The 70,757-nt window shown below is 47.4% G+C and overlaps 2 protein-coding genes across 6 annotated transcripts; one reads left to right on the top strand and one right to left on the bottom strand.

The window, feature by feature from the left end:
- Positions 1-9,600: 9,600 nt before the first annotated feature.
- Clu (clusterin) lies at positions 9,601-22,137 on the top strand. 5 transcript variants are annotated; one of them, XM_036199240.1, is made up of 9 exons: positions 9,601-9,683; positions 12,406-12,518; positions 14,411-14,559; positions 15,695-15,865; positions 16,454-16,865; positions 17,694-17,798; positions 20,435-20,664; positions 21,439-21,614; positions 21,896-22,137. In XM_036199240.1, the coding sequence occupies exons 2-9, from the start codon at positions 12,425-12,427 to the stop codon at positions 21,903-21,905; spliced, it is 1,347 nt and encodes a 448-aa protein (XP_036055133.1). In that variant the 5' UTR covers positions 9,601-9,683; positions 12,406-12,424; the 3' UTR covers positions 21,906-22,137. The 5 variants fall into 5 exon arrangements, with proteins under 5 accessions (XP_036055133.1, XP_036055137.1, XP_036055136.1 ...); XM_036199244.1 differs by lacking the exon at positions 9,601-9,683 and adding an exon at positions 9,953-10,032; XM_036199243.1 differs by lacking the exon at positions 9,601-9,683 and adding an exon at positions 10,767-10,857.
- A 6,640-nt stretch (positions 22,138-28,777) lies between these two features.
- On the bottom strand, positions 28,778-47,240 carry LOC118591607 (L-gulonolactone oxidase). Its single transcript, XM_036200060.1, has 12 exons — positions 47,189-47,240; positions 46,051-46,152; positions 43,783-43,908; positions 42,125-42,219; positions 40,657-40,747; positions 38,344-38,529; positions 35,463-35,570; positions 32,943-33,019; positions 31,468-31,617; positions 31,136-31,300; positions 29,459-29,549; positions 28,778-28,965 (listed from the first exon to the last, which is right to left on the bottom strand). The coding sequence occupies exons 1-12, from the start codon at positions 47,189-47,191 to the stop codon at positions 28,837-28,839; spliced, it is 1,323 nt and encodes a 440-aa protein (XP_036055953.1). The 5' UTR covers positions 47,192-47,240; the 3' UTR covers positions 28,778-28,836.
- Positions 47,241-70,757: the final 23,517 nt, after the last annotated feature.

The raw sequence follows: 70,757 nt of genomic DNA on the forward strand, positions 1-70,757 counted from the left end.
TGTTACTCAGACGAAGAGACTGAGTATGGGCAGGCTTAGCGGTGTATTTAGCTTGCTGGTCAGTGGGAATGGTGGGATTTGAACCCAGACAGGTTAAATTCGATACTTGTTAAAATACCATGAAAAGTGCTTAGATATTTGTGTACAGAATTGTTAGGGACCAAGATTTCAGGAACCAAACATGAACCATGGAAAGTACTAGCTAAGCCAGAGAACAAGTCATAAGACCACTGCCCTTCCCCAGAGCAGTAACACCTGTTTGCTAACTGGAGACTCCCAAAGATAAGAACATTCCATGGTCAGGTGCCGTGGCAACCGAATGTAAAGAGCATTCCATGGTCAGGTAGCCTAGCAACAGAACAAATGGCCCCTGACCAGTGACCTTAGCAGACTTCTTGCAGTTGCACGACCTGCGCATCTCCCACGTTCTGCACACCTTCCATGTCCCTTCCCCTTCCCTCCTTCCTGCCCCTTCCCCTCTTATGCTATATAAGCCATGCGGAGGAAAATAAAGATTGGCGGCTTGATCAGAATCCTGTCTTGCTGTCGTCTCTCGTGCCCTCTGTTCTTTCATTCGCTCCCACAGGTGGGTCGCCCCCCGCTGAAACCCCGCTGGCCGGGGCACAGAATGAGTTTTAAAAGGAACCCTTCATTTCATCCATGTTTTCGGTAGCTGGTGGGGGAAGGGCGTCACCCTTGTATGAAGGAATAGGGTACCACTCCCAGGGCCTTTTTGGGCCTGAGGTTATTTGCATCCTGGCCATTAATCTGACCATGGAGGAACATCCATCATCAGTCCTGAAAACTGACTCTTCTGCTTGCAGATGGACCCTAGGTGAGCCCAGAAGGACAAGGGTCAGCCCCTAGGATGCATAAGATATTCCATCGTCCAAAAGGACTCTGAGGAGAACTCTGCGTTCTGGAGTGAGTTACCACCAGGAGCCGCAGATCTGTGTGGTGTAGAGTGACAAGAAGAGGGAACCAGAAGAGCAGAGCCTCACCACAAAGCCAGAGGGGACCACAGGGGTTCTAATAGGAGCCACTCCAGCCTTCGGATGACCACTTTCATCTGCAAGTTCAGGTACTTTTCTACCCACAACCAGAGGGCTGGGCCTGGGTCAACTGGAGCACCTCTCACTGAAGGATGAGGCTGCAGGGCCACTGGGAGAGGTGAGAGCTTGGAGGTCAGAGCAGAGGCCTGGGTCGCGGTAGTTAGAGGGGGGTGGGGAGACTGTCTGGCACCACTGTCACCTCCCGCTGTGGCAGGCAGTGGATGGCTACACACACATAGGCCACCTGGGTTGAAAGCCAAAGGAAATGGCTAAAGGCAAAAGTCTTTTCCAGGGAGAAGTATGACCACTGATGGTTGATGCACCAGGGATTTATGCAGATGGGGAGCCCAGCATTCCTGAGAGGTGTTACCAACCTCCTGCTTTCAAGGCTTCCAGAGAGTTCCATGGACATCATCAGTTCTCTTCTGCTTGAGGCGGAAATCCTTCCTTTCTCTTCCTGGAAGCTTCACTCCCTCCTCCTCCTCCTCCTCCTCCTCCTCCTCCTCCTCCTCCTCCTCCTCTGGCTCACCACCTCCCCAGGCCTGCTGCTCTCTTGCACCGCCCCCCCCATCTCCCACCAAGGGAGCCTCTGGCAGCATCTCCACTTTTCCTGCTACCTGCCACAGAAGCCTCAGTGCTCAGGAGTCTCCACCCTCCTCCTGGTTACCAGACAGAGCCGTCTTTCCATACCCACAACCTCTTCAGCCTTGTGTAGGGAACACCATCAATGGATGGTACTCAGAGCTCTGCAGAGAACCAGAACCAGTAAGACACACACTTAGCGATCCCCCTTTTATACTCAGGGAATAGGTCTCCAGGCCCTCGGTGGAAGCCTGAAGCTGTAGACAGCACAAACCACAGATACATAGACCTGTGGTAAAACTTAACTCCTAAGTTAGACATGGTAAAAGATGAGTTGAGTAACAAGTGCAATAAAATGGAACAATTATTAAAATATTGTGTTTAAAGTTATGTGAGTGTTGTCGGTTTCTCTTAGCTACCTGATTGCACTTTGTACAGGCCCACTGGTGTGTAAGATTCACACCATGGATGTGTTAGACAAAGGCCTAAGAGTGAAAAAATGTCATAATTATCACTAGTCTGTTAACTAAAAGTAAATAGTAACAATGATAGTTTAAGTTACTTGTAGCCATACTGTGCACCTAAACAGGAAAAAGGAACATAAAAATGTGAATATTTCCAAAATAAAGTATAAATTGAATGCATCTATAGTATCTCTTTAAACTAGGAAACATCATTTTTATACAAATGACTTCATATGCAAGAACTGAAAAAAAAAATTAAAGGAAAATCTACGTAATTAAAACAATGTATTCCACACACGTAAAGAAACAGATCAGATGAACAGACTAGGAAGTTTGATGTAGTTCTAAGTTTGTTTGAGAAACTTCGCGTATGCAGAAATGACATATTAACTTGGCATAGAAGGGTAGTGTGATGGTTCATCCTAGTTGTCAACATGATGAAGTCTAGAATCTCTTGGAGCCAGGCATCTGGGTATGCTTGCAGGGAATTTTCTTGACTAGGTCAGTGGAAGTGGGAAGACCTGCCCACTGTGGGTGGCGTCACTCCCTAGGCTGGATCCTGGACTGTATAGGAAGAAGAAAGCGAGCTGAGCACTGGTCTTTCTAGCTCTCTGCTTCATGACTGTGGATGCGATGTAGCCAGTTACTTTAAGCTCCTGTTGCGGTGACTTCCCAGCCATAGTAGACTGTACCCTCAAACTGTGAACCTAAACAAGCCCTTTCTCCCTTCAGTCGCTTTTGTCAGAATATTTTACCATAGCAAATGGAAAAGTAACAAAGACAGTTTCACTAATAATAATGTTACTTATTAGGTTACTAATCTAGAATAAAATAAGCTAGAACACTACTTTACCCCCCTCCTACACACACACTTGTACACACAGAGTCTACATGCATGTATTTCATTTTGGTTAGATAAAAAACAGAACACAATAGAAGCTAACTGAAGACGAGGAGGATAGTGGTCTGTCTTTGAATTGAAGGAAGGAATTCTCCAACAAGATAGGAAACCCAAAGACTACAGAAAAATATAAACACATTTTATTGTGTAAAAACAGGAGACAGCCCCACAATCAAAGGAAAAAGACAAATACATGATAGTTTGTTAGAAAAGGGGGCTGGAGATATGGCTCTGGGGTTGAGAGTCCTTGCTGTTCTTCCAGAGGCTTCGAGTTTGGATCCCAGCACTCATGCCAAGCAGTTCCCAACCACCTAGAACTTCAACTCCAGGGCATCTGATGCCCCTCTTCTACCTCCCTGGGTACATGACACACACCCAAATACATACAGACACATAAATAAAAATAAAAATAAAAATAAAAATAAAAGAAAGAGAACCTGGTATACACAAAGGATTACTTTCCTTTGTTTACTTAAAAACTCTTATAATTGATAGAAAAACACAAATAACTTGTTAAAATAAACACACAATATGGATAGCCAAGACACAGAAAAGGAAATTTTATTTCAAAACAAAGAGTTGAAATCAGTAAATATACAAAGAGATTATGACAGATGTCTGCCTCTCTGTCTCTTTCTGTCTCTGTCTGTCTCTCTGACTCTCTCCCTGTCTCTGTATCTCTCTCTTTTATCTTGAGGCAGGGTCTCATTAAAAAGCCCAGGCTGGTCTGAACTTGCTATGTAGCTCAGACTAGCCTCCCTCAAACTCATGATCCTGGCAGGCAACAATAATCTTGGTGGAAGATGTTACTTTTCAACTCACCCAACTGGCACATCCAAAGGACAACATCTATCATGGTGGTCATGTCGGGGGAAGAGGCATTCTTAGAGAAGCTAAAGTCCCAGAAACCCTTGGAGGAAAGTCAACAGACAATGTATCTGAATGTTAAGAATGAGCCCTCTCCAGTGCATAGGGACTAGAGTTTGCATGCCCAGAACCCACATCCAGACATATCCATGCCCATCTGAGATCTCAGCGCTCCTACAGAGAGATTGGAGTGTGGCTAGGCTGGTACAAAGCAGAGAACAAGAGATCCTGTCCCAAATAAGGTAGATGGTGAGAACTGACACCCAAGGCTGTTCTCTGACCTCCACTCATGGTCCATGGAACACATACAACAACCCATACACACATACGTGAACATGTACACACACTTCACACATAGAGATTAAAAAAAAAGAAAGAAAGAAAGAAAGAGAGAAAGAGAGAAAGAAAGAAAGAATGAGCTATCTGCTTCTGCTTCATCTGTCAGTATCTTCACCTTGTTGGGAGCAACAAGGGCATCAACAAATTCAGAGTCATGTGGAAGGTGGTGATTTATGGCAGTGCTTAGACAGGCAAAATTGGATTAAGAGAATGATTAAATAAAACATATTTAGTCTTACCATGGGATGCTGTGAAGCTGCCCAGAAATATTTGGGTTAGGTCTTCCTATGTATTGATTCAAAGTGATGTCTATGATATTTCATTAGGTGAAAGAGAGCAAGTTGCATATGACTTAATATTGTTTTCAAAACTATGTGTGTCTGTGCAGTGTTCAGTGCCCGAGGAGGCCAGAAGAGGGAGTCAGGTTGCCTGGAACTGGAGCTAGAGGCTGTTGTATACCACCATGTGAGTGCTGGAAACTGAACTTAGGTCCTCTGCAAGAGCAGCAAGTGCTTGCTGTTAACTACTGAGCCATCTCTTCAATGTCTTCAATATTGATCTTTAAAAGAAGAGAAAAAAAGACACCAATCTATTTTTTACTTATATAGTTGTTTGTAAAAACACACGCTACATGTAAATGTATACTTGTAAATAAACATCTACTACTTTAGAAGCAGGAAGTTCAAAGAGAAGCTGGTAATAAGACAGGTAAAGAAAGGGAGACGGCTACTGACTGTGTTTTCATCTTTTCCTTTAAATCTTTGAGGGAATACGGAGCCAGCAGTGTCTTGTGTCTTTGTGTCCTCCAAGCTTGCCCCACAGGTCAGCTTACATCAGTGTGAGAAGCACATTATGTAGTCGGAAGGTTTCTCTGGTCCCACCCAGCCCCAAGGTCCTGCAGCCGCTTATAAAATAATCACTCAGTGGCTTAATATTATTTACAAACTGTATGGTCTATGGCAGGCCTCTTGCTAGCTAGCTCTTATATCTTAAATTAACCCATATTTTTTACTCTATGTTTTGCCACATGTTCTGTGGTTTACCTGGCATGTTGTTTCTTGGGCATCTGGCTGGTATCTTCCCAGACTCTGCCTTTCTCTTTCCTGTCTCTCTCCTTGGATTTCCCATCTGCCTCTAAGCTGCCTGGCCATAGGCCAAAGCAGCTTATTTATTAACCAGTGGGAACAATATATATTCACAGCATACAGAAAGATAATCCCCCAGCAACAGTAATGTGTACTTTGTATATTTTACAAAGAGGAGCAGAGCTAGGACCCAGGAAGTCACAAATAGAAAGTGTGTGCTACTGCCACACCTGGGCACTCAGGCAGGTGTCCTGTGTTTAGTCTAAAGCCACACATAAAGGCAAAATGGAGCGTGTTTGGGGTAGGGATGAAGAGAGTTGGGTATTTGGCACCCCATATGAAGAGGTTGAAGGAAACATAGGGAAGGCCAGACACATTTTGGGCTTTCAGATGTTTGGTGAGTTGGCTTGTGGAAGGAAGGACACCATATCACATATTGTCTGAGAAATAAGACGTAGAAGGCATCTGTATAGAGGAAACCACAGGGGCTTCAGCCAGAGTGAGCCAATGCCTGCTAGGGGTCCTCTGAGTCCTCTTCCCCCATGCTCTCTGTAAAGGGAATAACACTACACACTATGACATAGAGAAGATCAAACACAGCAAAGCCTAAGCCAACAATTTGCAAATGGTGTTCCTAAACTGTGGCTGCTTTTACCTGGATACATACACATATAATATATGTACTAATATATATTAATATAAAATTATATATCCATCTGAGGCAGAACTGTGGGTCAATTGTTTTTCAAGGCTCATTAACTTAACATTAGGAGATAAAGACTGGGATTGAGAAATTTTGAAGTAAAACACAATGTAGCCTGTTTGCAGCACGAGGAATGGTAAAGTTGATTAAGGAACACTTACCTATTTCAAGCACGTAATAAGTAATTCATGATTGCCTAGCCACAGCTCTCTCTCCTGGGCAATCCCAAATGGGAAGATGAGAAGGATCAATTGATGTGATGTTTCTGGACCTCAGTGATGCCCAGAAAAGATAGATGCTGAGGCTCCTTCTTCATAAACCCTTAGCAGATTCAGTTATTTATAATTTTATGGCCCATGATGACATCATGGGCCTATGATTGACTTAACGTACCCTTAAATAATTACTGCCTAAAGAATGATTCTTAGTGTGGGTAACTGAAGTTGCCTGGTTGCATGCTGAGTTCACTGAGCTGGCGAAGGGCAGGACTGTGGGGTGTGTAGGAAGGGCACCAAGTGAAAACTCAGATGCAAAGACATTTGGGCAGCCCGAGATGCTGAGCAAAGCTTAAAGAGGAAAGGAGATCACCACAAAGCTCTTACGTACTCCAGCACTCTTCCCCACAACCTCACAGAAAAGAAAACCAGCTGAACGCCTCAGCCATGGCTTCAAAAGTCCACAGTGGGAGAACAGTGGGAAACAGCAACCCCAGCTGACAAGCTGATGAACTCTGAGTCAGCCCATGACTCAGCATCTAGCCCAATGCTAATGAGGAGTATTTAGGACAGGGAAGTGGGTGGTCCTATTCTGCTCTGCATGGTTATGTCACTCGGGCATTGGCAGGCTCAGGGCTGGGTTTTGGGGTTTCAAGAGCGGCAAAGTCAGAAGGTCGAAGCTTGGAAGAGTCTGCAAATGATGACATGCATGGAAGATCCAAAGCTCCAGGCCTCCAAGGGAAGCAGACTGAGGTGCCTTCAACCATCAGATGGCCTTTGGGAGATATAAGTAGCATTTCTTTGTGTGGTTCTGAGGACAGAATTGAGCTTAGGGACAGCCCTGACAGGAGCCAGCTGGCTTCAGCCAAGATGCCCTAAGTATCAATGGCTTTCCTAAAGAACTTATTGCTTGCAAGGGAAGTAGTCCCTTCTCAGGTTGGAGGCCTCCAAAGAGAAACAAGGGAGCACCTGGCAGGGATGCTGAGTTGAAGGAAGATCTTATGTGAGGGTCAAACCAGCTATCTCCGGCAATCTTCCTAGAATTGTGAAAAGCCAGGGCTGGGGAGATGAAGTAGTTCATCCAATGCAAGCATGAGGTACCTGGGTTAGATCCCTGGTACCTGTGTAAAAAGTGGCCCATACTCATGATCTCAGAGCTGGGGAGGTAGAGACAGGAGGCTCCCAGGGCTCATTGGTCAGCTGCTGGCCTACCCTGCCTAGTGAGTTTCATGCCAGTGAGAGATCCTGTCTAAAGCACACACAGTTGGACAATTCCTGAGAAGGGACACCCGAGGTTGTCCTGTGGTCTCACAAATACACACATATGCCTCTGCACACACGAGTACATCCATAAACACACAGAAGCCCACACAAATCAAGTGGTGCATTCAAGATTTGTGCCAGTTTTCTCAAAGCTGAATTTCCAAATCGTGTATACTTGGGAACTGGAGAAAAGTGGCCACTTGTAATCGTGGCCGGGGAATCCTTATCATCCTCTTCCCGGATCCCTACCTCAGCTGACTAAGCAGACCTTCTTGCCTGACCTCCAAAGAACAGTTCTTACAGACATAGCTATTGTAGTCTGTGCCCACAACATGCAACAGAGAGGAGCTGTGGAACAAAAAAAGTTACAAGGACACCAGTGTCCACGGAAAATGTAGCTGTTACTGAGAATTCTTTTTTTTTCTTCTTAAGGAAAAACAAAGAAGTTTCTAGGGGAGAAAAATTCCCCCAAGGTCCTGTTGACGCTGTTCTTTGGTTAGTTATCTTCTCAAACTTGGCATTGGATCAGACTAGCTAAAGGAAGCCTTAGAGAGGACACATTTCAAATCCACCCTTCCCAGACTGAAGAAAATAAGGCCTGAGGGCAATGTGGTTCATCCAAAGGTACCAGGTACCTGTAGGCACCACTGGGACTGTAGCCAGCCTTAGCCCACTTCTGCCTAGGCCTAGACACTTCCTGTAGGCTGCCTTTTGGGAAAGGTCCAGATCACCATAGCCTCTGGCCTTGGGCAAGTGGAAATCTGGCCTCCCAGCTGTTCCCTTATAGACATGACAGGGGCACCCAGGCCCTGACAACACATCTCTCCTTCAAGTCCTTTCTCTTTTACACCGTTTTCAAGGCCTGCCGCCCAGATGGCCTTACCTGCACTGGGTCCGCACTAGCTTGAGAGGAATGCCAGGCTCTTGCCCTGTCTCTTGACACACAAATGTTCCAGAGTCCAGAGTTGGAAGCTTGGCTTCTTCTCCAAGAAGTAGCAACATGGTAGAGGCTTCTAGACTATTTTTCCTTTCCAGAGATCCCAGTAACAGGTGTTCCTGCTCTCCGAAGAAAACAGCTGGGGAACGTCTCAGCACCTCTGGACACAGACCAGCTACTTAACCAGCAGGGCCTAGTGGAGAACTTCCCTGACAGGCTCCTTGTTCAGAAACCGATATGAATGACAAGTCTGAGACAAAGTAGTTTTTGTTTTAAAATTTTTATGAGCGTGTATATTAATTATACTTAATAATGAGTTCAATAATGACATTTCCATATATGTATACGATGCATTTTGATCTTATTAAGACACCCCTATTTACTCTTTCTTATCCTCTTCCCCTCCCATAACCTCTTCTTTCTCTTCTTTTCCTCTCTCATGAGTTTCATTAGGGTTGCTTACAGGAGCATGGAGAGGCAAGTTATTTACAGAAACATGGGCACCTAACCGGTGCCCATACCACTGAAGAAAGTGGAACAGTGTGCTTGAATTTAGGTGTGAGGCCAGAACCCGTGAAGCCCACCCTGCTTGACTGGGTTCCACTGGTATGGGAACAATGCTTAGGTTCTATGGATCCCAGAGACAGGGAAGGCCCTCTGGGCTCCTGGTGTATAATTTGTTCATTCTTAAGCCGTTTCTGTTTCCTCCACCTGTCTGCCAAGGGACCAGCAGCCCAGCGCAGCGTTTAGAGAGCCAACTATTCCAAGTGTGCGCTCTTCCCTAACACAATGCCTGTGTCATCCTCAGTGTTTCTGATACTCTCCCACTTAAATGGGGGGAAAGAAAGGGACAGCGGTTAATGGGTTAATGTGGAAGATGGATGTGCAATAGGGTGGACCGTGACTAGGCCAGAATAGTGTGTGTACCCCTCTTCCTCTAAGGCTCTTCTGTTAGGGCCTGGCTGTGAGGCCTCCGGTAGCACGCAGGGAAAAGAGCAGCCACCTATCTAGGGTCCATCTGGCACCAGCAGTGTCATTTGTGATGCCCAGGCGCCCCCCGGCGCCCCCCGCCGAGTGCTGCACCCCCACCCCCACTTCCAGGCTTTCCAGAAAGCTCCTGGTGCATTCCCCGGCATTCTCTGGGCGTGAGTCATGCAGGTTTGCAGCCAGCCCCGTAGGGGGTGTACTTGAGCCGAGCACTATAAATAGGGCGCTTCCCTGGTGCTCACTACCAGCGTCACCAGGAGGAGCGCACTGGAGCGACGCTGCAGACCGGTGAGACATCCACACCTTTCCTACCCCAGCGCTGTGCTGAAGCCACAAGGGGAGGGACGGGAGGACGAGGACAGCAGCCAGGTGGAGAGATGGCGCAACCGTGGGGAAGTGGGAGGAGGCCAGAGTCCCATCACCAGGCAGCCGAGCCTCGGGTCGAATTGCACTAGGGGCTGCGCGCTGGCTCAGACTCGGGAGTCCCGGTGTTCATTAGCCGGGATCACAATTTCAAGGTTGTTCAATAGGCCGCATGCAAAGATCTTTCTTTTGCAAAAATGGGGAAACTGAGGGTTGAAGCCTGCGCTGCGTCTCGGGAGGCGTAGGGGCGCGAGTGGCTGCGTGCTGCGTGCAGGTGCGTATCTTGGTGGGCGGCTGATGTCTTCCATGCATGAGTCACCGTGTTTGCACCTCCCTTCCAACTCCTGGGACAGCACATAATAAATAAGATGTGTATTTAAGGATACGCTAAAGCCATTCAGTCCTGCTTAACACAGACAGGGCTGAATGCATTCAGTCTTTCAGAGAATTGCTCCACCAGGCCTGAGACGTCTGACCCCACCAGATCGTTTTATACGTTAAACGAATGAGAACTGAAGCCCGATGGCTTTCAGAATTTCTGGATCCAATTTTAAAAACTGCTGCTGCTGCTGTTTTAAAGGAAGAAGTTAGGAACCCAAATGTCTATGCAGGTTCTGTAACAGGGAGCTCAAGAGAGTACATACAACCTTGTGAGAATAATAAAATAAACCGCAAGTGTTAGTCAATGGAATATTAGACAGCCACAAATGTGTGACTTTAAAGAATATTTGAAAACAGGACCTATAAAGGGATGGTTCATAAAAATACATCGAAAATAAATGGGGAAAATACGCCAGAAGGGAAAAGATAGGGTTGTCCTATTAGATAAGGAGGTCCTTAGCCCTGGTGAGGCTCATCCACTCAGGGCAGTTGGCAGCCAGGCAGCAGGCCAGCCTCCGAATGATGGGAGGAAGTGAGTCAGTGTAGAGGGAGGGGGCACTGGGCTGTGTGCATTGTCCTTGGACCAACAGCACCGCAGCACCTGGAAGCTTCTGAGACAAGCAAATTCTGACCCAGAGTCAGCATTACCACCAGACGTCAGAGGAGTCTGTACTTAGGAGATTTACAGAGTAGAGGATCCATCAATCACTCCTTTGAGGTCTGTATCGGGTCCATTTTACAGATAAAGAAACTGAGGCGGAGAGATGTAAGACTTTTGATGTCACGGAAAGAATATTAAAATGGGGTTTTGGAGTGCTGGACACTCATCCTGGGGTGGCTCTTGGCTTACAGTGTGTCTTGGGAGACTCAGCCGTACCTAGGCTTTGGCACTGTTGTAGAAGTGCAGAGGCTGGGTGGAAGAGCCACCCTCCCTTTCTTATCTGGGAGCTTGGTGGCTCTCCAGGCCCCAGGTCTCCTTTGGCAGGACCCAGAGCCACTGCAGCTCATCTTGAAACTATTTCACCTCCCTCCCATTCAATGGTCTTCCTTGGCTACCCTGCCCTGCTTCTGGGCGTCATACTATCCTCTGGTCAGAACCCATTTCCAAGGCTGTTAAAAGGATTCTTTCCCAAAGTCACACTCAAGGCTTCTCCCACCCACAGGTATTTTCTGTGGCTTCATCTCTGATGTGGCAAAGGGTCTGTCCCTTCCTGAGGCGTTTCAGGCCTCGGTGAGCATCTGGGAGACCTGTGAGATCAGGACCTTCCTAGTGGATATGAAACCAGGCTGGTGCAGCTGCCCACCCACCGCAGGGGAAAGTACCTGTCTCTTCTCCCACACGGCTCCTCTGCCTCTGTGTCCATAATTACGCCTCAGTAGAGGCCTTCCCTATTAATGATCTACCCAGTATGCTGATGGGCCTGTCCAGCTGAGAGCATGTTTCAGAGTGAGCCTTTTCAGGAAGAAAGACCGCTCCACCCTTCTCCGTTCCTGTGGCAATTGGGAAGTCGGTGAGCCCAGATAAGCCGTTCTGTGTAGGGTTGGAGATACAAAGCGTGTGTGTGTGTGTGTGTGTGTGTGTGTGTGTGTGTGTGTGTGTGGTGTTTATGCAAACAATCCAGCTTCTGGGAAAGGATCCATTGTGTAATCCTGGGGCTTCAGCCTGTGTCCCCTGGCTCAGGGCAGCCAGCCCAGTGGTGGCAGGGGCACCTTGGCAGAGCATGCTGGTTCAGGCTTAGAGGGAGCAGGCATGTGAAAGGGGTTTGCTGGAGCCGATGGGTCTGTCCTCTTGAAGAAGGGGCTTTCATGGGGGCCCATTGCTGGTCTCCGGCTTTGTCTTCCCTTCTCTAGCTCTCTTCCTCTGCTTCCTGCACAGTCCTTCCTTCCTCCGTATTTTACGTCTTTCCCCCACCCTGACCCCTTGAATCCATATTCAGCCCAGCAAACCCCTCACGCAGAGATCGCCAAATGGATTGAATTTCCGTTGGTGCTGACTGAAGGGGGTGAATGTTACCTCTTAGATAGCCCTGGGGGCTCTGAGGGGCTCCTTGAAGGGGATAGGAGAGGGATTTCCCCAACACCACCCCCCCCTTGTTCCTCAGGGATAAACTGCAGTCATGCTAGCTGAGGGGGACAGACAGATGAGGGCCGCGGGTTACAATCCCACCCCACCTCCTTTCTCAGGGAGCTATGGCGGGCTGCAGGAAATTCATAAGGTGCCCGGCCAGCTGTGTTACCATGATGCTCTCCTGTTCTTTCTGCACAGCCCTCTAGGACTCCTGACCATGAAGATTCTGCTGCTGTGCGTGGGACTGCTGCTGGCTGGGGACAATGGCATGGTCCTGGGGGAGCAGGTGGTCTCCGACAATGAGCTCCGCGGCAAGTAGACTAAGGGGACTCAGGTGGAGGTGGAGGTGGTGGTGGGGTCTGGGGTAGGGCCACCTCCCCCAGCTCTGTCCCCAAGTGCTGAAGGCTGTTTTTATACTGCACCCTGGGTCTGTCCCTGTTCTTCATTCCCTCAGAGTCTCTAAGCTCCTGCTTTTTTTTTTTTTTAATTAATTAATTTATTTTTGTGGTTAGGTACCTTCTAGACATTGACCTCTATGTCCCAAGCCGCTCATTTATTTCTTCCTGGTCCCCTCACCTGGCTCCCTTACTGTTCTCTCAAAGCTGTGCCCAGACCATTTAAAACTTCATCATTTTACCCTTGTGTCCCCAACCCCCCCCCCCCCCCCCCGAAACCTGGTTCCACCAGTGTCCTTCTCTGGGCAAGAACAATACAGTTCAACATGAAGTAGTCATCTGAGATCACCCCCTCCTCCCCATCTTCCAAGGCTCTACCGGAAACCTGACTTTGCTCCTTCCTTCTCTCCCAACCTCTTGTTCGTAGCTGACCAGTTCTGTGGGGATTTTCATTTAAAAACCCAGACATGTGGGTCAGACCTGGGCGTGAGTCTGCCCTCTACTCTAATTCAGTGGTTCTCAGCCTTCCTGGGCTGCGACCCTTTACTACAGTGCCTCATGTTGTGGTGACCCCCAACCATAAAACTATTTTTACTGCTACTTCATAACTGTAATTTTGCTACTGTTATTAATCATAATGTAAATATCTGATATACAATGTATTTGATATGTGACCCCTGTGAAATGGTCATTCGACACCCCCCCCCCCCCCACACACAAAGGAGTTGTGTGACCCAAGGTTGAGACCCACCGTTCTACTTGTAAACCTCTGGGCCACTTTCTTGATCTCATCACTCGGCTCCTAAACTCCAGCTTTACTGAGATATGATTGATGCATCAAAATGATGTATTACAGAATACAACCTGATGCTCTGGTATTGATATGCATAGTGAAATGATTGCCATTGTCAAGCTATTAGCTATCCATCACCTCACCTTATTGTTGCGGTTTAGACACTTAAACTATATCCTTTTAGCACATGGCAAAGGGTAGACCACAATATTATTAACCATGAGCACCGCTGGGACCATTGACCTCCAGGCTTACTCATGCTGCGTAATTGAACCTCCGTGCCCTTGGCTCCACCCCCACACCCCCCCATCCACTTCCCCTTCTCATTGGATGTGTGTGACCCTGGCATTTGAGGTGTGGGAAATGGTGCTTGACACAGGATAAGTATCCAGTGAGTGGTGCGGCTGTGACATGATGTGTCATCGCCTCTGTCACCTGCTGCTGTGCCCTGGTTACAGTCTCCATGGTGACCACAGCTCTCCATTTATCTTCCTGTCTCCATGGTGTCCTGTGCTGCTTCATTGATCTTCCTGTCCTCATCACCTGACACTGTGCGCCGGAACAAACAAGTTCAAAGGCTGGGCTAAGCTGAACTCCAGAAAGATCTATATCCACAACCACAGACTTTTATTATATTTTGATGCTTAAGAGGTTAACTATCACTTTTTCCCCCCCTTCTTTTCCTTGAAATATCCTCTGGGGCAGTTGGCTCCTCAGGGTGGCATGGCAGGGCCAGTATGGCTGCCTTTCTCTGTATTGCTTCTGTGGTGCGTGTTCCTGAGCTGTGGGGTGGCATCTACCATGAGCCCTGTGATGAGACACAGAGGCAGGGCAGAGACCATAGCAGCTGTTTCCTGGCTTGGGGTGGTGGTGACAATATCTCAGCTTGACGGCTCCCACAGCCCCTATCAGAGCAGGGCTTTCTCACAGCCCCACTGGCTCCCAGGCTCTTTCTCCAGCCCTTTCTTCCAGTCAACTCATTCTACCTCTCTCTCTCTCTCTCACACACATACAGAAATGTCCACTCAAGGGAGTAAGTACATTAACAAGGAAATTCAAAATGCCGTCCAGGGAGCGAAGCATATAAAGACTCTCATAGAAAAAACCAACGCGGAGCGCAAGTTACTGCTCAACAGTTTAGAGGAAGCCAAGAAGAAGAAGGAGGTAGGGCCAAGCCTTGCCTGGGCCTGGCCTCCCTGCTAGAGGGGAGGAAGGGGACATGGTGGGCAGATGTCTTGTGGGGTTGCCATGGTGTCCTAGTACAGTCTTTACAGGGCTTTGCTGAAGCTGGGCTAGACCAAGGAAACAGAGAAAACACATTTGTTTGTGAAAGCCTCGGAGCTGAGGTCTTGGATCTGGTTTCCTTGCAAGTCTGGCCCAGGGCCTGAAGCCCAGATTCATTTCAATAGATGTTTCTAATCCTTGTTGGAGATAGGGCATGGTGTGGGACTCGGGAGGGGGAATCGCAGCAGCGTCTGGTTACTCTTCACTACCCTTTTCTTCTGTATTCAGAATCACTTTGAACATGAACGTGCTTATTATAATATGTAAAAATTAATGTGAAACCTTTGTAATCTGTCCTTAGCCACAGGGGGCAGGCTTCCAGACCCTTAGTGGACACTACCAGGCCCTCTAGATGTGTGTTTATGCACCTATCCATGACAATGCTTAATTTAGAAATTAGAGACAGTAGGATGTGAACAACAACAACAACGACAACAAAACAGAACAATTATAATGTTATACCGCACGATACTGTTCTTAGAATATAATGGTCCTTCAGTAGCTGAGACCACTGATGATAACTGGAGGCTGCTGCGTCACCATTTGCTTAACTTGTCTTCTACATTTGAGCATCTCAGTTGGCTCTGGTGCACACACACACACACACACATACAGCAGAATTTATACACATAGCCACCCATTCATACACATTTCTGTTCCATATCCGTATGTAAATGTACACACCCGCAGTAAACTAATATCTCTTCAGGTGCAGGATTTAAAATGTTTATTTTGGCATCCCCTGGAGCCAGTGACTGGGCCATGGGCATGGTGATGAGTTTGGTGGTTGGTGTGACTTCTGGTTTGATAGCTTCGATTTGCATGTCAGGGGCCATAGTCAGAGAAAGCTTAGGGAACATCTGGGCCTTGAAGGAGAGGTTGCCTAGAGCCCAGTGGGGGCAGCAGGACAGGAGGGTTAGGGCGAAGGTGAGGGCGGCAGCAGTACATTGTATATAGACCAGGGAGGTCTGCCGGGACGCTGTGTGGCTCACCTGACCCTGTTATCTTCCTGAAGGATGCTCTAGATGACACCAGGGATTCTGAAATGAAACTGAAGGCCTTCCCGGAAGTGTGCAATGAGACCATGATGGCCCTCTGGGAGGAGTGTAAGCCCTGCCTGAAGCAGACCTGTATGAAGTTCTACGCCCGAGTCTGCAGAAGCGGCTCCGGTCTCGTTGGCCGCCAGGTGAGGAGACATGTCCACGGCCTGGGCTCTGAATGAGGAACATGGAGAATCAATCCATGAACTAGGCCTCCTTCCAGATACCAGATACGGTTGATTAGCATTGCCTGATGCCTTGCCTTTCTAGTGTCATGGTTGATTGGTGATGTCTGACATGAGTGCAGATGTAAACAATCATCCTAGGTCTGCTTGCCAGGTACCATCTCATAGAAGACCTTGAACTAGCTGGGTGAAATGGCCTCATGGTATGGCAGAAACCTGTGCTCAACTAGGAGGAAGGAATTAAGAATATTTAACATACTAGCGTTGATTCTGTCCCTACCCGTGTGCTCCACAAGGTTGGGACTTAGTAAGAGTCACTGTTTCCTGAAGGCTGACTGGCCCAGTGGGAGTGGCTGTCCTCTATGGTCAAAGGTGACAGGGGATTCTTTTGAAGAGACTTGTGAGTCTCTGAGAGGTAGATGGAGTGACAGGAGCTGACAGAGTATCCTCCTGGAGGCAGAACAGTGGGAACGGGGGTCACCTGCTGTGTGATCAGAGGAGGATGCGGGGGCTGGAGTCAACACCTCACTGTGCTTCTCTGGGTCCCAGCTGGAGGAGTTTCTGAACCAGAGTTCGCCTTTCTACTTCTGGATGAATGGCGACCGCATTGACTCCCTGATGGAAAGTGACCGACAGCAGAGCCAAGCCCTAGACGCCATGCAGGACAGCTTTACCCGGGCATCTGGCATCATGGACACGCTTTTCCAGGACCGGTTCTTCACCCACGAGCCCAAGGACACCCACTACATCTCACCCTTCGGCTTTCCACACAGGAGACCTCACTTCTTATATCCCAAGTCCCGCTTGGTCCGCAGCCTCATGCCTCTCTCCCACTATGGGCCCCTGAGCTTCCATAACATGTTCCAGCCTTTCTTCGAGATGATACACCAGGCTCAACAGGCCATGGATGTCCAGTTCCACAGCCCACTCTTCCAGTTCCCGGACATGGATTTCATAAGAGGTCAGAAAACCCTGCCTTTCTTTCCCAGAAGGAATAGGAACCTCCCAGATGTTAGGGCCCTTCCAGGGCTTGGCATGTGCCATTTTTTTATGTTCCTAGCAGCCCCTTAGGCTGGTATTCTCTCCATTTACAGGGTCAAGGAGCTAGGATGGGGGTAAAGGAATGCAGACAACAGTGTGGGGTCCAGTTCAATTTAGCACTGTAAAGATTGGAGCCTGTGTTCTTTGTAGCCATCTCAGGGTGTGACCTGGGTTGTGCCTCCTACAGGACCACAGCTTCTTTCTTAGGAACTCTTGAGGGCGAGGCATGTGAAGCCTGTCCTTCCAGGCAGTGAACTATATTACAGCCTTCCTCGCCCTTAAAGAAGATGTTCATGGCCGTGACCTTAGGCAGTGTCTGTAAGGATGAAATGTAGCATGGACACAAGAAGCCAGTATCTGAGGAGCAAAATTCTTCATTGGTGCTTTGTGTCCTAACACTGTGTTCTACACGGTGTGGTTTGCACCATGGTGCTCCACGGCCAGTTAGGAGGGACACCAGCCAAGGAGAATGAAGAGCAGAGAATGCTGTCATGTCACATGGCTGAGGGGATATGGCAGGAGAGAGCTCCTCAGATGGAGACGGTGGCTGCACGGGCTGTACCAGCCACGAAGCCATGGGGATATCCTCAGGGAGCCACAGGGAAATCCCACGTGCGCAGGCAAACAACCACGCCGCATCTTCCCCCGACCACAGGGCTAAAGAGAGGTGTGGAGTCATGTTGGGTGGGCTTCCTTCCAAAGGGCTGTGTGCCTCAGCCTGCCTCTTCCTCCCTTCACATGTGTCCAGAAGGTGAAGATGACCGAACAGTGTGCAAGGAGATCCACCACAACTCCACAGGGTGCCTGAGGATGAAGGGCCAGTGTGAGAAATGCCAGGAGATCTTGTCTGTGGGTGAGTAGGGGAACCAGTCTATAATCTCTCTAGAGTTAGGTTCATGATTTGGGAGCTGGAGTAGAACCCAGTGCCTCATGCCAGCTAGGCGAGTGCTCTACCACTGAGCGACTCCCGTTGTATTTAGGATCAAGTTCAGATGCAGATTGTTCTAACACAGATGAGGGGTATCTAAAGCACCCACCACCTTGATGGCAGTCCATGGTGGGTGTCGCTATAGAATTTGACGATCGCCACCAGCAATTCCCCTGGTTACTTTGTCCACAGTGCCAAGTACAGTAGACCTTTTTTTTTATTAAAAAAACAAAAAACTTTGTATTATGAAATCTTAGACAATGTGCATTTTGTTTAACGAGCACTCACCACGTGCCAGGCACTGTTGTAAACATTTCAGATGTTTGCTCACCCTTCAGAATGACCTTGTGAGCTGGGGACATCTCTTTTCATCTTGTAGAAGAGCTAAGTGACTTTCCTAAGATTATGGGACATGAGACATCTCACTTAGGCTGTGCTTGTGAATAGCACCCTGGGGTTTCTCCCACGGGACCCTGGGCTGTGTCTTGGTGACCAGTGGTACTTGGTACTCTGCCACATTCTTTTTGGTGGATGAGTCCCTCAGAAGATGAAATATTTTCCTTCAGCAGTTCCCCAGGCAATCTGGGTGTGGTGGTACACCGCCCCCCCATAATGGTGCCCAACTTGGGAGGCTGAGATAGGATGATGGTGATGGTGAGTTCAAGGCCAGTCTTGGCTACTTTGTGAGATTCTGTCTTAAGGAAAACAAAACAAAATGCAAACAATGAACAAAACCGTTCCTCAGAGTTTTGTTGGGTCTGGCTATGGATCAAATGCCCCTGCTTCAAGCCCAGTCTTTACCGTGGTTCCCAGGCTTTGCAGCGCTCCCTGCTCAGATCACAAAGGGTTAATCTTCCTTTTCAACCCTGTGGTCTTGCTGTTGCTTCATACCTGTGGTTGGCCAGGACAGGCCTTCAGAGTCTGGTTAAATATTCCTAGCCTCACTCCTGCGATGTTAGGAGCCCATGCAAACAAAACAAACATTAGTGTTTCCAAAGGTTGAGGTGTGAAATTGTAGACAAGTATATGGCCACACCTGCAGGCTTTCCCCAGGAAACTGTCAGGATAGTTGATTGACAGAGAGTCTGACCACAAGGAAGCCAGTCACCTGGATCTCTTACATCAGACTGAATGATCTTAGACCACACTCAAGCAGTCATCATGTCTAGCACCCATTAGCTCTTATTTATGGTGCTTGCAATTTTATGGATAGGTTCTACCAGGGACGTGTAGCCTGGGATGTCTTGATTCAGCCCTGTGGGGCAGGCCTTTGCAATGTTGAGCATTTGACAGCATCTTTGGGTTCCACCTGCCGGTTGCCACCTTTCCTCCATGGTGACCATCAGAAATATCTTCAGAACTTCCAGAATATCCCCTGGTGGGTAGCAAGGTCCCAGGTTGAGAACTACCAACTGTGTAGCCCCTCAGGAACTTTTCCTTGTTTGGAATATTCAATAGTAAGAATGTTCAGGTTATTTCTCGCCGATTTCTTCTCAACCTAGCTTCTTGTCTCTAATCCTGTGTCTTGCCCCACACAACATTTTGTCTTGTTTTAGTATGAATGATTGCAGCTGCACATAGGGCCCAGAAGGCCCTCTTCTCTCTTGTCTTGCTTCATTTTCATATAGCCATTCCTGGATGTTTTAAAAATAATGGGGGGAAGGGGGAAAAACTGGTTTTCAGATGACATGGGCACTCTGTAGGTCCTAGAAACCTGAGATCTGCAGCGCACTCAAGGACCAGAAGGGAACATTGCAATTTCCCTCTTCTCTGCAGGAGCCCCCTGGCCAGCTGTGAGTGGATGAGGGCAGTCAAGGATCGACCCCTCCCCCCCACCAGCACCAAACCAGAATGTCCAAATCTCTCAGACATGCTCAAAAATAAGCTTCGCGATTGTTCTAGAACCACTGTCTCAGGATGAAGAGCTCAGGTTGGGGAGTTGAAGATGTGGGTTCAATCTTGCTTCCACAGATTGTTTCTCTTATAGATCTGGGCAAGTTTCTTACTTCTAGAAACCCGTTTTGTTTCTGGTAAAACGGGAGTTTTGATGCATAGGTCAAACCAAGCCTACTTTGAGAGAAAAGGACACCTGGAGCACCTGATGTGTGTCTGGCACACAGTAGGTGCACCTAAGTAAATAATGTTCCTCTTCTCTGGGGAGTGTCCAGTGCACAGTAGGTTCCTTCTATTTGGAAATGACTCCCAGGAGGAACTAAGGTAGCGAGTAACTCCGGGTCTGAACACATGGAGTAGTTGACCTCGGTGCTCCCTAGAGAATGATCAGCCACACTGGGACAAGTCACCAAGACTGGTCCCGTCTACCACTCAGAGAGAACTCACTCATGCTGCTCCAGTACAGCTTAGCACCGCCACCACAGTTTCCCAAAGCATGAAGGGAGCAGTGCCTTGATGCCCCTTTGGGGGGACTGCTTTATGGTTTGTGGACCTCCACTCAACAGTAGCTCTGCTGCAGATTCCAGCTGCAGGCGCTGGTCCCCAAGGGCATTTGCATCGCCCTCTAACTCTCCCTTCGGGCTTCTGTTCCTTTCTTCTCCGGACAGACTGTTCAGCCAACAACCCTGCGCAGGCTCACCTGCGCCAGGAGCTGAATGACTCCCTCGGGGTGGCCGAGATGTTGACCAAGCGGTACAACGAGCTGCTTCACTCCCTCCAGACCAAGATGCTCAACACGTCATCCCTGCTGGAGCAGCTGAACGAGCAGTTCAACTGGTTGTCCCAGCTGGCTAACCTCACACAGGGCGAAGACCAGTACTACCTTCGGGTCTCCACAGTGAGTTGTGTGCCAGTCACATGCTTAGGCCGGGGCCCCAGGTGTGGTCTAGAGATGATGTGTGCCTCTTAGAGGTGGAATGGGACGAAGGTACCACACAAGACCACCTATGAATTCCACTGGCAGGGACTAGGGAAGTCCTATGCATGCTTTAGCATTGAAATGCCTTTACCCTTTGAGGTCAGATATCCAAGGATGTTTCCAAGAGAAGGGAAGTGAGAGGGTCCGTGGCTTGCTAAGGGTGGGGAACTTTGAGCAACTTTCCTGCACCATCGGTTCATCAGCCCGGCTGCAAAGCTGCTTTCTTACCCGGGATTGAGTTAAGTGGCACATGAATGGCTCATTGTCAGCCAGTGCAAACAGCTTCCTCTAATGCTCCGACCTCCCCCTCCCCGTTTCAACCCCAGAACAGCGAACGTTTGTACAAGGTGTGTTCAGGCCAGGCATGCTGTAAGCTAGCACTGAGGAGACTGAGGCAGAAGGGTGGGGAGCTCGAGACCAGGCTCAAACAAAGCGAAAACAAGAAAATAAGATAATAAGAAAACATTTGAAAATCCAGTTTCTAGAGTGCCTGCTCAGCTGCTCATTTTCAAGTGACATTTGTTCTTTCAGACTGGGGTATTTTTGCTCTGAATTGCCTAGGCGTCTTGACTAGTGACAGATAACAGAAGATCCATATTTGGTTGAAGGGACAAAGAGAAATCCCATATCCTTTGACAAAGAAAGGCACACTCTAAACATCGTGTATAGATGCCTCACTTGCCTTCTGCCTAGGTGACAACCCACTCTTCAGACTCCGAAGTCCCCTCCCGTGTCACTGAGGTCGTGGTGAAGCTGTTTGACTCTGACCCCATCACAGTGGTGTTACCAGAAGAATTCTCTAGGGATAACCCTAAATTTATGGACACAGTGGCAGAGAAAGCGCTGCAGGAATACCGTAAGAAAAGCCGGTAAGTAGGCAGCCTTTCTGTGACCCCGAGGCACTGATAAACAAGCCTTTCTGAGACCCTGGGAGGCTGGAAAGTCCTCAGAAGTCCAGATAAGGAGCAGAATGTGCATTCTGGGCACAGTGCCTCTCCCTGTGGCTGGAGCCCACGGGCAAGCTAGGAAAACCCTGGGAATTTTCTTTTCTTCACTCTGGGAAATGTTTTTCCTCGGTGGTAAGAATGTGGGTGTAGGTGGCTGCTTCTCAGGGGGATACTGATTCCCTTCTCCACTCCTTTGTTTTCAGAGCGGAATGAGACAGAAACATTGCTTTTCCACATGTGGGGCCTCTAGAAGTGAAGCCCCCCCCCCAGCTCCCCGAGGTTGCCACAGATCCCTAGAGAGCTCCGCATGTCTCCAAGCGAGTAGGCCTCCACCCCACCAGCCTCTCCTTCCTCTGGATTCTGTACTCTAATGCCTGCACTTGCTGCTCCTGGGAAGAACTTCCCCACGCAACTAATCCAATAAAGCCGCCTTGTGATCCGTGTTGCCCGGCCTGTTTCTATACTTGATTTTCCTGCTGGCTGCATGTTTTCTTTTGGAAGAAACAGAAATAGATGGGTCAGTTGGCAAAGTGCTTGCCACAAACATGAGCTTGGTAAAGTCAGGCATGGTGCACATGCTTGTAACCTCAGCCTGGTCAAGATGGGGGAGAGAGGACCTGATTAGTGAGCTCAGGCCCCCGTGAAAGATCTCATCTCAAAACACAGGTAGAAAGAGATGGGTGGGATGATACCCAAAGCTCCACACGTGAATGCAAAAGAAACCTTAAAAGTAAGGACTGAGATTGTAAAGGACTCACCATACAGTGGGGAATAAAGGATATTGATGGCAGCTGGGGGGTCCTCTGGCTTGGAGAGAGGCATGTTCCACTAAGCCACTGAATGAGGCAAATTCCTGAAGCTCAAATCCCCTTACTTACACTGTCCCTGTGTCCTGACCGGTGGGGCAGTCTCCCAGAGAACGCTCTGAAAATCAAGGTGTAACTGTGGAAATTGGCCAGCAGGAGGCCAGACTGAGAGGCAGTTTTCTTTTTATTTGTAAGAACTTGGAACTCTGGGACACCTTCTGGACCATGGTGGTCTCTGGTCACTTCCTCTCCACAGAATCTTTACCTCCTTATTCGGTGTTTATTTCTCTGCTCATGTGGTTTTTAATTTTTATTTTATTTTTTCATAGCTGAGGACTGAACTCAGGGCCTTGTGCTTGCTAGGCAAGCGCTCTACCACTGAGCTAAATCTCCCAACCCCTCATGTGGTTTTTAAAGTTCTTTCCTCCACAGCTCAGGCTCAGCTGTCGGTCAGCTGCAGTACCAGGTGCTGCCAGCAGGTGCCGCCGACCAGCCACAGTCTACATCTCCATTGAGTACATCATGTTTGTCACTTGCTGGGATCTCAGGCCATTGAGAGCGACACTGTAAAAAATGACAGGGGCCATTTATTTGCAGTCCTGAAGCTAGTAAAGAGTAGATTCAGGGACCAAGGGGCTTCACTGTGGCTTTACGCCAAGGCTTCTTCTAGCTCAGTGTCCTATGCAGACCGAGCATTGTTGGGTGTTTTTCTAGAACCGTTGGGTCAATCTAGGATGCACAAAGATGAAGAGAAGGTACAGAAAGGGCTTGGATCATCAGAGTCCAGCACTGACCCTGCCGGTGGAGTAGCAAACAGCACGCCATGCGGGGAAACCTCACAAGGTTCACAATGAACGGTTTGCCTCTGCACTCTCCGCACACCAATCCGGTTTCACCTCTGATCCCGATACTATGACATTGCTTTGTGATGGCCGGGCAGCCTCAGTGCCTGCACAGCTCTTCCTTCCCAGCTCAGTGACTTATGGTCCAGCAGTGGCACTGACCATCTCTGGTCCAACAGGAAGTGGATGAGGGTTCATCTAGGCTTGGGATGGTGTTGTCACAGGTTGGGATGCCATGATCAGTCTGTCCTCACTTGTACCGGCACCCAGGGGAACAAAGACCATGTCTTGAGTTGGCACCAGGCCCCTGTGACCTCATCCTTGCCTCCAGTCTCTCTAGGTGTCCTAAGGCACAATACAGGATGGGAGTGACTGGAGGGCCACTTTTCCTCAGCTCATGTTTATAAGTGGACATGAATGGCATGACATCTTTGCCAATGACGTTGTGTGTATAAGGCCACACACAGTGACACACTGACACCTTCCCAGGAAAGGGTGCATTTTTCAGATCGGCAGCCAACAGTTCCTAAAGAAAGGAGTTAGTTCTTTGAAACTGGCCCATGATGACCTTGACGGCCTTGAACACAACATGCTACTGCCTTACTCTGACAGTGTAAAGACATCCTGTGTCTAGAAACACATGTCAAGATCATGAAACCAACAAAACACACAGATGATTCCTTTTTGGAATTTTCTGGAAATGTCTGGGCTTCTCTAGACCTCTGAAAGGTCCTGTCTCGTGGAGAAGACACCAAGACAAAGTTGATGTCAGCAGCACAGACATTTAGTGACATCTGCTCCCCATTGCCTGGTGATATTGCCCCTCTTTGTAGATTCCCATTTCAAAGTCTCCCTGGCCTGTGTGATTAGGCCCTTTGGAATGATTTTTCTGGCTTCCAATCTTTCATTCTTGTGATATAATCCGTTTTTGGCAAGACCTCAGGAAGGGACCTTACTTACAGGGACTGGGGAACTTTACTTCTAAATCTGAAGCCAGCTATGGTTTGTAGAGCTCGGTGTCTGCTCCCTTCTCTGAGACATTCAAGGTCATTTTTTTGTTTGGGCCATGGCAGGCACACATGGTAGGTTTTAGATTTTTTCCTCTGTAAAACCACTGGGGACAGCTTGAGGCCCAGCCCAGAGACCTATAAGAGGCTACTACAGAATGACTAGCAAGGTCCCTTCCTGTGCTGTGTGTCCCCTCTGATGGTGAGCTTCGATGGCCCTTCCCAGCCTGCTCTACCAGCGTGCCTTCCTGACAGGTCACTGTGTCTTATCTAAGGTTCCAAGGTGGCAGAGTCGATCCATTCTCCAGTCTTAGTTACCTCCTATTGTTGTGATTAAAAAAAAAAAATACCCCAAAAGCAGCAACTCGAAAGAGCGGGCAGTCCCAGATGCAGCCCAGCGAGGTTTCATCTGCTGTCAGTTCCACAACTTCCCCAAACATCCACATCAGCTGGCGACCAGGTGCTCAGGCATGGGAGCCTGGGGGGTGGGGGTTTGCACATTTGGGCCACCATACAGGTGGCCTGGCCAGCTCGTCTAAGTTTGTCCTATCCTGAGCCAGAGACCCCAGGGCATAAGAACCACACAAGCCTTTAAGTGTATTAAGCTTTAGCAAAAACCTCAGAGTAACGAGCTGGTGGCTGCATCCCATGGGAGCCTCAGAGCTCACCCGGGCCCCTCTTTTTCTCAGCTGCATATTTGAGGAGCAGGGGGACAAGTGGGCATCTGGAGAGAAGTGTGCTTGGTTACTTCTCTCCCCCAGATGCCTCTTGGAGAGCTGATACCATGCTGTGATTCTTTTTGCCCACCCCAGGAGGGCACTGGCCATCATCGTTCAACTCCATTTTAATTTCTTGCATGCTCTAATGATTACTGCCCACTTGTTAAGAGTCCAGGCTGGCAGACAGGAACAGGCACACACCTCAGTACCCATGAGTTCCCACATCCAGAGAGGAGGCTAGTGTTTGCCACCAGGGGGGAGGATGATGTGGTCCCTGCTGCTTCAGGTTCAGCTGATGGGGAGGCAGATGCAGACAGAACCCAGCCAATGGGAACTTGGAACCGAGGAAACAGAAGAAAGATAGGAGGGATGAAAGATAGCTCTAGATCAGCAATGCCCTTGGGAGCCTAACACAGGCTCACACACATCACTAAGGGTCAAAAGGATGGTGCCACGAGAGTCTTCTGGACGGATGGCCTTCAGGGGTCAAAAGACACCAGCTCAAAGAAAGAATAAATTGCACTCATCAGAAGCCAAAGCCCCTAAGGATATGCAGGTTGGCCGGGCAGTGGTGGTGCACGCCTTTAAAATCCCAGCACTCAGGAGGCAGAGGCAGAGGCAGAGGCAGAGGCAGAGGCAGAGGCAGAGGCAGAGGCAGAGGCAGAGGCAGAGGCAGAGGCAGAGGCAGAGGCAGAGGCAGAGGCAGAGGCAGGCCGATCTCTGTGAGTTTGAGGCCAGCCTGGGCTACAGAGAGATATCCAAGGCAGGCACCAGAACTACACAGAGAAACCCTGCCTCAAAAAGCCAACCAACCAAAAAACAAACAAACAAACAAAAACCAACCAACCAACCAAACAAACAAAAAAACCAGGATATACAGGTGTTCTGGCAACTGGAATGTGTATTTTTAGACCACTGGGTTGACTGAGCAACCTGGGAATTGAAGAATTAAGGAACTTGGAGGTGTCGGACCTAAGTCATTGAGTCCCTCACTGCCTATATATCTTGAAGAGAATGTTCAATCCGTAAAGTTTAAGAATTGAAATGTAAACTATCTAAAAATCCATGATGTAAAAGGTTCTCCTGTTTCCAGCAGTAGGGGGTGCTCTCCCCAGGCTCCTACTTGGGTGCAGCCTTCTGATGAAAAAAAAAAATTACGAAGCCAATATGAAGCAAAATTGGAGTTGAGTAGGTAAAGGGAAGTTCTGGACTTGTTAAGACAATACAGGCTTTAATTTAAGTGTGGGCATGGAAAGAGACACACATTCAAGGCACACAGAACATCTGAGGAAATAAGGGTTTTTCAAGGGGTTGGAGTCACTGGGATTCTGGATAGCCCCCTGTATGAGCAAACTGAACGGAAGGGAGATTGTGAGTTAAAGTGGGATGGGAGAGTCAATGTGTGAATTTTTCCAGAATAGGGTCACTTTTTTGTCCTTTATGGGTTTTTCCAGATGTGTTACGGCATCAGATGAATAATGGGGAAGGCAATCTCAAAAGCCCAGTGGTGGCAAGCTGCCATTATTGTGACGTCAAGGACAGTCAGTGGGCATGTTGGTCAGGTCATATTGGCCTCAGCTGGGTTTGGGTGATTTCGTTCTTTACTATGGAGTGATACATGACGTTTCTAGATCAGACAGCTCTGTGGTTTCTTTTAAGCAACACGGAGTTGCTCCCCCCCCCCCCCCCATGCCTGTGCAGCCTGTCTCATTCCCCTCATTTTGGTTGAAGAATTTAAAGACATTGCCTTTTGTAGCTTACTCTGAGGTACTGACAAGTTTCTCCACTTCCCCAAGCCTCCTTTTTCTCTTTTGTGGAAGGGTGGGGGTGGGGTGACTTAGAACTGGTGATTTCCAATGCCTCAGGGTTTAGTTGGCTATAATTAATTTTTTTACTTGTGTATATGCATGTGTGGGGTTGTGCACATGAGTGCAGGTACCCACAGAGTCCAGAGGAGGGAGCTAGAGCTATTAGTGGTGTAAGCCTCTTGATCATATGCTGGGAATCAAACTTGGGTCCTCTAAAAGAGCAGTACATGCTCTTAGCTCTTGAGCCACCCCTCCAGTGCTGTGGGATGTTCTGTATGCTCTGAATGTGTCATTCCGATTGGTTAATAAATAAAGTGCTGATTGGCCAGTAGCTAGGCAGGAAATATAGGCGGGACAAAGAGAGAGAAGGCTGGGAAGTGGAAGGCGGAGTCAGGAGATGTTGCCAGCTGCCACCATGACAAGCAACATGAAAAGGTACTGGTAAGCCATATGCCACATGGCAAGATATAGATGAATAGAAATGGGTTTATTTAAGATATAAGAACTAGATAGCAAGAAGCCTGCCATGGCCGTACAGTTTATAAGTAATATAAGCGTCTGAGTGATTATTTTATAAGTGGGCTGCAGGACTGCAGGGGCTTGGCAGGACCTGGGGAGAAACTCTCCAGCTACACTCCAGCCCCATGTTTACTCTTGCTAGTCACTCCAATCCATTTCAGAGCCCTCGAGAGGAAAGCAACCGATGGGTACATCAATAGTGAAGGGTTCAATGTTGGGCTTAGCACCATGATTTCAGTCTGCAAGGCAGTCCTGAAGGTTGCAAACTCTGGCTGAAGTCGGTGTGGACCCCTATAGCCCTGCAAACTCTGGCTGAAGTCGGTGTGGACCCCTACAGCCCTGAAGTTCCCCCTAATGGGCTTATCTAACTTTTGGAGCTGGTCAACATGGCATGATCATCTACAAAGTTCACACACGAGAAAACAGGCAATCAAGTTTAAAAAAAATGACTTAAAAGCGATAGTATTTTAAGTAAGCTTTTACATTAAAATATTTGTTATTGCTGATAACTGATAGTATCATGTCACCATGGTTTCATTTGCACTTTCCTAAAACAATGGTGTTGAACACCTTTTTCCATGTTCTGTGGCCTTGTGTAGCTGTAGAGAAATGTCTATCCAAGTCCTTCACCCCTTTGTGATCTGGCGGTTCTGCTGGTAAGTACATTCTGCAATTTTAACTCTTTATAAAGAATTGAAATATGAATTTCTCAGAGGCAGAAAACTATCTTCAGAGTTTTTAATTTATACAAAGTAGCTGGAACATCTTGGTTCTCCAAGGAACACTCCAGAAAGGCCACAGAGCAAACTGAGATCACATTTGTGAAGAGGAAGGTGAGAACAATACCCAGGGAAAACCAGGGACATGGTGAAAGCCCGGCTCCTAAGACCTGTCTCTGAGGTGAAAGGAGAGAAACAAACAGATGAGGTGAGTTCCACTCTGAACACCTCCTGAAAGAGACACTGTGGGTGTCAGGCCATGACAGTCAGGCCAGGTTGACCCGTCTGGAAGATGGCCTGTCCAGGACCAGACAGTCTCTGGGCATCTGAAAGAACTTTTGAAGAGAGAAAGCAGAACGTGCTTCATGCCACCTCTGTGCTAAAACATTTGCCAAGGGATCTTTCTGAAGCGGGCTGGAGAACCGCAGGCCTCAGGCACCTCACTACACCTGGCTGACAGGTAGATCCTAGGAATGACCAAATCCCCAATCTGGATGACTAGAATGTGTGCGGCACTTGGGAATACAAACAGGGATTTAAGTGAGAGCCCACCTCTTGCCTGGGGTGCTGTGAAGATGGTGGAGAAGGGAGCAGAGAGGCCTCGCCCAGAGCTTCTGTGGGGTCAGGAGTGGGGGCTGGCTCCTTTTGTGCCTGTGGGCCACTGCTCCATCCCCCAAAGGTCGCAGAAGGCTGAGAGGTGGGGGAGGCTTGCTGGCACCCTGCCTCAGTAGAATACCTTCTCCAGGTACGAATTCAAGAACATCCCAGTGGGGTCCAGCTTCTCACGGATGTCACAGAACTTTCGAAAGGCAGGGTACATTTTCTCAAAGTCCTTCCTGGTGCAATTGTGGGCCTGTGGAAGCAACCAGAGGCAGCAGGCGTTGTCTTTACAGAGCTGGCAGGCCAAGCTACAGGCCAGCACCCAGAGTCTCTGAGCATTGACATTGCTCCCCCACCTTCTACACACAGTACACACTCCCAGACAGAAAGAAAGTAAAGCTGAAGCAGCTTGGAATTCATAGGTATCCTCATCCCATAATACTGTGGAGGGCCCGGCTCTGGTCCCACCACCACACAGGCCTTCACTTTCCTGTCTGTTAAGTGGACACACAGATGCCTGCCTCATCCTGCTCACAAGCTCCATAGAAAAATCTGATAAAGTGAAGGAAATTGCTATGAAGACCCCCAAGGGCCCAGCAACTTCTGGAGCTGGAGCACAGGAAAGGCGTCTGCTAGTGACCTTTCCCTAGCTGGTTGGGTTACTTAGAGTAACAGAGGAGGGGCGCCCTCTGGTGGAAGCAAAGCACAGAGCAGCAGCACTGTAGCTATAGGTGCAGGGCAGTTACCTTTGCCCAGTGGGGTCTGCCTCCAAACTTCTTCATGATGTTCTCGTAAGCCAGCCAGTAATCTAGCCGAGGCACATCCTTGCCATAGGGCCTAGGACAGAGGGGAAGAAGTTGGTTAGCCAGCCTGCCCTGTCCCATGAAGCACCTCTACTGCCTCAGGTGCATTCTCTGTGGCCTGCCCTAATTGGCAGGTGACTAGAGATCAGGCTGGCTCTCCCCACAGGACAGCACAGTCAGGACAGGCACCTGAGGCCTTCTGCTCATAGCACATCCCCAAGGGATCTCTAAGACTTTGTCCCCCTGTGCATTCATCAGTTGATACCTAGACATTACTGTGAGTTTAATATTGACCAAAGAGCCTAAGGTAACAAAGCTGAAAAGATTCTCTTGTTCTAGTCATTGCTTTACACAGGTTAGCTACCAGAGTATAAAAACAGACACAATGTGTGGCATAGGCAGACAGGCTAGAAACAGCAGGGGTGTGCAGAAGGGCATGCCATCTAGGTTTGCACAGGGTGACATTCACTGCGACAAAATTGCTCATGGTGTGTTTGTCAGAATATATCCCCTTTGAAAGCAACTGACTGTCACACAATACACACATATGCATTGTTCATTCATACAGTATTCACACCATATGCAAATAAATAATACACATTCCCTGGATGACCTCATTTGTGTCTGGAAAGCATGCCCATTAACTTAATGTCTTCAGTCAGCTTCTTCTGCCCAGCTACTCAACCCTAAAGTCACTGACCCCTGAAGCTGACTTCAGTGCTAACATTTCCAACAAGCACATTCAGATGCATCCCATGGCAACTCTCACTTAAGAGTCTGAATTCAAGGAGCAAGAGAAGGAGACCCACAGAAAGCCAACAGGAGCTTCCCCATAGCCATGTCCTCTACAAAGTGGACTACTGTTCCTTCAGTGTGTCTTTCAGAAACTCTTCCATGGCTCTTTGGGGCCCCCTAAGAACTGTGAGTTCAGCTGTCCTTGGTTTTGCAATGATTTGGGACCTTACACATGGGGGAGGAACACCCTAGAGAGATCAGGGTGGTCACTGGTTTGCAAAGCCAGAGAAGGCCTGTGACATGTGGATGCATGTGGGGTGGGTGGCAGATGAGAGATATATATATCTTAGCAAGAAAGCAGAAGAGACATACTCCTTCAGGTGCCTCACGCTGGTTGAAAAGAGAGAAAAAGAAAGACCAGCCCCGGGCTTGGATTCAGTCACTGGGATTGACAGATACATCCTAACATCAGGTTAGCATCTCTTCCACTGAACTTAAACCAGCTTCAGAACTGGTCTGTGTGGCTTCCAGGCCAGCAGAAATCTTACTGGCTTTGGGCACCTACCTGAGCTGGTGTATATTGCTCATTCCATTCCATAGTCCTCATAAATGGTAAGTATTCCTCATGAATATTAGCTCACGATTAACGCTAGAATAGTGATGGACCACAGACTATAAGTGGTATACATCACAAGAGTCTACAGGGAGAGAGTAATATAAGAACTCCAAAGGGGTGAGATGCCATTTCCAGCTGCTGAGATCAGTGTGATCTCCCAGGAGAGAAGATGGCCTCAGAAACCAGCACGAGGAGATGGAGGAAGGAGAAGAATCCCTTTATATGAGGGGACAGCCCCCTCCACCCCACACCCTGCAGTGAGCTGTCACCTGTACATGATGATGTTCATGTAGCAGCTGTCCCTCTGGAAGCAAGGGCTCAGCAGGATATCGTCACCTCGGGTGAATCGCACCTCCACAGGGAAGTGGGCTACCACATGGGGGTGGGCCTCCAGCATGGCCTTCAGCTCCAGCAGGGCCTCCTTGGTCTTCTCCCTGCCCTCAGCCCGGGAGAAACCTCACAGTTAGAAGGAACTACCCCAATCTTCCTCCATGGCTTTATACAGGGCTCCTGGAGACCTCAGCCCAGGATGCTCACGTCATAGAGACTCCCAGCTCTAGAGAGGCCCATCTTTCATGGTGGGCCTGGAGGGGTGCACTACCTGGGTATGGCCCAGTCTTGGACGTGCTGCTTGAAGCGACATTCATAGGTGAAGATCTTGTGGCTGAGGTTGCTGTTCTCCTTCTTGCTGTTGAACAGCAGCCAGAAGAAGAAGCGGTTGATCCAGCCCACGAGGCATGGCAGGAAGGTGCTGCAGGGGGCAGGGCAGAGGGGTTGGGGGCCAGCAATTACTGCGTGTCAGCTGTGGGCTGAGTTAAAGAACTCACCCCTCACTCCTCCTCTCCCAGGCTGGGCCAGTATGGCGTTGGTCTGGGTAGGGACAGTGGCCACTTTTTCCTCACCTTCCTCCTGCCACCAGCCATTAAAGACTGTGTGCAGTGTCTTGCACTTCCTGCCACACAATAACAAATGTCCATGGCTCAAAGCCTTGTGGGTTAGCTAGGGCAAGGCTGAGTGGAGTTTTAACTTCGGCAGGTGCCTGCCAGGTTTAGCTCCCGAAAGAGTGTGCCATTCACTCTCCTACACCCTGGGAGCCTTGATTCAATGCTGCCAAGCATAAACAGCCAAAAGAGAAAGTGTCCTGGGAGAGGGTCTTGGGTTAGACCCTTGTCCTTAGACACAATGTTGGGAGTTCCCTGGGGAACTAAAGAAAGGGAGCTCAGTGCTTCTTAGGCCAAGACACAACTGGCTCCTCCTAGCTTTGGACTCTAGAATGTTCACCATGCCATTGTTGCATGCATGCACGCATGCATGCACACACAGCCTTGGTCTTTAGCAGGTGGTGCTTTCAAGAGGTAATTAGATCATGAGTTGGATGCTTCCTTTATCAGCAGGTTGACATACCATCAATGATTTCACAGTTGTGGGGACTATCAGGAGATGGAGCTTGGTTGGAGGAATTAGGTTACTAGGAATGTGCCTCTGAATGTGTACCTACCCTCAGACCTCTCCTGTCTCTGCTTCCTGTCTACTGTGAGGTGGTCATTTTTTGGCCACCATGCCCTCACCATCATGAGTTTCTGCCTCAGCCCCACAGCAATGGCATCAATGACCATGGACTGGAACCTCTGAACTCATGAGCTGAAGAAAATATCCCTTCCCTTAGGATGTCTTTCTCAGGTGCTTTTCTCACAGCAACAAAATCTGACTAACATATAGAACCACCCATCCACCCACCAAACCGCCCACCCACCACTCTCTTGCCTCTACTCCCACTGACTTGTTACAGGCACTGCTTGTGTGGACTCATCCCCTCCTCCCATCCCATATTCCCTTCACCTTTCCCAGTCTACTGACTTATGGCCCCCAGGGTGCCTTATTCTCCTTCAAATCCTTATAATGACTTCTGCTGCCCTTAGAATGAATCCCAAACTCTATACAAGGTGATTCCACTATGCGGCTAGAGCTGAAACCATGGCCTTACACCCAGGAAGCAGACCCAGTTTGCAGGTGCAGAGGCGGAGGCATCCTTCACAGGATACAGAAGATGAGACAGAGGTCCCATGGCTTTCCTACCTGGTCCAGAGCAAGAACTCCAATAAGTAGAATCCGATGGCATAGTCCCAAAACCAGTTAGATGTAGAGGAGGGGGCCTGGGAGGGATAAGGTATTATGAGTTAGGCACCAGGGGCTCAACTTCTTTCTGACTTGTTTATGATGATGTCCCATTAGAAGATTGTTATGGATTTTAAGATGTGCTACATTCGTTTATGCTGTGGAATATTTGTTTAATGATGTAAAGATGTGTTGCATTCTTTTATGTTACATTTGTTTAACTCTGTGAAGCTGTGTTACTGTGCCTGTCTAAAACACCTGATGGGTCTAATAAAGAGCTGAACGACCAATAGGTAGGCAGAAGAAAGGATAGGCGGGGCTGGCAGGCAGAGAGAATAAATAGGAGACATTTGGGAAGAAAAGAGAGAGGAACAAGAAAAAGGAGAGAAGATACCAGGAGCCAGCCACCCAGCCACCCAGCCAGCCACAGAGTAAGAGTGAAAGTAAGATATACAGAAGAAAAAAAGAAAAAATCCCAGAGGCAAAAGGTAGATGGGAGAATAAGTTGAGAAAAGCTGGCTAGAAACAAGCCAAGCTAAGGCCAGGCATTCATAAGAAAGAATAATCCTCCATGTGATTTATTTGTGCTCTTTTGGGTGGTGGGTCCTCCAAAAGAGCAAACACAACCATCTACAGAAGCTATGTCCTAGGAGGACATTATGTTAGAAGAGGAGGGAGGAAAATGGATGACCCACCTACTAGGACAATTGGGAGCCTTATTTTTCCAAGAGCTAATCTCCACCATGTGGATCCCAGGAATTGAACTTAGGTCATCAGGCTTGGCAGCAAATGTCTTTTCCAGGAGAGCTACTTAGGCCTACATTTTTTTTTTCCCCTCATATATACCATCTGTCCCTCCTCTTGAGATCCTATGATCCAGGTATTCATGAGCCACCCTTTACAAATCCTACATTGTCCCCTAACACACAGTAGGATTTGGGATACTACTGACATTCATTTTGTGTGTGTTTATGTATGCACCTATGCATATGTTGAGGCCAGAGGTCAATACTGAGTATCTTCTTTAGTCTTTCCATCTTTTTTTTTTTGTTTTTTTTTCAAGACAAGGTTTCTCTGTGTAGCTTTGGAGCCTGTCCTGGAACTCACTCTGTAGCCCAGGTTGGCCTCAAACTCAGAGATCCGCCTGTCTCTGCCTCCCAAGTGCTGGAATTAAAGGTGTGCACCACCACCGCATGGTTAGTCTCTCCATCTTAACTTTTTGAGACAGCCTCACACTGAACCTGGAGCTTGCCAAGTAGCTAGACTGTTTGGCCATTGAGTCCCAGGATTCCTCCTGTCTCTGCTTCCCCAGAACCAGGATAAAGATGTATGCTACCATCCCCAGTCTCTTTAGTTTTATTTTTTCTGGATGCTGGGAATCAAACATGGGTCCTCATGCTTACGTGGCAAACACTTTATCAAGTGAGCCAATACCTCAGCTGGTAAGTGGCTTTGTTTGTTGTGGCATAGAATATTACTTTAACTATGTAAAGAGGTGTTACATATGTTTATGTTGTGGAATATTACTTTAACTATGTAAAGGTGTGTTGCATTTGTTTATGCTGCATTTGTTTAATGATGTAAAAATGTGTTTCTGGGGTTGGGGATTTAGCTCAGTGGTAGAGCGCTTGCCTAGCAAGCGCAAGGCCCTGGGTTCGATCCTCAGGTCAAAAAAAAAGTGTTTCTGTTTTACCTTGCCTGCCTAAGGCACTTGATTGATCTAATACAAAGCTAAACAGCCAATAGCTAGGCAGCAGAGGGATAGGTGGGGCTGATGGGCAGAGAGAATAAGTAGAAGGAAGCTAGGCTGGAGTGGAGAAAGACAGAACAAGAGAGAAAGAGAGGGAGATCCCTGGGGCTAGCCAGCCAGGCAGCCACAGCCAGCCAGTCAGACATGGTGTAGGACATACAGAGTAAAAGGTAAAAAGCTGAGGCAACATGTAGATGAAGAGAAACAGATTAATTTAAGTTATAAGAGCTAGTGGGACAAGCCTAAGATAAGGCTGAGCATTTGTAATTAATTATAAGTCTCCGAGTCATGATTTGGGAGCTGGTTGGTGGCCCAAAAGAAAGCCGGCTACATTCATTTCCATGTGCTGAGAAGACCCTTATTTGCCTGGCTGTGAGCACAGGAGACATAAATTTGTCTCTTCAGCTAAAGTGGAGGTGTTACAGGAGTGCATGAAGAGTCCATCCTGCCTGCTCCTACATACACTTCTGTTCTGTGTCTCTCCCCCACATCTAGGTTTTCCCTGTGACACGCTGGCCACCTTCCTTCCCACCTTCACCTCTGTCTCTTCCTCTCCTCATGGTCAATGACAACCCCATTTCCCTGGCCACACGGACAACAAATGTCAGCTACCCTGGGATGGGGAGGGTGTGCAGGCTGTGGCTGTGATGAGGATTCAGAGTGTGTATGCTAGTGACCAGCAGCCCTCTGCTCCGGGATGCTGGGCAAGGTTGGGCTCACACCGCAGCTACCTTGTTGGTGTGGTCTTGGTAGACGATGCTGACGTTCTCACTGTGAGGAAACCAGAGGAAGCGGAAGTATTCAGACTTCTTCAGGTGGCTGTCCAAGTTGTCCAGAACCTGGCACAAGAGGGAAGAAAGATAGGTGATCTGGACTGTCAACTTGATTTGATTGACAAATGCCTAGATTAGTTAAGCCCACCTGGGTAGGTCTGTGGGAGTGTCTCCAGAGATGATTAGATCACTGACCAAATCAATAAGCCAGGCTCTTTTCCTTTTTTTAGTTTTTTGAGACAGTCCTGGCTATCCTATAATTTGCTTGGTAGACCAGGCTAGCCTCAAACTCAGAGATCTGCCTGCCTCTGCCTCCAGTGCTGGGATTAAAGGTGTGAGCTGCCACCACCACCACCTGACCAAGCCAAGCTCTTGATGGACTCATAATGGAAGGCCTTATGGGAAGGCAATGGGTCAGAGGTAGGGCATAACTCTGCCCCCCTGCCCCCCCCCCCCCCCCGTGCCCCCTTCCTCTGCTTCCTGCTCTCTGCTGTGCTCTCCAGGCCACGATGGCAGAATGCCCTGAGTCTGTGAGCTCAAAGAAACCCATCCCCCTTTAAGATGTGTCTGTCACACATTGGTGACCATCAAGCAAGTGAAACCAGTCCAGGAAGAGACTTTTAGTCACAGGAAGAAGTCAGTAAACCCCAGTCAAGGCCTAGGTGTGTTTTGGTTTACTTCAAATAGAAGGAAATACTGAAGTTATCTAAATATTACTAAATAGCTTAGTACAGGGGCCAATGTGAGTGATGAATGGGGATTGTTATGAAGATCAAATGAGATAATATGGCCAAAGTCCTTAAAATGGTACCGCACACAAGGGAGTCACTATATAGGCTTCAAGTCCTGCATTCAATATGACAGCTTTTTTTTTTTTTTGAGCTGAGGATTGAACCCAGGGCCTTGCCCTTGCTAGGCAAGCACTCTACCACTGAGCTAAATCTCCAGCCCAGTACTACAGCTTTAATGCTGATTGCCATCACCATCATTATCATCATCTTCTCTAACTTCATTACCATCATCATCACCATAATTATCTTCATCTGCCTTCAACTTCATTTACCACTACCATCATCACCACCATGTTATCTTCATCACCATCATCCTAGCCATCCCCATTACCATCTCTATCAGCTTTGTCTTATCACTACCATCCCCGTCATCCTCATGCTCATCCCAATCATTTTCATCATCTCTTGTCTCTGACACACAGTAGATCCTAATATTATTGCCTGCTTGGAGATAGTGTCACAGCACAGATAATGTCTCCATGGAACTCACCAGGCAGGTGCAGTACAAATTTAGAACCCAGAGTATAGATAGGTTTGGAGTTGACAAGCAGCTGTGGGTTGAGGAAGAGTCCTGTATTAGAATGGGTTGTCTAGATTGAACTCTAGGGCCCCAGTAGCAAATCTAACAGCACCATTTTCTGGGTTTTGGATCTTGAGAGGCTTGTTCACGTATCTACTCATCTTTCCTCCTAGGGTGGCTCTAGGATTCACAGGCAACAGTGCCCTTTATGACACTGAGTGGTTGCTGAGAGGAACCATGTGTGGTCCCACCCATTACAAAGACAGCCCTTTCCCATCCAGGTTCACAAGCTTTGTTCATGAGCATGCACATATATATTTGTGCTTCCATGTGGTCATGAATGTTGTAAGAGTACATTATACAAGTGTGTATGTGTTCAGGTGTGCATATGCACATGTGTGGGCTTATATGCATGTTGGGGAGGCAGCCTAAGAAGAAGCTCTAATAGGCCCAAGGTTTGTCCATAATTGATTTTAATGCTCCTGAACTAGGTCAAAGGAGACAGGACAAGCAGGTGTCAGGAGACAGTCCATTCACCTAGCTCACACTCTAATGGAAATGTGTGTGTGTGTGTGGGGGGGGTAACACCCATCCTTTGGAAGGAAAAATCAAACCCTTTCTGTTGGTCAAAAGCTCCAGATTAAGAATCAGTACATTCCAGCTGGACTTAGAGCAGGGCAAAAGGTTCAACAATGCAGCATGCAAGATTACAACCTCTTTCTGATAGAACATGGTCCTAGCTGCCCATCCCTTCCTGGCCTATGATGATGGCCCTTCTCTCCTTAGCCTATAAGAAGACCCTCCTCTGCAGCTGTTCTCATGGAGGTCAGCAGTGGCCTCCTGGGATTGATCTGACCTAGATATTGATCTCTGACTCCCTGCAGCACTGTGGGGCCAGCCATTGCCTGTGGCTGTAGGAACCCATCCCTCTCTCACGGTCTTCACTGCAGTCTGTCTAACCCCTCTGTGTCTCATCAGCCGAATGCCCTGTCTTCAAAGGCCCCTTTCTTTCATAAAAACCCACTTTTAGGGGGTGATAGACCCTCTCATTGATCAGTTTCTTAGGGAGATGAAGCTCTCTGCCACTGGCTGAGCTGTGTCTACTAGATTGCTGCACTGAGTCCCTAACCTCTGCTCCCAGAATGTGACCATGGTTGGAGATTGGGCCCAGAGCTCAGCCTGTGGTGCCTTCCATGGTAAGGGAGTTCTGGCGTGTCCTCCATAGTACAGGTGGGGGTCAATGCCCTTAAAAGCAGCCCGTCCTCACTTTTTCCTAGGGTGGATCTCTACCCCAAACCCTTTCCACATCCACATGTCAGTAACCCCTGAGGCTCTTCTGGGTTTTAAAGCCCACCAGGGTTCTGAGCACAGTCTCTCTTGGGCCAAGCAAAAAGGGGTGGTAAAGTGAGACCCCCCTCCTCCTTCAAGCCACCAAAAGTCCTTCAAAGTCTGAGGTCCAGGACACCGTGGCAGGACCTCCCTTTGTTTTCTGAGGCTGGGCCGTGGAGAGCTAAAGACTAGTACGTACCTCCTTGAGGGTCGAAGGAAAGGATGTCTCCTGCAGGTGGAACTGTGGCACACACTGCAGGGTCACAGTGAGGATGACGCCCAGACAGCCCAGGTGCACCCGTGCAGCCTGGAACACATCTGCATTGCTTGATTCAGAACATTCCAGAATGGCTCCCTCAGCCGTCATCATGGTCAGGGCCACCACCTAGCGGTGGGAGAGGGGGGTCACACTTAATAGCCTGCTCAGAATCACCCTACTTTCTGGCTTGTCCTGATAACAGAGGCCAGGTAGCACCTATTCCCAGGGGCCACCAGGGCCGGTCACACAACTCCCTAGCCAGGTCTATTGACACTACCTGCGAGGGTGTTCTGGGAACTGGGGTAGAAATGGGGGAGAGGAGAGCTGCTGCCTCTGGCATCGGAGCTCAGCGCTCGGTAGAGTGGAGTCCATCATCATGTGATGTCACAGGGGACCCTGCTGGCTTGGCTTGTCCTCCGTCATTCTGTGGCCTCATAGTCAAGAAGCAGCTAGCCTCTACTGCCCGGAGAGGCTCTGGGGACACAGACTCCCCAGGATCGGTGCTTGACAAGGCCACATGTGCCCTGAGATGGGACAGTGGATCGGGATGCCAACAGTCTTGCCCAGCCACATGGAGTCTTTGTCTTCAAATAGAGGATTTTTCCCTCGGAGGAAATGCATTCTCCTGCTTAGCTTCACCTGACCAGAAGTATTGGGCATTTTGGAGGCATTTGATTGCAAACTGGTGGAGGTCCCCAAGGTCCCCACTTCCAGAAGGGCCTTCTTTCTCTCATGGCTATTGAGGTCCTTCTCTATACTCTGCTACCTGCTAATTTGGATGGAAATTGCTTCTGGCACATGCAGTTGATGGTTGGTTGCTCAGGGAGAGGACAGTTACAGCTGAACTAATTCTGATTAACAGTGACCAGAGAGCAGAGAGGAGGAACTGACAGAAAAGGGACACTGTGGCCAGCTGTGGTGAGAGTGGGGGTCTCGGGATTAGTTACAGAAGCTGAAGATTTGTTACATTGTTGAAGATTCAGAACCTTGAGGATAGCATGCCTGTGAGATGTGTTGTGAGCATCTAAAGGCCTGGGAAGGGTGGGACTCTTCATTAACTGCTTCTGTGACCTTGTCCCTGCCTAGGAAGGTAGGAGGATCAAGCGAAAAGCCTGCAATTAACCCCCTGCTGTCAGCTGAAGAGATGTGACAGCTGTCCACCCCTTCACTTTGCTTCTGTGGTTTTGCTTGAATCTGAAATGTCCCCCAAAGGTGCATGTGTTAAAGTCTTGGTTGCCAGCTGATGGGTCTGGGGAGAGCCACTAACTCCTGACAGACTTAACCTCATCAGCGATCCACGGGTAGACTGCTAATTGGATGCAGGTTGTGAAAATCAAGAGTGGGGTCTAACTGGAAGAAGTACACACTACTGAAGATGTGCTGCTCTGGATCTCTCCTGTCCCTGGCCCCTTCTTTTGCTGTCTCTGTTTGCTGGCTGCTGTGTGGTAAGCAACTTTCCCAGGTCATACCCTTCCTCCAAAACCAGAAGCAAAAATATACTTTCTTTCTTGAAGATGATTTCCCTCAGACATTTTGTTATAGTACCAAAAAAAAAAAAAATGACCTTTCCATTCCAGACCTGCTCAGTGGGACTTCCAAAGAAAGGCAAACCAATAAATCCTATGTGCATTTTTGTATGAGTGACCACTTAAATTTCACATCCTGATGACCAATGTGTAGCAACTGACACAACCATCTTGGCATCAGTCCTAGACAGTGAAAAGAACTGGGCTCCTATCTTGGGGATCCTGCCTGTATCCTCGGTTACCACAGGCCCCCTGGGCAGTAAGCTTTGAGATGGCCATGGCTGTTAGGATCCTGCCCTCACTCCTGCACATATGCAGCGTCTTACATCATCAGGGGGCGTTGGTGACTATGTACTCGCCTTAAAAAGCCGGATGTAGACCCCACACTCTCTCTGCTCTGCTCTCACCATCTTTCTCTCTCTCCAGGCCTGGCTCTCCTCTCTTTCCCCTCCTTCCTCCCAATAAAGCTCTCTGTAACTCTGGTAGTTGTGGCCGTAGCTCCTGACTTTTCCGTCGGTAACCAGTACCCTGATTATCATCCTTTCAAAGGCCATGGAAGACTCCAAGTTGACAGTGTGGAAAGTTGAAGGCGTTCAGCTTCAGAAAGGCTGTTCCTGATGCAGGTACCTGGGGACACTGTCAAGTGCCTGAGGCCCATGTGGAGCTAGACCTACCCTGCCATGGATCTAGAGGACTCACTTGGGTGCCATAGACACAAGAGACTCACCTGGGTGGCCAGGATGCCATGCTTGATCCCTGTGTTATGTGTTCCGGACCCAATGACGCCAGCAACTGTCACCTCGGACACCGCCCCTAGACTGGGCTCAGCAGGTGGAACGAGAGGGACAGAGATCAGTCTGACTTCTCAGGGCAATGGGAGCCCCAGATGGCAGTAGGTGCTACTTAGGACAGAAGACTCCTTTCTGCTTGAGGACCCCCCCCCCCCCACTTCACCTTCAATGGTCCATCTTGTGATCAGTCCATCTCTCTGGGCCTCAGTTCCCTGATCTCCATGTCCAGCAGATGAGTTGGTTGGGGCATGGGCCAGTTTGCAGGAAGGCATACATGTTTAGTCTTTGAGGTCTCTGCAGCCTAACAGGCCCCTCTTCTCTAACTACCAAAGGCATCTTCTCTAAGTGGAGCCACATATTCTGGCTGAGACTCCTCTGCTCCCAACCCACCCAGGCTCAGATACTGCCCTGGTTCTAAACATATTCCAGCAGGTCTGTGTGGATGCACCTCCCTGAGCTGGAAGGGAAGGAAGGGGGAGAGGGCCCAGTCACCTATCCTACTTGGAAACCCACACAGCTTCCTCAGGGCTCTAGGAGAAAGCTAAGCTCCTGAGACTGGGGGTCTAGGCCCAGAATGAGTAATGGTGAATTAGGGTCCCCTTTGGCACAGACATGTCACTGACATTAAACCCACTGCCTGTACAGTACTGGTTAGTTTCTGCATCTACCTGCCCCTTGCTGGAGCTCCTCAAAGGTGGAGTCTGGGCTTCATTTGACTTTGCTTCTAGAGCCTAAACATGGTCTATACATGACAGTCACCCTATGAATAGCCTAGCCATCCTGACCTTTGGAGGGGGGTGGGGACAATGGTTTCCACACTGGAGAATTGTGGGGCCTATGCTAGCAAGGCTGAGGTGAGCTGACTGCAACACTTGAAGGTCAGCCACAGATTTCCACAGGGTAATTAATTCCACCTGCAGTGAGATTTCTACACCAGTGTTCAAACATCAGGCAATGCCTTCTCTCAGGTGAAAGCCTCAGCTGCATTTGATTGCTGTGTTGATGAGAACCCCTGGGACTGAGGGGAGAAATGACAAATGTATTTGGACAGAAGGACAAGGAGGTCATGGAATGAAGGACTACCTGGTTATTCTCCCTTTCTCCCCACCCCGCCCTGTGCTGATTTTGCCTGTCTTTGTGTGTTGGGCTCTGTAGTCATTGCCAATTTTTGGAAGGACTCACCCCTCAACTGTCTCATCCTGGTTTAAGACTATTGCTCAAAACTCTGCTAAGCTTGGGGCGGTTTCCCTCCTTAACCTAAGGCACCCTGAGTGGGAGAGAGAGTGAGGAAGGGGTACACTCCAAACAGTGTGAGCACCCCACTGCCAGATTCTTGAGTATGGGGACCAGAGCAAGGAGGGGAGAGGCAGCCCCAGTCCATCTGGGGCTGGCGGAGGGACTCACTTAGACAGGGCCAGGCCATGCTTGTCCAGCTGTGGGTGCAGGTCAGCCAGGAGGATACCAGCTTCCACTGTTACCTGCTGCTTCTCCTTGTCCACCTGCAAGAGCCAGCACAGGCTGAGAGGAGCTAGGCCACACTCAGGCCCTTGGTCCCCAATCAGACCCCTCTGGAATGTGAGGATGGCTAACCTAGCCTGTGGTAAGCGTAAGGCACTTTTCAATCTAAATGGGGGTACTGAGCCCAAGAATGCTGGGACATGGGGGAAAATTTGTCTTTGAAACAGTCTTGCTATGTAGCCCAGGATGGCCTCAAATGTGCAATCCTCTTTCATCCACCTTCCAAGTGGAGGGACTGCAGATGCATGCCTCAGTTCCTTGGTGCTGGTCTCACAAGTCAGTTCTTTATTGAGGATTGTAAGTGGAACCCCGGGCCTTTGCACATGCTGGGCAAACCCTCTCTGCTGAGCCTCACTTCTAGCTCTTTGGGGATGTTCTATGCAACTGCTCTTTTCACAGGCAAAGGGAATGAGAACCAGGCAAGCAAAAAGCTTTGCCCAGGGACACTTGGGCTAGGGTGGGGACTGGGCCGCACCTATGCCCCCCTCACCTTGTCCACACTGGGAAAGTGGGACAGACAGGGTCTGTTGCCACAGGGTTTGGCTGTGCTATTTGGAGGACAAGAGTCTCTGCCTGCTCTCACCCCAAAGACCTGGGCAGTGGCTAAGAACTGGGAAGGGAGAAAAATGGCTAAGCACAGTTTGTCAGGGTACTGCATCCTGAGATCTGACCGCAGCCAGGGGCTATACCAAGACCCAAGGTCATGTAAATAGAAAAGTCAGTGGCAGAGCTGGGAGGAGGAGCTCTCCCCCAGCACCCCCCCCCCCAAAAAAAAATATCAAGCACTTGCTCCTCCAGCTACCCAGGGCATAGAGCTTGAAAAATCAATTGCTGAAGCCAAGTCCTCACTAATTAGCAACCAGACTGATTGCCACGACTGATGTTCGCTGAGAGATAGGGCCTGTCGTGTGAGGTCATTGCTAGCTGGCTCTGGGAAGGGGAGAGCATTCCCTAGACTGCAGCTCAGGGGAGCCAGCCCCGGCAGGTGAGGACTGCAGCCTTATGCACATGTTTCTGGGATCCCAAGTCCCTGGTAGGATGCTGGCTGAACTGCACGGACAGTATCAATAGGAAGCTAGTGGGCAGTTCTGAGTCTGGGTCCAGCTTTGCTGTTGTCTGCTGTGTGACCACAGGCAAGTCACTGCCTGTCTCTGATCTTCATTTCTCTGTTTGTAAGCCCAGTCCGACATCAGTTCGGGTGCTTCTGGATTGGCCACTGTGAGTCTACTCTTGGGAGTTTAGTTCTCCATACCTCTTTGAATAAGTTTGATGGAATCTTTAGCAAAAAGATGGGGTGGACATCTTCTCTGTGACCACAAAGGGCCAGGCAGACGTGACAAATGGCCCGAGCAAGCCCAGGGAGGGCTCGGGTGACAGTTGTTCAGGGGAAGCCCAGGGATCAGGGTGTCACTGATGACCCAGAGCAGGAAGAGGCCGAGGACCGAGGCAAAGGCTGGGAGATTTCATGCATGGAGTCTGGGACTTAGGCTGAAGCTACTCAGCTTAGGAACAAGCTGGGAGTGGGGAACCCAGGGCCCCAGTACCTGCAGGACCCGGTTCATCTTGCCCATGTGGATCATGAAGCCGTCAGTGCAGGCGATGTCTGAAGGTGAGTGGCCACCACCTACCACCTTCACTCTCTTGTTCTGCTGCCGAGCCAGGGCCAGCACCTGCTGAGACAAAGTCAGTCAGGATCTGCTCAGAGAGGAAGCCAGGGAGCCCTTCAGGGCTGGGTGTAGCCTGCAAGGTCTGGGGAGAAGTTGGAGGGGGTGTCTTTTGGGTATTCATGGCCCTGCCTGGCTCCAGAGAGCCAGAGAGACGGGCTTCCAGAGAAGCCGGGACAGAGAACCACAGTCCTTGTAGTCTGTGACTCTTATCCCCACTACCTCAGCTCCAGCCGTTTACATTTTGGTTCTAGATGAGATCTTGCTATGCAGCTCAGCCTGTCCTCTTGTTTGTGGTCTTCTGGTCTCCCTGATGGTGGAATTACAAAGCCACCATAGGGGCCAATTTGAGGGCCCCCACCTTTTGGGAACTATATAACCCAGGCTGGCCTCAAACTCACTTTGTAGCCAAAGCTGGCCTTGAACTCCTGATCTTCCTGTCTCCTCAGTGCTGGGATCACAGCGTATATCACCAGGCCAGTATGTGCAGTGCCAGGGATGGAAACCAGGGCTTCGTGAACGTGAGGTAAGTAAGCGTTCTACCAGCTGAGCTAGATCTTCAACCCCAGCTTAAAAAGACAAATCCCACTCACTGCATTCCTCAACAATAAAAAACCTTCAAGCTGGGCAGTAGTGGCACATGCCTGTAATCCCAGCACTCGGGAGGTAGAGGCAGGTGGATTTCTGTGAGTTCGAAGCCAGCCTGGTCTACAGAGCTAGTCCAGGACAGGCTCCAAAGCCACAGACAAACCCTGTCTTGAAAACAAACAACCTTCCAAAGGTATCCTAGTGACAGAATGGAACCCAAGTACCTCAACGTGGCTTCAAGGACCCTTAATCTACCCCGTGCTTCAGCAAAGGCCCATAGAGAATGGTGACTGTGGCTGACTGTGACACACCCTAGGGCTGGCAAAGATAGTGTCTGGAGATTCTTGGCTGAATAAACATGTGGATTCACAATGCTACCTCAGTGAATCCACTTATGTCCTCCTCATGCTTCTGCTCAAACACATTCATCCAGGTGCCCTGGGACCACATCTTACAAATCCTATCACATCGCCTGAGAAATGCTGGCTGTACCACCTGCTCCTCCCAGGGTACATTTTAGGCTGAGGCTGAGCAAGACATTAAGTCACACCACGACCCTGGAGCTGCTTGGTCACACACCCATTTTCATTTTCTCCGGGGTTTGCTGGTCCTCCAAAGAAACACTACCCCCTACCCTGTCACTACAAGGTCAGGTGGGCTAGCACAGCTCAGAAGCCATCTTCTCAGGTAGCTATGCCGGAAGTGCACTCCTGGCTCCCTCCCTCATCCCCTAATTGCCCAAGCTCCATCAAAGCCACCTTTCTGTTTTCCAGCTTGTTCTCACGTCTCTTAGGGTACAGGCTTCAATCCCTATACTAGTGCCCTTCCCCAGCAACCCTGATTCTTCTCCGAAAGTCATCTCATATGTAAGTGTAAATGTGTGTCTGTGCATGTGTTTGTGTGTGCAAAAGCATTCATGCACATATATGTACATGGGCTTGCGTGTAGATATGAATACATGTATATGTATACACAAGCCTACTCAAAAAGTGCACAGGTCTAAGTGCATATATGTGCATAAATACACATTTGTACAAGTATCCCTGCACACAGACCTATTTGTGTGCCTGTGCATGGATGTATGTACATGTGTGGATGCTTCTGCACAGCTGCTGCACATAGGAAGCCTATGTGTGCATATGCACATGGATGTGTACATGATGACTGTGCACAGGCATAGGTCCACATGAATGTTATTTTCGTGCAAATGCATGTACATAAGCATGCATGAATATGTGCACATGTATGTGTGCATGCACATACATAGATATGTGCATGGAGTTCATTGCAGAAGTCTGAGGGGGAGTGCAGACATGGCCACCCTTGGTATACTACTGTGAAGGCTTGGGATGGACATGCCAAATTACAACAGGCTGCTGGGCAGACCTGGAGTTGGGGAAGGCAGAAGAAAGAGGAGCTCTGTGTTTACCCAACCAGGTCAGCAGTTAGGGACTGAGGCATCTCCTTAGGCCAGGAAGCCCCACGCCAGCCTCTGCTGCAGGGCCAGGGCCACGGCCACGGCTACAGGCTGTACAGCCTGTGTGGTGTCGATGGACCCACCTCTCTGACCTCCTCCACTGATGTGGGCTGGTAGTACATCTCTGGACAGCAGCCATAGGTCTTCGCCCAGTTTTGGAACTGGACCCCTTTGTATCCGTGGACCTGTACCAGGAAGAAAGCCAGGTCTCAGCAGGCCACCAGCCACCAGCCCAGCCCCACACCCTGCCACAAAGTGGACACACACACACACACACACACACACACACACACACACACAGAGGAACGAGCTCCCTTTGGTCTCCACAGTTCTTAGGTCAGGGCCACTTAGAAGATCAAACAGGTAGTGGCTGCTCTGAAGGTAGCAGCCCACGCAGGGCATCCTGATGTCATCTTGTGATCCCTCCCGATGAGACAGATGGGGGGAATCCTGCCCATTCTGAGGCCAAGTGGATGCATGGGGTCAAACAAGTTTGGAGCCTGATAAACCAAGTCAATCTCTGCTCCAGGCACATTGATGTCAGCCCAGTAGGGCTGTGGGCAAAGAGCTGGAAGAGGTGGCCCTGGAGGCAAGGGCTGGCTTCTGGCTTCTCTAGCAGGGTCTGTCTCAGGGGCTAAATGGCACTATCATCTTCTTGGCCTCACGCCTGGAGATCAAAATCCCATTTAACCAGACACTACTGGGTCTTCTATGTGTCATATCTTATTAAATCTTACAATAATGTCACCAAATAGAGGATATTAGTCCTCTTTCAGCTGCCAAAAATTGAGTCTCAAGAGAGGTAAAGGGTTTTCCCCAAGCTTGCAGAGACCCAGCGAAGGTGTTAAAAGAGTCCAGCCCAGGCCGGGCGGTGGTGGCGCACGCCTTTAATCCCAGCACTCGGGAGGCAGAGCCAGGTGGATCTCTGTGAGTTCGAGGCCAGCTTGGTCTCCAAAGCGAGTTCCAGGGAAGGTGTAAAGCTACACAGGGAAACCCTGTCTGGGGAGTGGGGGGGGAAGAGTCCAGCCCAGGCCCTCCTCTCTCTTCTCTCATAACTCTTCTAACACCAACAATTCCCCAAATGCACTTGGAGGGTCCCATGGCCTATCCCATGGCTCCAACCTTGGCCTGGCTTTACTCGCCCACAGCTGGCTCACAGGTGCTGTCTGGGCACAGCTGGTGGGATCTACTGGCTGCAACATGGGCCCCTGCCATTCCTACCATGATTCCAGTGGTCCCGGGTGTCAGATGACTTGACTTGAAGCGTTCCCAAAGAAAATCGGACGAAGCCCTAAGCAGTAGGTGCAGCAGTCAGGCAACTTCAACCCTGAGTTAACCTCAGGCAGATAAACAGTGCTGAAGAGGCTCCTCCCCCTGCAAGATCCAGGCAATCTCTGTAAATAGCAGCTGGGGCCTGCCCCCTGCTTGGATGCTCCCAGGAAGGCTGAAAGATGGACCTTCAACAGCAGCTATTGTGCTCCTGAGAACCCACTGCCGGAGCTCTGAGCCTAATCATGGGGGTTCGGAGCCGAAGGGCACTGGGCCATGCTCCCAGGCTCACAACAAAGCTGGCTGCCTCATGGGCCCATCAAAGCCAGGTACTATGCAGCCTGGTACTGAGCCCTCCAAAATACCTTCCCACCTCCACCCTGGCCTGTGGTGGTTGTGGGCGGGAGGTATCCTACTGAAGCATTTAAAGCTATTTGGCTAAAAATCCCAGACTCCGCCGGGCGGTGGTGACACACACCTTTAATCCCAGCACTTGGGAGGCAGAGGCAGGCAGATCTCAGTGAGCTCAAGGCCAGCCTGGTCTACAAAATGACTTCCAGAATAGCCAGGACTGTTACACAGAGAAATCCTGTCTCAAACACTCTCCACACACCCTCCCCAACAAAATAATCAGACTCCTCACTTGGACCCTCAAGGTAACTAAAAGCAGGATAGAAGTCTGACACATCTGCCTTCATTTTGTGTCTGTCCTTTACTGAAGGCATGGAGACAGGTCATGTCCTTCCAGCCACCTTGGATCCATTCTTTTTATTTGTTTGTTTGAGACAGGATTTCTCTGTGTAGCCCTAGCTGTCTTGGAACTCACTCTGTAAACCAGGCTGGCCTTGAAGATCTGCTTGCCTTCAGTGCTGGGATTAAAGGTGTGAGCCACCATGCCCAGCTACCTAGGATTCTAAGCACAGCAACACCTCACAGTACAGACCACCCTCCCAATTAGGGCAATTATCCATGAAGGTGAGGATGTGTTCTGGAGCCCAAAGACTCATCTCTTGAGAAATAAATGCTCTTGTGTGGAGGGCAAAAAGGCCTTGGGCACACAGATAAGCACTGGAGAAGCCAGGAAAGTTAAATCCACAGCTCACCTCTTCAATTTCGGAATGAGGTGCTTGGCTGCTCTTCCTGGAATGCCAGGGATGGTGTAGTTCAATAACCTGGTGATCCCTTGCTGTGTGAAGAGATAGGCTCTGCTGTGTCTCCTAGAATTTATGCTTTTACTTAGCTAAGACCTTTTCCCTTAAATCTTGAGCATTGCTTTTTGACAATAAAACCCACTCTTATGAGTGATGTCACTTGTGCTATATACAACAGCCTCAGTGACTTCTCTGTTATCTTAGAGCCAGACCAACCCTGACACCTGAAAAGTTTCTGCATCCAGATAAGCCTCTCTGCCAACACAGCAATCCAAATCAAACCGAATTAAGAAAAAAAGCCCAGGATTAATGGGTAAAATGCTCTTGGGTGATTTTCCAGCCCCCAGAAGGGGAGTCAGGGAAAAGAGACCAAAAATCCACGTGTCTGTTTTCTGGGTTGCAGTTTAAATACCCTGTGGAGTGGTCTTGGGCGTCTCTGGGGGAGGAGGGTGTTTGGTGGGGCAGGGTTTGGGGAGAGAGAGATGGGGGAGGGGAGTTGAAGTGGGGCTTCCACCAGAACATTCCAGACTCTGGGTATATGGGTGCCAGAGGCTGAGGAGGAGTTTCCACCAGAACAACACCCACACGTCATGTCTATGTCTGCCATGCTCCGCCGACCCTTATCCTGAGCATTGTTCCTAAGTCCACAAGAAACCATCATAGAGATGAAGCCACATGTACTTTGCAAAGAGTCAGCATAAACATGTCCTCAATTGTGTACTTGGGACTGAATTAATTATCTCCAAAATTGTGCTGTGCTAAAGGCTAGAGTAAAATGATTTGGACCAGACTCTAGAAGTCCTGGGCCAATGCTGGTTACAAATTAAATCAGGCTGAGCCTTACCTCACCCTAATTGTTCCTTCCCTGCCTCTGTAAAGCCCACATGGGGATCACTCACCACAGCTGGCACCCCAACCTGGGACACTAGACCCTGGGAGAAGGCAAGAGAAGTTTTCTTTAAATAGAAATTAGGAGGTTTAGGAAACTCGGTCCCCTCATCCAATGAGAGTGGAAACTCACATGGGTTCTTCTCAGTCCTTTGAGACAAAGCCTTTTGTGCAATTATTGAGATTAAGGTTCAAAGGAGGAAATTGTTCAGAGCTACAGCTCTGCAATATTACAGGATAGGACAAAGGGGAGGTAAAAATACCTTTTAACTATTTTACAAGCTGGAGTAATTTCTTGCTTGGAATCTCTCAGGAGAAAAAGGGGAAAAAAGAAGAAAAGGAGAGAGAAAAATTTCTGTCACACATCTTGGCAGGTCTTAGCAGGGTGAGCCAAATGGATTCCAGTGACCCAGGCTTCCCAGTGGTCACAGAGCCATACTGGGGCTCCTGCCCTCCTGAGTGAACTGGCTGGAACTCAAAGCCCTCCAGCAGCTCTTTTTCTGTTTCTTCTTCCTTTTCCCCTCCAAGGTCTGGTGGAGGAGAGTGAGTTCCAAGGAATGACCTGTGGGACTCCACCAAACATGAGCTAGCTTGGTTGCCTCAGAACTTTTTGTTTGCTTGATTTTTGTTTAAATGTTTGTTTTTCCCTCATGACAGGAATAATTTGGTATGGTCCCTTCATGGAAAAATTAAAAAAAAAAAAAAATGAGGAGTTGGGGATTTAGCTCAGTGGCAGAGCGCTTGCCTAGCAAGCACAAGGCCCTGGGTCCAGGAAAAAAAAAAAAAGGGGAAAAAAATGAAAACAAGTGCAGTTTCTAGATCAGAAACAATTGCAGCCAGGGCATAAAGCATTAAGCCAATGCTGTTTAAATTTCAAGAGGTTATTAGTCGCCGGGCGGTGGTGGTGCCCGCCTTTAATCCCAGCACTCGGGAGGCAGAGCCAGGCGGATCTCTGTGAGTTCGAGGCCAGCCTGGTCTACAGAGAGAGATCCAGGACAGGCACCAAAACTACACAGGGAAACCCTGTCTCGAAAAAACCAAAAAAAAAAAAAAAAAAAAAAAATTAGTCATTCATTCTACAGAAGATGATCTCTTCTCTCCTTCATCTAATTAATGATTAAATAAATGCTTAGCTTTCACGTTAAGAGCAAAATTTAAAAGTTTAGATCACCACTGGGTATACCCTTAGCTGTTTGTCACTAGGGAGTTGGCTCTGCTCTTTAAGCTGCTTTCTGGAAACTCTCAGTTAAACCCTACAACAAATGCAGCATCTGGAGTAGAGTGGGTTATTAATTTATTAAGCTAAAGCAATTTATAGAAATAATCCCTTACTGGTAAAGAGCATTGTTTCATTGCTATTAATTGGCAGGTTGCATTATGTTACTTGGGATCCAAAATATTCCCTGTATTAGTCAGGGTTCTCTAGAGTCACAAGAATGTAAAGAATGAATCTCTGTCTATCTGTCTGTCTATCTATCTATCTACACACACACATATATGGAATTTATTGGAATGACTTACAATGGCTGGCTGTGAATGGAAAGTCTGAGCGGTTGCTGGGTCCCACGAGGCTGGCTGTCTCAGCTGGTCTTCTGTATATGCTGGAGTCCCAAAAAAGCCAATGCAATGGCAGTGAAGGAACAGACGTGCTGGCAAGGCTGTGGCAAGCAGGCCAAAAAGAACCATTCCTTCTTCTGTAGCCTTAGATAGGCATCCAGCAGAAGGTGTGGCCCAGATTAAAGATATGCCTTCCCGCCTCAAGGTCTGGATTAAAGGCGTGGGTCTCCCATGGCAAGATCCAGAGCAGAGGTGTGTGTCTTCCAGCCTCAAGATTGGGATCAAAGGCAGGTTGTCTTTTCACCTAAAGATCCAGATCACAGGTAGGACCTCCATTTCTGGATTGTAGCTCATTCTAGCTACAGTTATGTTGACAACCAAGAATAGCCATCATCTTCCCTCATAAGATTTTTAAAGGTACTCCATGGATATTGCCTAAAGTTACATCTAAAAATCTTGTAGATTATTATTTTTCAATCTAAAAAAGATTGCTTTTGTAGATGACTCTTTAAAAGGACAAGGAACATATACTCCATACATAAATTCCACATGTTCCACAAAGATTGTACTCATCCCAGGTGATACAACTCCAAAGTCTAAGCCTGCTACAGTCAATCAGCTTTTTTTTGGGGGGGGAGGGGTTGCCTGTCCTGGATCTTGCTCTGTAGACCAGGCTGGCCTCGAACGCACAGAGATCCGCCTGTCTCTGCCTCCCGAGTGCTGGGATTAAAGGTGTGGGTCACTGCAGGCTCGGCTCCATCAGCTTTTATTAGATGTTTCTCAGTCATTGAACATTTTCACTGATTCTGCTGTTTATTTAAATTTGGATGGTAAGCCGGGCGGTGGTGGCACACACCTTTAATCCCAGCACTTGGGAGGCAGAGGCAGGCGGATCTCTGTGAGTTCGAGGCCAGCCTGGGCTACAGAGTGAGTTTCAGGAAAGGCACAAAGCTACACAGAAAAACCCTGTCTCGAACCCTCCCCCCAGAAGGAAAATGTGGATGGTAGTCTGTTGGACAGACTAAGGAAGACTCAGAATTTTCTGGTCGTGATGGAGAGCTTTGGAGCCCCAGTTTGCATACCCTCACCCCAAACAGCTCTCCTGAAGGAAGATGGAGTTTCAACATCAACTGACCTCATAGCTAAATCAGTACATGAAGGCTAGAGACACACTCAGAATGGAAACGGACCTAACTTGAGAGAAAAAGGAATGTTGCAGAAGGATTGTGAGTGTAGAAAGGGTATAGTGGAAGGAACCGCTTGGAAGGGGGTACTTAAGGATGGAGTCTCACTGACGAAAAGTTGGAACAGATGGGACATGAATGGTTTAGAAATGGAAAGGAGACAAGCGTGGAGGAAAGCCTCAATGCGCTCCTTCAGCTCAGCTTCCTTGCTTTAAAGCTAATAACAGTCAATAAGTAAAGCCAATCTTATTGAAACAAGGCAGTCACACTGAACTGCCGGCACCTCTGTCTTTAGAGAGCACTAGTAGGAAAAGCCTGCTGGAAGGAAAGCCAGGAACCGCTGTGGCTGCCATTGGTAAAGGCAGCACCCGTGAGACTTATTAGTTCTAATGACTCCTCTGCTTATTATTTATGTCTTCTTTTTAGACTAAGAAGACAATGGCAGGTCTCCAAGATGTTTTGGATTAGAGCAAGATTTTTGTACGGTAAATTTCTAAGGTTATAAAGGTATACTCAGGTTAACAAGAGTTAACTTAGAGATGTATGTCTAAAACTGTAAAATCCTAATCTTATACAAACTAGTAACTTGCTGTAAACTGTTAAAGATAATTAAGACATACAAATGAGTGGTCATCTTATAAATGATCAAATTCTTTAATGTGCTCAAAACTAAATTTGTAGTCATACGAAGTACAAATATGATTTCATTTAAAAAGACATCTCATGATCTTTTAGGTAGTTCAGAATGTTGTGTTACCACCCAGAATCAGAGAGACACTCATGCTCCATCCTCTGACCAGTTGCCAAAGACCTGTAGTTTTCCAAGCTGCTTCTGAGGAAGGGGGGTCCTGAGGATGGCTAGACAAACCAGATTGTTGCCTTGTTCTTAAAAGCCCCTATAACATCATTTACTACCCCAAACCCAGTTTCTCCAACTTCAAGCCAACTCTGTTCTGCTTCCTCTTCCACAATTTCTCTCTCAGCTGGAATTAGGTTGAAATCTTCTTTTTGATAAACTGTGCCATGGCACAGGCCTGGGAAGTCTCACAGCCTGGACCTGTTTGTAGGCTCCCTGCCTCCTCTGCTCAGGTTCTCAGGACCTGGCTCCAGGGCAGAGGCTTTCTGGCTTTTTGGTCTACAGTGGAATACTCCCTCCCCAACTGAAGCCAGTCACAGCAATGGTATAAATTTCTCTCTTTTAAAAAAAAATTATTTATTATTTTTCTATTATCAGCTTAATATAGTATAAAATCTTATCCTAATAGTGAAATGTTTCACTGAGGCTTGCCCAGTAATTGAGTAAAACCAAATCTTATTATAAGCCACAGTCATCCTAGGGTCCCCCCTGCTATATAGCCTCCCTGGTTCTGTGGGTTGCAGTCTGATTGTTCTTTGATTTATATCTAGTATCCACTTATGAGTGAGTACATACCATGTTTGTCCTTCTGGGTTTGGGTTACCTTACTCAGGATGATTTTTTCTAGTTCCATCCATTTGCCTGCAAAATTCATGCTGTCATTGTTTTTCTCTGCTGAGTAGTACTCCATTGTGTATATGTACCACATTTTCTTAATCCATTCTTCAGTTGACGGGCATCTAGGTTGTTTTCAGGTTCTGGCTATTACAAATAGTGCTTCTATGAACATAGCTGAGCATGTATCTTTGGGTATATGCCCAAGAGTGGTATGGCTCGGTATTGAGGTAGTTCGATTCCCAATTTTCTGAGAAACTGCCATACTGATTTCCACAGTGGTTGTACAAGTTTGTACTCCCACCAACAGTGGAGGAGTGTTTCCTTTGCTCTGCATCCTCTCCAACATAGACTGTCATTGGTGTTTTTTGATCATAGCCATTCTGACAGGTGTAAGGTGGTATCTCAGAGTCATTTTGATTTGCATAAATTTCTTTTATTGAAAAAGAAAATAAAAGTACATTGAAAGAAATAAAAATCAGCAAAAACGATGTACATAGTTTAATGTGCATTGTCCTCACTGTATGACTGAGGGCCAGGGTTTATTGTATATTTCGTCCTTGTTAAATAACAGCTGCGACCTAGTTTTTTTCTGAACATTCATTGACAAGAAAATCAATGTCAATGGTCCAGAGTTCACCAAAAGGCTGGGGTCTTGACCTCTGTCTCTTAGAATTGCTTACCCAGGAGAAGAAAATCTTCTGTATAATGTGCACTCTGCAGCAGAACACATCTTGTTGGAACAGCCATGTTCTCACCATGCACATTATGAAGGGAGTTTAGTCTGTCTTGAAGTCTGAGTATAGCACTCCCGGCAGGAGGAAGCTCTTCTAAAGAGAAATACTTGTACCCCTTCTCTTTGACAGTCAGGCAATTGGAACAATGGACCCCAAGGAACTGGAATTCCCCCAGGAATCCCATGCTGAAGGACAGGAAAGGCTGAAGTTCAGGTGCCCACCAGAGAAGGACCTTCTCCCCCAGAATGAGTCTTGCCAGCTTGTAAGTTCACCATTCTTGAAATAAGGTTGTTACTCCATATGGTCTGACATAGGTTTTCAGGTTGTGCCTTGCCCTCAGTAACTGTTTTGTAAGTAACAGTTAGCGCCATTTTGAGGATGGAGGATAGCTGCACCCTGATGGACTCATAAACAACACAGTGGGCCCTTAGCTGAGCAGCAGAGATTGGTGATTTAACTCCTAAAAGCAGAAATGCTGCCATCTTACACGTTTATCCAAGTGGATTGGAACCAGATGAGCACATGAGTGTATTAAAATCATATTAATAAAACTGAGCCTGAGAATCTTTTGAACACACCAGACTGGGAAAAGGGTACAGCTTCCCCAAACTCTATGAAGAGGTGGACACCTAACATTGAGATGGTGATAAACCCCAGTGACATGTCATCGGACCATCCAGTGCATGCACCAAGGGACCAACAGGCAGACAACTCCAAGACAATGGGCAGACAACCCACCAAGATATGGCCTACTTGCTGCCCATTCATTTACAGAGCTCCAATACTGCCTGTCACCTCTATAGCCTCCAGTACATACTGCTTCTGCAGGTCAGGTCTGTCCTTGCATCTGGCTCTAGGACTCTGGCAGCAGCAACAGCAACAACAACAGCCCTGGGCCTGAAGCCTGAAGATATTCTCTGGACATTCCTGTCATCTCTGCATCTCAGGCCTCTTTGAGACTCCTAAGGTTCTGCCTGGGCCTCTTTAGTCCTCCATAGCCATAACGTAGACTGCATGTGTGTTTGTAGATAGATACATTTACTATGTAATGTGTGCGCTGAGAGTAAGAAAAAGAAAATTACTGCCAACCACACTGATGTTCCTTGTGAATTTATTGGTTCCCACTGTGCTCTGACATTGTGGAAAGACACTACCATATTTGTGTAGGCTTCTGGCCTAGTGTGCTCGTGACAACATGATAGGAGATGGGTCAGTAATGAACAGGGCTACACTTTGACCAGGACAACTTCTTGCCTTCTATTCTAACCTAAACCTTGTGACTATTATGCTCAGATTTTCAGGGACCCCCAAAAGACTACCATGGAGACCAAATCTCGAATGTAAAAGCAAAGAGCCTTTATTATCTTCAAGCTCCATGCTTGGTCTCTCTGTCTGTCCCATGCAGTGGTGAGAGCAGAGAGCCCCGAGCCCAGGCAGGGTGGGGTTTTTATCATAGCAGAGGTCGGGGTGAGGGGATTTCCAGGGTTCAGGACCCTGATTGGCTGACATTTGTCTAGGGGTATCTGTAAAACAAAAATAGGTGTGTGCTAGACTCAGGGACTTCTGGCCACCTTATCTAATGGTTGGAATATTTGGACTATCAGGTACTTCCCCTTAGATGTATGTAGGCCTTCCTTGGGTGGGGTCAGCTTATGGCTTTTCCTGGGTTAGAGTTTTGCCTGCCAGTAAGCCTGTCACAGAAGCTGTGTCTGGGCTTCTAAGCCTGTCATGGCAGCTTTGTGGTCAAGCTGTTTGGGGACTCCTCTACAGTGACAGTACCCAGGAAATCAGCTTGGGAGGTTACTGCATCTCTTTATTTGCTCTTTGTTACAGTGTAGCCATAGTAAATAAATCATATTCCGTTGCTTTTTACTGTTACCTGTCTCTTTAATTGGCTTCTTGAGGACAAGTGACAAGAGTTAGCTTATTAGGTCTGTGTTATGCCCAGATTGCGGGGACTTCCAAAAGACCCCCGAGAGACCAAATCCCTTACATGGAAGCAAAGAGCCTTTATTTCAAGCTCAAGCTTGGACTCTATGTCCATCTGAGCCAGCGGGGAAAGCAGAGAGGGCTGAGCCCAGGTAGGGTAGGGTTTTTGTCATAGTAGAGGTTGGGGGTGAGGGGATTTCCAGAATTCAGGACCCTGATTGGCTGACATTTGTGTAGGGGTGTCTTGGCAAAAGGGGAATAGGTGTGTGTTGGGCTCAGGGACACCTGTCAATCTTATCTAATCTTATCTAACACTTGGAATGTTTGGAATGTCAGGCACTTCCCCTTAGAAACTGGCTTATCCCTGGGTGGTGTCAACTTATGCCTTTTCCTGGATTCGGGGCTGCCTGCCAGTAAACTGAAACTCAGGCTTATTGTATTTTTTTTTTTTTTTTATTAAGCCTGTCATGGTAGTGGTGTGCCAAGCTGTCCTGGGCCCCATAGTCTTCCAGAACCCTGGCTTTGACCTCAACACTTCTGGCATTGTATAGTTATTGCTTTCTTGTCCCACTCATCCTCTTCCCAGCATGCCATAAGGCTCCCAATTGCAGGATCCCAGGCTGAGGTAGGAAGGAGGTTCCTACAGTATTCCATGCCATTCAGAGTTGATTTCCATCTGAATCTAGGACACCAGATGAAGACCATGAGCATGTACAACTCTTGAAGCCTCTAAATTGTAAAGAACACATATGGAGCTTCCCAGAAATGCTCTTTCTATGAATTGCTTCTGACTTTGAAATTTTGAGAGAGTTCCAAATAGTCACACAGGATGCCAACATGCTTCACCCTCCTACTTTGCCAGCAGCATCAGGGAAAAGGAGCTCCTGGAAAAGGACTTGAGTCCTAACCCAGTAATTAGAAACAAGGCATTATTTTTCAGTATATTAGGAAATCTACAATTCTTGGTACTCAGGACACAGCACTCCAAAGTACCATCCTTGGCAGGCTGAGTCTTTTGAACTGAGGGACAATGGATCACTCAGTTACAAGGCTATCTCACCTACCTGCCTTTTTCTCCTGCCCCTTACTGAGACACAAAAATCACAATTTCCTTCTCCAAGCTTGTCCTAGAAACACCTTTATCCCCAAGGCTGGGATTACAAGAACACACCACTGTCTGTATCTGGCATTTTACTTTGGGTACTGGGGATCAAATTCAGGTCTTCATGTTTCCAAGGCAAACACTTCACTTACTCAGCCATATTCTGAGATCTTGGGCTGCTCTTGGCTCTCCGAATATCCACTTAATGTTCACCTCTCTGTGTAACCTAGCATCCTTATGGCTATGAAGTTATTTTGAAATGTATGAACATATCCCTCACTTTCTACCAACCCAAAGACTTAAAATGTCATCAGACATCATCTGAAGCCTGGGACAGAGATCTCCTGTCTTTGCTGTCACTGCCTATCCAATCTTATCACTGATGTATTTAGAAAGTGTCCTAATTGATGATTTTCTTTATTCTGTTACTATAAAACCTTCACAAAATTCAGCTGAGCATGATGGTGCATGCCTTTAATCCCAGTACTCAGGAGGTAGAGGGAGGTGAATCTCTATGAGTTCTGGGCTAGCTTGGTCTACATGATGAATTCCAGGCTACTCAAGGTTACATAGTCAGACTTTGTCAAAGCAAATAAAAACAAAACAAAACAAAACAAAAAAACCCAAAACTAAAACAAAACTGTAACCATTTGGAACTTGGTGTTTGAGGTAACTTGAATCTGTGTTCCCAGGCTAGGGTCACTCATATTTAGCTTCTGAATAAACTATCTCTCATTCTCTTTCAGGTGATCTTCCTGTTGTTGTTTCATTGACAATTTATAAAACAATCCTGCCATATTGTTCTCTGACTGCCCTTTGTTATAGATGCTCAAGCCATGCTTGATGGGGTGGGAGATGAGAAAAATAATTGTGTCTTTGGAGGGCAGGGGATTTTAAGGCAAGTATCTGCAGCTGACCCTGGGATAGAGAGGGGCATCCTGAAAGCATTCCACTACAAAAAAATTCACCAGACAGTCATCTTAAAGAGAGGAAAGATTACTTCCAGCTCACAGTTTTGGAGGTTGGAAGCCATGACTGCTTCATAACCAATTGGTCCCTTTGCTTTGGGTCCGTGGTGACAATACAGAGTGTTGGAGGGAGGTTACCATTAAGAACCTGTGCCCTGTGACCAGAAGACCTTCCATTAGGGTCCATATCTTAATTTTCCACCTCTTCCAAAGGACATCAGCTTAGAGACTAAGATTTTAATACATCTGTGGGGACACTGGAGATGCAAACTACAGCCACATGCACAAATCTATGCAGTGACAGTAGTTATGCCCGTGGGCACCTAGAGAGGTCATCTTATTTAGTTCCGTATCTTGTGCCTCTTGAGAGCTCTGGGTTGGTGCCATGGGAGCAGGAAAGGAGTGGGGGAATTGATCATCCCCCCCCCCCCATGCTGAATTTGCAGTTGAAGATTTTTGATGAGAGCCATGTTGGCTTGTTAATTATGAGCCCACTCTTTTGTAAGATTCGATTCCATGGAGAATCAATGGACGTCTTCTTCAAGGTGATGAATGCCAGGCAAGAAATAGCAATGGGAGGCTGTAGATCTGCAGTGATGGATGAAAGCCTGCCCTGCCTGTGAGTCGGCTCAGTCAGGATTCTTATTTATTGAGAGCCAACCTTACCCCAGAAGCAGCTGCTGCTGATGAGCACAGAGGCACACCTCAGTGTCTGGAGCCCTGCAGAGGCCTCCACAGAGCTCTGATCTCATGTGGTGCCTGGAAGAGTAAACAGAGGCCAAGAGGCGGTCAGGCTCAGAGAGCACATGGGTAAATAGTTCTGCCCCCTCACATGAAAGTACATTATGCTGACAGAGAGGGGGTGTAAAGGTGAGGGCCAGAAAGGAGAGGATAAAAGGGCTGGTTATCTGCCAGCTTTGTTATCTGATTCAAGTTATCAAAGGGGAAGGCTGCATTTCGCAAGGGCAGCAAGTGTCCAGACTGCTCCTTCTGTGATACTGAGCCCAGCATTAGAACCTAATACACATAAGATCATGACCTTAGCTCTCCAAGGCCTGGGTTGATCTGTCATTTTTGTCATCTGTCATATGGGACTTTGGAAGGACTAAAAGGGCTTCTGCATGTCTCTTTTTGTTTGTTTGTTTTGTTTTTCCAGACAGGGTTTCTCTGTGTAGCTTTGCACCTTTCCTGGATCTCACTCTGTAAACCAGACTGGCCTCGAACTCACAGAGATCCGCCTGCCTCTGCCTCCCGAGTGCGGGGATTAAAGGCATGCGCCACCACCGCCTGGCTCTGCATGTCTCTTACTGTGGTTCACCTATTTTGGATGAACACCTGGCAGTTATCATCCTTGTTGTCACTGTTCTTCAAGCTGTCACACTGCATCATAACTGTCTAGCTCCGGTCTGATGCCCTCACTACCCTGTCAGCATCTCAAGGAATCACGCTGTATCTCATTTTCATTTTTATTCCCATTGCCAAAGCAGGGTGAAAGGAGATACTCAGCAGAGGCTGGGTGGCTGGGGAAGGGAAGAGGAAGAGGAGGAAAAGAAGCAAGAAATATGAGGCAAAGACTGTGAGACATGCCTCTGAATGACCACATCGTTTGGGACTTTTATTTTCTGCTTACAAATGAGGACACATACCCACCAGCCCAGCAGACTCACTTTCAAGATGAGGTGAGAAGTGAGCTTTGGCATAAAGCCCGTGGAACAGATTTCCTTTGCTGTACCCAAAGCCATCCCTGGGTGAGGGCTAGGGGTGGAAGGATCCCAAGACTGTTGGGGCTTTTCCTCCAAGTGTTCTCTGGTGTTGGAGGAATAAGAGTCTCTAAACTACAACTCCGGATGAAAGCGACATGAAGGGACCCCCTCAGTCGGACTCATCAGAATGATGAGTGTCCTTTCCAACTACCCCTCTTCTGAAACCGCAGACTCCTTACCTAGTTTTGTTGCCCGTTGTGATAAAAACACAGGCAAAAGCAGCTGAGTGGATGGAGGTTTATTTGGCTCACAATTCCAGCTTACAGTCCAACACTGCAGGGAAGTCAAGGATGTAAGAACCGGAAACAGGTCACTGGAAACAGTCACATCACAGTTAAAAGCAGAGAGAAAAAGCGCATGCACACTCTTTAGTGCTCTGCTGGCCTTCTCCACTCCTATGCAGTCTAGCACCCAAACTTAGGGAATGGTGCCGCCCACAATGAACATGTCCTACCGCCTCTATGGCATGGCCTCTCTGGGGTTCCTCTGGCACAGCTGAGGGGATACCATCCAATGGAGGTCTTGGTATTTGCATGCCATCATGACTCTCTGCTGTTCAGCCAATCAGAGGGAGAGGAATGGGGAGTCAGACTCAGAGTGGCTCTGAAAGGACCCATGTGTGGCAAGAGTTTTTCCCTCCGGGTCCTGCCAAGCCCCAGCAGTCCTGTAGCCCACTTATAAAATAAACATACAGATGCTTGTATTACTTAAACTGCTCGGCCATTAGCTCAGGCCTGTCATTGTCTAGCTCTTACTCTTATACTCAGCCCATTTTTGTTAATCTATATGTCGCCATGTGTTCCATGGCTTTACCTGCTGCCTTTACATCATGCTCCCTGGACACCTTCCTGTTCTCTCAATTCTCCTCTCTGCTAGTCCCGTCTATACTCCCTGTCTGACTACTGGCCAATCAGTGTTTTATTTATCAGTCAATCATCCCCAGCACCCATGGCGTCAGCGGCCACCTGCCACTTTCTGGCTGTACTGCCTCCTGGCTCATCATAGCCACACTGAATTGACCATACCATTTCCCAGGCAAAGTCTCTCAAGCTGAGATGTGTCAAGCGCCTCTGTCAAGGTCAGGTCTAGTATAAATGGCAATACTGGGTGTGAAAATGCCAGATTTCAAACTCATGGAATTTGGTTCTTCTCTTCATAATGTAACCACACCAGTTAAAAAATATGAAAATAAGATGCTAAAGATTTTAGACTAGAGTGCTTAAAATAGGGAGCTGTGGCCAGTGAGACACAGAGGGAGTCGGACAGACAGAATGAAAGAGAAATATGAAGCCATGTGAACCCAGAGTGAGGAGCATCGAGGACTGATCATATGACTTTAATCCCAGCCCTGGGATGCAACCAGAATAGACCCAAGCATCCTGCCTGAGGCTGATCTGGGACCCAGAAGCCAATTGATCATGCAAAGCCCAACAACTTGTAGGTGTTGGTGAGATTGCCCTACTGATCAACCTGTTCAGCTGAGATCCATTCGGGAGAGGTTTCAGAACCCTGAAGCCTGCAGTCTGAGGAAACAAGATCAGCTGAGGAGTTGACAAGCCAGCAAAATGTGACCCAAGAAAGCAAAAGAAGGAGTCATCCAGCCACCGAACCAGATCACCAGAGACGTAAGCCCACCCTACACTGACTGAGAACAGGTAAGGCCCATCTCTGGATTGCAGACCAGGTCTCTAGCCCCTAGGTCCTGGGGACACATTACATGCCCCTCCCCCCAGCCATTGGAGCCTCAGGGACCAGGAAGCTACCTTGCCCTGCTACCTTGCCAAAAAAGCCAGTCCCTGTGAACCCAACAAACACTGGAGGAGCCATAAGCCCATCCTGCACTGATTGGTAACAGCTGCTCCCTGAGACAGAACCCACTAACACTGACTGGATTAAGCACCTCCCAGAGAAACAGAGCCCAACAGCACCGATTTGACCAAGAACTCCCAGTGGAGGAAGACTATCACTTGGAATAAGAGAGGCACCTTCAGACACCACCTGCACCAAGCAGAGGAAGAGATGAGTAGACACCAGTGCAAAAACACAGGCAACAACATGAAGACCTACATGACACCATCAGAACCTAGTGATTCTACACCTGTAAGACCTGAACATACCAAGGCAGAAGAAGCAGAATAATCAATCCTAAAAATGACTTTAAGAAGATGATAGAGGTCCTTAAATAGGAAATGAAAAATTTCTTTAAAGAAATGAAAGAAAAAACAAACAAAAAATTGGAAGAAATCAAAGAAAGCCAAGAAAAGGCAATTAAACAGATGAAGGGAACAGTTCAAGATTTGAAAATTGAAATCGAGACAATAAAGAAAACACAAACTGAGGGCATGCTGGAAATAGAAATCCTGACTAAATGTACAGGAACTACAGAAGCAAGCATAACCAACCAAATGCAAGAGATGGAACAGAATCTCCGACATTGAAGATACAATAGAGAAAATAGATTCATAAGTCAAAGAAAACACTTAGGACAAAAAATTCATAACACAAAACATCCAGGAAATTTGGGACACCATGAAAAGACCAAAACTAAGAATAATAGGGATAGAAGAAGGAGAAGAATACCAACTCAAAGGCACAGAAAATATATTTAACAAAATCATAGAAGAAAACTTTCCCAACCTAAAGAAAGAAATACCTATGAAGATACAAGAAGCTTACAGAATACCAAATAGGTTGGATAAAAAAAAAAAAAAAAAGAAAGAAAGAAAAAAAGTCCCCTTGTCACATAATAATCAAAACACTAAACATACAGAACAAAGATGAGACTAAGGATAATGAAAACTTGGTGAACACAGAAGTGCAGAGAAGCACTTTAAAAATGTGTCCTTCGCTGTACAATGCAATAGGAATAAACGACCCTCAACAGAAGATCAGCACAGTAAACCACAGTCCATCTCTGTCCTGAAATGCTGGGTGGCCTTTAAGAAGAATGAGAAAGGAGTGTGAGCCAATTTGCATTATAGGCAGAGAGGTATACATCCATGTTAGCACACTCATTCAATTAAAAGCAAATTTGAGAAAATGCTGGAAAATGCCCAACTATGCCTAGCAGCTAGTTAGATGGGTGGGTAGAGATTTCACCTTGTACCTTTTGAAGCTCGACTTCCTCCCCCTTTCCTACTTTCTTCCTCTCTCCCTTCCTTCTTTGCTTCCTTCATAATGAAAAATAAAATACAAACCAAACCTCTATAAAATAAGCCATAAGCCACATCCAATATCCAGCTATCCCTGCAGGAGCTGTTGTGTTCCAGAGGTTAGGAAAGGTTTAACATTTCAAGGTGGGAGGAATTCCTGTCAGTCAGGTAGAACCTCCTCCCCTGACCACTACCTATATCCTTTCCCATGTTTTTTTGTTTTGTTTTGAGACAGGGTTTCTCTGTGTAGCTTTGAGCCTTTTCCTGGATCTCATGCTGTAGCCCAGGCTGGCCTTGAACTCACAGAAATCTGCCTGCCTCTGCCTCCGGAGTGCTGGGATTAAAAGCATGCCATGTTATCTAGTTTATCTAGTCTTTAGTTTCAGGTTAAATTTTAAAACAAAAGTGGCCTTATAGGCTTGAAATCTGCCTTAAGTACTTTGTGACTTCTCCCCCCCCCTCTCTCTCTCTCTCTCTCTCTCTCTCTCTCTCTCTCTCTCTCTCTCACACACACACACACACACACACACACACACACACACACACACTCTCACACACACACTGCACATACACACACATGCACCCTGGCACACCTGCACATGAAAATGGCTAAGTGTCAAACCAGGGACAAACTGCTGTGGTGCCGATTTAACATATCAAAGTGGACCTGGCCACCAGGTTCTCCCAGCATCCCTCAGTCCCTACCTGTTACAGGGTTTGAGTGGCTCACATACCCGCCCTAAACCCTAAACTCTCCAGCCCAGGGCCTGGGCTGCCCTTTCCCCAGACGCTCTTTTTTATATAATCCAACCATCTTGGTTACCCACCCCTTTTGTACCTTTGGCCTTCTGGCTGCTGCATCTGGTTCCCCTCTCTCCCATTCCAATCCCCCGCCCCCAGCTCCTCACAGGGCTCAGGGTCATGTTCATGCTGAACTCTCCCAGATATCTCTGCCTCTGGCTATGCTCTCCCTTTCCATACCTGGGAGCAGTCATGTTCTTTCCTTTCTTTCATTCATTCATTCATTCATTCATTCATTCATTCATTCATTCATTCATTTTTAATTCATCTGGTGCTGAAACCCAGAAGTGGCTTAAACGAGTTTCCTCTCCAAGGAACCAAGCCGCTGATCTGACTCTCCTGAAGTATGTACGGATCATTTGATTCTGCTGGCTTTGCCACCCAACAAATTTGATTCTAAAATCTGCCTCTTCAGGCACTGCTTCCCCCCACCTTATCTAACCACCCATCTCTCCTCTCCTACTTTCTCCCTGATAAGCCCTTTGGGGCTGCCTGCCACATGAGCATGCTCCCTGCGATGCCTGAAATGAATGATAGATAAACGGCACTGGTGGTGGCGCTGGTTACCGTGTGGAAAGGTCATGGTCAGGACAGAACCCAGTAATAGTTTTAGAGCTTTATTGGGTGGGGGAGACAAGAAAACCAGGCCTGGGAAGGAAAGCATGTGCAGAGAGAGGGAAGATGGTCGGGGGGGGGGGTGGGGGTAGAGCAGAACAGAGAGAGACAGAGAGAGAGAGAGAGAGAGAGAGAGAGAGAGAGAGAGAGAGAGAGAGAGAGAGAGAGAGAGAGAGAGAGAGATTGAGATCTGAGTCATGGCTCTTTAAGGCGCAGACGGACTAACAGAGCCACACCACGAATGCGCAGATTGTGTGACCATGCTGCTTGTACGAGATCACCAGCGCACACTGATGATGTAAGACCCAAGACCCTTTGCTTATCTCCTGATCTGTGCATGTGTGGTCTTGCAGCTGGAGTGAGGGCAGAATCCTAACAATGCCCTTTGGGGCCCTACTGTGTGGGCAATCCTGCTTACTAAGACACTTGCGCCTCTCCAGCTGTTCTGTGCTCTACCTGATCTAACCGCATGTCTCTCCCCTTCTACTAGGTAAGCGTCACTGTGGAGTACCCTGCTTTGTCTAGCTTGACTATGAAAGCCAAGCCAATGTGCCAGGAAGCTTCCTCTCCCTCCTGGGCTCCTGTTGCGTGGAAAGGGACACCTCTCCTCTGTGATTTGGAACATTTCTCTCCGACAAGTCTAGTCCACTTGGGACACCCCAAGTGGAAATTCTTGTTACCATGACACTTACCCAGCTTGCTCCCTCCTGGCTCCTCAGCACCTCCCTGGAACTTCCTCGCCTCCTCTTAGGAGCTGCCTGCCTGTATGCTCCTAGGTCTGCCACCTCTCCTTGCCTCTTCCCTGGGAGCTACCTGTCCTACCTCTCCCTGTGCCCTTCCGGGCCTTGCCTTGTGAGTGGCCCTGCCTCCCCTTGGACCTGCCTGCTAAGTCCTGAAGGTTCTTTATGCCCTCCTGACTTCTTCGATATTGGAACCCTCCCTTGGGTGGGGTTCCTGCTTGTTCCTCCTTGTCCCTTATGGCTACACTGTTCTCTGTCTCTTGCCTACCTAACTCTCCCTATGGTGGAGTTTTTTTTCTTTTCTTTTCTTTTCTTTTTTTTTTTTTTGAGCTGAGGATCGAACCCAGGGCCTTGCGCTTGCTAGGCAAGTGCTCTACCACTAAGCTAAATCCCCAACCCAAATTGAATCTATTTTTAAAAAAGATTTATTTATTTATTATGTACACAGCATGTATGACTGCAGGCCAGAAGAGAGCACCAGATCTCATTACAGATGGTTGTGAGCCACCATGTGGTTGCTGGGAATTGAACTCAGGACCTCTGGAAGAGCAGTCAGTACTCTTAACCTCTGAGCCATCTCTCCAGTGCCTCTTTTTTAAATTTTTTAAGGGTCATATTCTTTTTTATATAAATTATTTATTTAATTTTTAGTTACACTCATGCTATTCATTAATTACACTCATTAATTACACTTGTGGTATTCATTGATTACATTCACAGTATTCATTCAATAACTATATTTATGATATTCATTGATTACATTAATGTATTGATGTATTACATGATATTACGTCCTGACACTACTGTCTGTGGGGCTCTTCCACCACACAAAACAGAAGTTCTGTTCTTAAGAAATCATTGCTCTACATCTCTTCTCCATCTTTGTTTCTATGAATATTTGTATGTTCTATATATTTCATGTAATACAATTCTATAGTATTTGTCCTTTTTAATGTAAAAACATTTTATGTATAACTGCAGAAGAAATAATACACAGATAGCTTAAACATAAAAACAGGTTATAATTCAAAAGTCCAGGGTTGTTTGAAACTGGAAAATATTTTCTCTGTAGAAAATAGTAAAAGTGATAACACTTCCCAATAAACCCTTTTTAAGCCAAATAATAGCTGAATTATACATATAAATATTGATTAGATTCTGGGATACAGAAGAAACCTACCTTCATCCAGTTCAGTAGAGCTATGCTTTACTTAAGTTGTATAAGTGAGATTCCTATTCAAATTTCCCTTCACTGTTTGATTTACAGTGGACATTTTTTCTATAAGCTAATCTATAATCTAAAAAGATTTTAGCCTTCCCCCTGAAAGTACAACCAGCATATTCTTTCATCAGCTTGGTATGGTACATATTCTTATCCTAATAGTGAAATGTTTCACTAAATCTTGCCCAGTGATTGGGCAAATCCAAAACTTATTATTATAAGCCACAGTCATTCTAGGGTCCCCCCTGCTAGGTAGCCTCCCTGGATGTGTAGGCTGCAGTCTGATTGTCCTTTGCTTTATATCTAGTATCCACTTATGAGTGAGTACATACCATGTTTGTCCTTCTGGGTTTGGGTTACCTCACTCAGGATGATTTTTTCTAGTTCTATCCATTTGCCTGCAAATTTCACGATGTCATTGTTTTTCTCTGCTGACTCAGATTTTCTTAAAGCCTTGATGTCTTACTGAGAACAGCTTGGTATAGCTTGATGGCCAAAGATGACAGGATTCTAAATTCTCACAGGTTGTAACAACTTTTGCCATGGCATATGCAAATGATCCCAGATGCTCTTATCTCTAAGGTTTTACAATTTTCCACTCTTAAGTCTTTTATCTCTATGATTTCTCTGTGCTCTGCTCTCAAGAAATATTTTTTTTTTCTTTTTTGGTTTTTTGAGACAGGATTTTCTCTGTGTAGCTTTGGAATTTGTCCTGGAACTCACTGTAGACTAGGCTGGCCTTGAACTCACAGAGACCCACCAGTCTGTGCCTCCCGGAGTGCTGGGATTAAAGGCGTGTGCCACCACCACCCAGCTTCAAAAAAAAACTTTTAAGACTGTCTATAAATAGTCTTTATCTCAGGATTAATTTGTAAATTCTCTAGGTGTGGTTAAAGAATCTATAAAATCTGAAACAAAATTTGGCTTTAAACTTATAACAAAAAACTTATAGTTAAAACCTATAGTGGGAATTTGAATTTGCTACAATATCCCATATATGTGACTGAACTCTTACTGAGAATATACTTAATATGTAACTTAGATTTAACTCTAGTTAGGAATATATATATATATATATATATATATATATATATATATATATATATATATATATATCCTATTATCAGCTTGATACAGTACAAATTCTTTTTTAAAGATTTATTTATTTTATGTATTGTATTTATTTATTTATTTATGTAAATGTTCTATTTTCATGTACACTTGCATGCCAGAAGAGTGCATCAGATCTCACTATAGATGGTTGTGAGGCACCATGTGGTTGCTGGGAATTGACCTCAGGACCTCTGGAAGAACAGCCAGTGCTCTTAACCTCTGAGCCATCTCTCCAGTCCCCAAGTTCTTATCCTAATAGTGAAATGGAAAACAGATATTTTAAATAGCAACCATGTGGCTCTCCTCCATCTTGGCTGATGACCTTCAAGATGTCAGCAGCCACATGTCTGGCAACCATCTTTACTAAGGTTAAAGAATACATACCATGTGGCTTCACATGCCACATGGTGCAACAACTGTAAAACTTCTTAATCCTAATAAGCTCTATGTTTATCATTGTATCTTTTTCTAGACTACAGAAGCCCCAACAAGTCTCAAATACTTTGGATTAGCATGGATTTTTTTATGATGATAAAAATTTAAGGTTATATTTGCTACAATATTATATATATTGTACATTTATACAATATGATTCATCTCTCGTATACAATGTCCTCTATGTGATGATAAACTTCTAAGGTTATAAAGGTCTATTCAGATTAACAAAAGATCGTTTAGGATGTATAACTGAAAGATTCCCGGAGGAGATCTTCCCTCAGGAAAGACCCCGAACCCAAGGAACACGCTGAAACCATCCCATCAGATGCAAACAGCAAGAGGGTTTATTTGAATACACAGGTACCTGGGGCGACAAGTCTCTTGGAGGACTTGCACGCCTTCCTAGGGTAAGGGGGACTTTTTATAGGATCCCAGGGGCAGAGCACGGTTACAGAAGCGAGAAGCATAGTTACAGGGTTCCCATTGGTTGATTCAAATAAGGCCAGGGTGAACTTGGGGACATCTCGGAATTTGGATGTGTGTGGCTGACCTGGCCTTGTCTAGGGCACAGTGGTGTTTTCCTAGCCTGACTGTCTATTCCCCAAGGCCAGGTGGCCCACCATAGATATCCTGTTTTGACTCAACAGTTTCTCTCCCAAGGCCGGGTGGCCGACCATAGTTATGAACTCCTGTTTGGCCTTCTTCCCCTGAACCGCAGATATCCTGTTCTTTATGTTTAAGCCTTGCAAAATGGTGTTGCAGCAATCAAGCTAAAGCTATTGTAGGGGGTCTTTCATAACTACTTATGTCTTTGCTAAATATTTAACACCAAGCGGCTAGAAAATTTGGATAAGTAACGTATGTTTGATAAATAAGGTATATTTGATAATCAAGATTTATAAATTTCTAAGGTTTACTCAGGTTCACAGTAATATTTGTCTAGCTTGGTCTTTTGCTTACTTTAAGCTTTATCTATTTGGAAAAACTAAGTCATACTCCCCCCCCCCAAAAAAAAATCCAAAAAAACCCCATAAAAAATAAAAACAAAACAGAACCCTGCAATATTCTATAATCATATGTCTGGTTCTCCAAGAAAGTCCTTTCCCCAAGGTCCGGCATTTAGACGAAAGTCCCCGTCCCCTCAGGGCCTTGAAGAAAGCTCCTGCTTGCCAAACATCCATTCTTCTCAATTCTGGCAAGAGGAACTTGTAACTCTTCCATTAACATGTGACTGTGGTACCTATTTACTTGTGAAGGTCAATGCTAGTCTCTAGGCTCCCTCAGTCCCTTTTCACAACTACCCTACCCCAACTCACAATACCCCTTCTCCCGTTCTCTTTGAACCCTGAAAATCTTTTCCTTGTCACTTTTTCTTGATTTCCCAGGAGACAGCCTTGGCCGTTTGGAATAAGCTTTCTCTCTTTTCACCCGTGGATTGGCTGGCTTGATTTCTTTACTTGAGCCCATTATCATTCATGGCGTACTATAAAAGGATTGGTAAAGTTGCCAGTTTCCTTAGGGACTATATCTATGATTTAAAGTTTTATTTTGATACTAAAAGAGCTTTATTCAAAATTTGTTATTTTTAAGACTCAAACTTAACAGGGATAAAGCCACAAAACTCTAACCTTATATAAGCTACTAACTAACTGTTAAGGATAAATATGACATGCAAGTTAATGGTCAGTCACCTTATAAATGATCAAATTCTTTAATGTGTTCAAAACTATACTTGTAGTCATACTAAGTACTAACGTAATTAACCACAGGAATAAGATTTATTTAGCCTCCTGTATGTTTTCAAAGTTAAGCCTAAAGTAAGTAACAGGTATACTTAATAGATAGGTAGTCCTCAAACTCTTCAGAGATCTGCTGAATATAGCATTTTAAAAAATTTAAGGCTTTTTATGATAGAGAGACATGCCAGGTCCTGGCAGCTCCTCCAGAAAAGATGATGTGCAGAGAATTCTACCTGGTGCTTGCTTTTAATGAGACAAAGCTAGCTAATGGATGAAAACTGCCCTTCATGTCTGCTAGGACCCTGTCCAGACTGTGGACAAGCGGGGCACTGGGAAGTTGACTGCCCTGCTTTGCGTAGACAAGGTAGGTGGGTCCCACACAAGTTCCTATTCCACAGGAAAGTCTGCTTGATCTTTTGTACCTGGCAGCCGAAGACTGATGCTGCCCTGGGACCTCTGCCCCCAAGGACCACAGAGGAGCCTAGAGTGATTTTTCTGATATTGATAAGTCTCTCATTAAAAAAAAAAAGATTTATTTATTATGTATACAGCATGTATGTCTGCAGGCCAGAAGAGGGCACCAGATCTCATTACAGATGGTTGTGAGCCACCATGTGGTTGCTGGGAATTGAACTCAGGACCTCTGGAAGAACAGTCAGTGCTCTTCACCTCTGAGCCATCTCTCCAGCCCCAAGTCTCTCATTTTTAATAGATTTGGAAGCTGCTTGGTCTCACTCAGGTGGAATGTATCCTTCTCGGATCTGGGCTAGTGATCGCTCTGTCAGTTTAACAGCAGCAACCAAGGCTTCATCTGCCTTCTCGTTCTCATCATATGGAAAAATCAGGGCATAGGCCTCACTTCCTAGAGCTACTACTGGGTCTAGACACAGTTTGCCTTTCTACGGGGGTGGGTCAGGGGGGGGGGGGGGGGGAGAAAGAGATTGATTCACA

Source organism: Onychomys torridus, chromosome 9 (genome assembly GCF_903995425.1).
Source record: "Onychomys torridus chromosome 9, mOncTor1.1, whole genome shotgun sequence".
NCBI classification, from domain to species: Eukaryota; Metazoa; Chordata; class Mammalia; order Rodentia; family Cricetidae; genus Onychomys; species Onychomys torridus.

Bases quoted from the DNA above. Each gene is read 5' to 3' on its own strand.
- Clu (XM_036199240.1), top strand. From the start codon at position 12,425: ATGAAGATTCTGCTGCTGTGCGTGGGACTGCTGCTGGCTGGGGACAAT. The intron at 14,560-15,694 runs GTAGGGCCAAGC...ATCTTCCTGAAG, and splicing joins AAGCCAAGAAGAAGAAGGAG to GATGCTCTAGATGACACCAG. The intron at 20,665-21,438 runs GTGAGTTGTGTG...CCTTCTGCCTAG, and splicing joins ACTACCTTCGGGTCTCCACA to GTGACAACCCACTCTTCAGA.
- LOC118591607 (XM_036200060.1), bottom strand. The intron at 40,748-42,124 runs GTGAGTCCCTCC...TGCTGAGCCCAG, and splicing joins CATGGCCTGGCCCTGTCTAA to TCTAGGGGCGGTGTCCGAGG. The intron at 35,571-38,343 runs GTACGTACTAGT...CTCTTGTGCCAG, and splicing joins TTCCTTCGACCCTCAAGGAG to GTTCTGGACAACTTGGACAG.